The following is a 61,990-nucleotide window of genomic DNA, read 5'->3' on the forward strand; positions in this document are numbered from 1 at the left end:
CAATATGTTTAATGGACTAGAATATCCTGATGACATTCGACTGAAGTTAGTTCCTTTTCAGCTGAAAGACCGAGCGCAACTGTGGTGGGAAACGACAGCAGAAACACTTTCTGATTCTGGTGAAAAGATCACATGGGAAGTATTTTGTAAGCAGTTTGCACAAGAATATGCACCACCATCTTATTATTCTGCTAAAGAAGATGAATTTAATCTGTTGGTGCAAGGCAATAAATCTGTTGCTGAATATGCTTCTCAATTTTCTGCTTTTTTGTCTTATGTCCCACATGTTGCAAAGAATGATCGGTCAAAGCTTTCACATTTTCTGAAGGGGCTTACACGAACTATCCACACGCTGGTGACTACTGTAACTCCATCAACTTATATGAAAGCAGTAGAAAAGGCAAAGAAGATTGAAGCCAGTCTACTCAGGGGTGAACCACAATCAATCCCAGCATCTGTTCCTCAAGGAGCTGGAACCAGTTCACAGACACCAATGGGTTTACCTTCATATCAGCCTATTCAATCTTCTCAGCAAGCGAAAAGGCCTTGGTTTAAAGCTAAGGGGAAACCATTTAAAAAGAAACAGTAGTCTAGTTCATCGAGTTCCAGTGGTAGTCGTGCAGAAAGTTCAGTTGGATCGTCTGGTAGGGTATACTGTGACAGATGTGGTGGTAAGCATTTGAGTGCACATTGTACAGGATTTCCAGGAACTTGTTATACTTGTGGGCAGGCTGGACATTCGTCTCGAGTATGTCCAAATGCTGGAAGACAGCAATTTCAGCCACAACAGTTTGGCCAGTTTCCTGGACGACCATCATTCAGACCATATGCTCCTGTACCACAGTTTGCTTCTACACAGTCTTATATTCCAGTACAGTCCACTCAGCAGCCTAGGTATCCATCTCCTCAGAGTCAGCAGCGTTTCCCAGGTCCACAGCAGGCTCAAGTCCATGCTATGACTCAGGATCAGGCACAAGATGCACCTGGGGGAGTTATTGCAGGTATTTGTTATATTTTTGAGTATCCTGCACGTATCTTGATAGACACAGGAGCATCTCATTCATTTTTATCTGTTACATTTGCTGATGAGCATGAGATTGCTTTTACCCCGTTATTGGATACTGTGTCTGTTGCTACTCCTGCTGGTGTTTTCTTGATGTCTAATGAGATAGTTTTGAATTGTGTGATTAGATTTGAGGATAAGATAATGATAACCAATCTAATCAAACTAGCTATGTCTGATTTTGACTGTATCTTGGGTATGGATACACTGATGAATTATAGAGCTACTGTTGATTGTTTTCATGGCATTGTGAGATTTAGACCGTATTATGGCAATAAGTGGAATTTTTATGGTAGTGATTCACAATCTCGCATTCCATTAGTATCGGCAATGGAAATGTTTAGATTATTGTCGATAGGAAATGAAGGATTTATGATTTATGCTCTAGATGCGACGAAGGAAGAGAAATTGAAAGTTTCAGATATTCCTGTCGTTAAGGATTTTCTTGATGTATTTCCTGATGAGATTCCGGGTTTTCCGCCTCAAAGGGAAATAGATCTTAGCATTGAATTAATGCCAGGGACAAGTCCTATTTTTCGAGCCCCATATCGATTAGCTCCAGCAGAATTGAAAGAACTCAAGACGCAATTGCAAGATTTGCTGGAAAAAGGTTATATTAGACCAAGTGTATCACCTTTGGGTGCTCCAGTCTTGTTTGTGAAGAAGAAAGACGGAACGATGAGAATGTGCATCGATTATCGGCAATTGAATCAGGCTACTGTGAAGAATAAGTATCCTTTACCACGAATTGATGACTTGTTTGATCAGTTGCAGGGTACATCTGTATATTCTAAAATTGATCTTCGTTCCGGATATCATCAACTTCGAGTTCGAGAGGAAGATGTTTCCAAGACAGCATTTCGAACGCGTTACGGACATTATGAATTCTTAGTTGTGCCTTTCGGGTTGACTAATGCTCCAGCGGTTTTTATGGATTTAATGAATCGTGTGTTTCGGGAATTCATAGATCGATTTTTTATCGTTTTCATTGATGACATTTTGATTTATTCTAAGTCAAGAAAGGAGCATAAAGAACATTTGACATTAGTACTTCAGAAACTCAGAACATCACAATTATATGCTAAGTTTTCGAAGTGTGAATTTTGGCTGGACAGAGTATTATTTCTAGGACATGTGATATCAGCACAAGGAGTATCTGTCGATCCTAGTAAAATTGAAGTTGTTCTTAATTGGTCCAGACCAACCAATGTCTCTGAGATTCGTAGTTTTTTGGGTTTGGCTGGATATTATAGGCGTTTCATCAAGGTATTTTCTGAAATAGCTAGGCCTATGACTATATTAACGCAAAAAGATCGACGTTTTGTGTGGACTGAGGAATGTGAAGCTAGTTTTCAGACTTTGAAAGAGAAATTGACTACGGCTCCAGTACTAGCATTACCTTCAGGCTCAGGTGGATTTGTTGTCTGTACAGATGCTTCTTTGAATGGACTGGATTGTGTTTTGATGCAAAATGAACGCGTGATTGCGTATGCATCTCGTCAATTGAAACCACATGAGACTCGTTATCCAGTTCATGATTTAGAATTGGCTGCCATTGTGCATGCATTGAAAATATGGCGTCATTATCTGTACGGTGAGAAGTTTGTGATTTATTCTGATCATAAGAGTCTGAAATATTTATTCACACAGTCTGATTTGAATATGAGACAACGTCGATGGTTGGAACTGCTTAAGGATTTTGACTGTGATATTCAATACCAGCCAGGAAACGTGAATCAAGTTGCAGATGCTTTGAGCAGAAAAGTTCATACTAAGATGTTGGCATCTTTAACTATTTCTAAAGTTCATGAGCATTTGAGAACTTCAGGATGGACTTATCGAGCTAAAGGTAATCATTTCATAGTTTCATCTATTCAAGTTGAACCACGAATAATTTCAAAAATCAAAGCAGCACAAAAGACTGATCCATATATTCATCACTTGAAAGAATTAACTCCAGCTGGTCAGTCAGGGAAATTTCTTGTTGCTTCTGATGGATGTTTGCGTTATAATGGTAGACTTGTGGTTCCGAATTTGATAGATTTGAAAGACGATATACTACGAGAAGCTCATTGTAGTCGACATAGTGTACATCCTGGAATTAGAAAGATGTATCATATCTTGAAAGCCCATTACTGGTGGGAAGGTATGAAGAATGATATTTCTGATTTTGTGGCTAAGTGTTTGACGTGTCAACAAGTTAAGGCTGAAAGAATGAGACCAGGTGGTATGTTACTTAGTCTTGAAGTACCACAGTGGAATTGGGAACACATTACTATGGATTTCATGACACACCTACCTCGATCTAATCGTGGTTGTGATGCCATTTGGGTTATTGTGGATAGATTGTCTAAATCTGCCCATTTTATTCCATATGATCGTACGTGGACATATACGAAAATGGAAAAAATGTACATTGATCAGATAGTGCGATTGCATGGTGTGCCAGTTACTATAGTATCATACCGTGATCCCAGATTTACTTCTAAGTTTTGGTCTAGTTTGCAATCAGCTTTGGGTTCTAAATTGGCCATGAGTACTGCCTATCATCCACAGACAGATGGTCAATCTGAAAGGACTATTCAGACACTTGAAGATTTATTACGAGCTGTTGTGATGGATTTTAGTGGTGGTTGGCAAGAATCTTTAGCTTTGGTGGAATTCTCTTACAATAACAGTTACCAAGTATCTATCGGGATGGCACCATTTGAAGCCTTGTATGGCAGAAAATGTAGATCTTCGATATGTTGGGAAGAAGTAGGAGAACGACAATTGTCAGGACCAGAGTTTATTCAAGAGATGAAAGAAAAAGTTGACCTGATCAGGAAAAGAATGAAAGCAGCCCAGGATCGTCAAGCCAGCTATGCTAATAATAGACGTAGACCTTTAGAATTTCAGGTTGGCGATTTTGTTTTCTTGAAAGTATCACCATTTCGTGGTACTATGAGATTTGGGCGTAAAGGGAAATTAGCTCCTCGTTATATCGGTCCATACGAGATTGTTGAGAAGATTGGTATTTTAGCGTATCGTTTGAACTTGCCGCAGAGTTTGTCTGCGATACATGATGTATTTCACGTATCTATGCTGCGAAAGTATGAACCAGATCCTTCTCATATCTTGAGGGCTGTTGATGTGGAGTTGGATAGTTCCCTTAGCTATGTTGAATATCCAGTGCAGATTCTTGATCGTAAAGAAAAGCAACTGAGGAACAAGACGATTCCTTTGGTTATGGTGGAATGGAATAGACATGGGAGAGAAGAAGCTACATGAGAATTGGAGTCTCGAATGCGTCAAGAATGGCCTCATTTGTTTGACAATGTCATGAATTATGCCATGTACTCTAATTTTCCTATGCACTATCAGTGGTAGATGTTTAACCACTTTGTATATAAGTTTGATGTGTGTTTAATTTCGAGGACGAAATCTTCTTTTTAGAGGGGGAGAAATGTAAGGACCCGATTTTACTCTATTAATTAATTTGTGTGTTAAAAATATGTATTTATAAATATCGGTTTATAGACGATATTAAATTGCATATTTGATTTATAAATCACACAAGAGTTGAAATAACTCAAACCGGGTCAAGTTTTAACCCTGAATGAATAAAATAAGACACACATTAAACCAATACATATCTAATTACTATATACGGATATATATTCTATTTCTCTCTCCTCGGTATTCATCATCGTCTTCCTTGTTCTTTTCTTTTCCAAAATTTTCCTATCGCTTCAAATTGCCGTAACTTTTCCGTCGGTTATCGATTTTCGAAAGTAAATATAGTTCCGGAATCCTCGCGACGAGAGCTATCTTTCGGTACCCATATTTCATATTTTTATTGAAATTTCCGAAAACCCGTCGCACCAGCCGCTGCCGTTCGCCGCCGCCGATCGTCGCCTGAGTTTAGGGGTAGGTTGTGTTAGTTGTTTAACCCTTTAATTCCAAGCTTTGAGGTATAATTTTGAATTTAGAGTTTCGAATTTTGGGTATTTCGATTCAATTGACATCCGATAATTGATATTTGATTTATTATTGGTTGTAGGTATTATATCGAAGTCGATTGAAGGTATTCGATATTTTTCAGAATTTATTTGGGATTTATTTCGAATTTCCAGATTTTTTTATATTGGGGATTTTCGAATTTAAGTGTTGATTATTCATTAATTGAGTGTTTAGATGCTCTAGAACATATAAATGCGAATTTTCGAAATTTGTAGGAATTTCGGAAAATTCAGATTGTTCTACTTGGGGTATTTTGACTTTTAGAGTCGTATATTCGATATTTGGTCATTGATAGGATGTTTTAATATGAAATATGAATTTTAGGATTTATGAGCAATTTTTCTGGAATTACAGATTCTGAAAATTTGGGATTGGAATATCCGAGAAATACTTGAGATATTTCTGTGGTAATTAAGTGTCGGTTGAGGTACGTATGAGCTGTTTATATTACGACGCCTATAATGGCATGTAATGATATTAAGTATTTTGTAATGAGTGATAATGTGTTTTATGTGCTTACGTGGATTATATGATTTCATTCACTCATTTACAAGTTTACATAGCACGTTGAGCCTTGACTCCTTTGATTGCTATTGATATTGATCTCTTGAGATGTATTGAGTCATCATGGAGCGAGTGACATTGTTTTAGTGCACTCCTGAGATAGCATGAGGCACGGACAGGTAGCTCCTGTTGCCCTCCGATGCTACGTACAACACTCCTGATGATAGCATGAGGCTGGACGGGTCGCTCCTGTCACCCTCCGATGCTACGTGTATGGATTAGCAGTGATGATTCGAGGTCTGCTGCGTTCCTGGCACGGGTGGCCACTGAGTTTATTGTGATACGATTATTTGGACTCCTTTTGGTATCCCTTATTTCATTGATACCTGTCACGCATTACATTGCATTTCATTGCATTGTACTTGATTTTATTCATGTCAGTTATATTTGTCGTAATTTTTATAGTTCGTCGTACTGGGGTCCGACCCCTGTTTTCTTTTTATGCTGTGGTTGTTTGTGATTCTATAGCAGGTTATCCAGGGGGATTTGATGCATCTGGTGGAGCGTCATCTAGTGGTACCCAGTGAGGCGAGTGTGGAGTCGAGTTCCCAGATATATGTATATATATCAGTTTAGCGAGTTTTATATTTGTCGGGATGATGCCCTGTGTATCTGTATAAATAGTTTTGGACCTTGTTTTGAATTGTTATTTGTGTGATCGAGCCTTGCCGGCTCTGCATGTGTTTAGTCCTGACCAGTGCGGCTATAGGTTTGTAAATTGGAGTTGTGACTCTATTTTCGAGTATATATTGCTGGTTATGTTGTACAGGTTTTTGGGATGTCCTATTTACGAATAGGTCATGCCGAAATTTCTGTAGGCCCAAACGCAAATTTTTAACTCGTTTTCGCTGTTTACATTAATTAATCCTGGTTGTTTGATCATTAAATATTAAATCAGGACACGGGCTCTTTCATCTGATCTGTACTCTTCGATCCGATCCCTTCTATGTTCTTATTCAATCTGATAGAAACATACTGCAACAGTTACAAAAACAAGATTGTTTATTAATAAATTAATTAAGTAGTGTGGACTATTATTAACACTTTTTGAAATGTAAATAACCCTATCTTTTACAATATATTTATATTATTAATTTTAATAATCGTATCGAAATAACCGACCGAAATAATCGAACCGTTTTGGTAGAAAATCGAACCGAATCAAAGAAAAATGGTAGATACGAATTATATATTTCTAAATCTAAAACCGATAAAAAAACAAAAAAAAAACCAAAAATAAAATCGAACAGGCCGATGAACACCTCTACATTTTATTGTGTCATGTATTATCGATCAAATCGACCAAAGCGAACCATATAAATCGGTCCATTATAATACAAAACCGAATCGAATTGAATTAAAATGGTTTGACTTCGGATTACATTTTTCATATACCGAAAACCAAACCATATTTGAACAAAATAAAATCGAACCGACCGATAAACATTCATGTTTCCAACGCAATAGCAAACGCCAAGGTTTGTTAACCTAACTGACACCAATCTCCCACAATTGGGAGAGGTCAATGTAAACATCAGAAGCTTCGATACTATTCATAGAGTACTACCCCTATGAGTACTATCCCATGAGTAGCATGTAGGGTTCTGATTGACCCAAATCAGTTGGTCCCACATAAAAGCGTGTGGGACCACTGATTTTGGGTCAATTATAAAGAACCACGTTGGCCTGTCCTATGGGTTGAGTCGATGCTACCCGCATGGTAGTGCATTGCGGATGACGTGGCGGTTTATGATTAGTTAAAATTAGTACCCATTAATTTTGACCAATCATAATATTGCACGTCACCCGCAGGGGTACTATCCAATGAACGGCATGTGAACAGCATGTATAAAACCGTAAACACCACCCAATATAAAAAACAAAACACAATAGCAGAGTGCAGACCCGATTCTCCTCAAAACTCAGATTTGGGAACCATCCCGGTCCCCCCATCTCTCTCGAAATTTCTCTCCGGCCGACTATTGCTGCTGCCAGCATCCGCCCGCCGCGAAAACATTTGTACTTGGAATGCTGAGGACATCACTTTTTCCTGGAACTGTATGTGGTAGGCCTTAATTTCTGTGATTCATGTAAGCTGTATGTTTGTATCCATTTGGTTAGAGATCGACTGGTTCCTTGAGGGACGCCTGTCGCGTTATTTTATACTCTTGCACAGACAAATTTCATGATTTTGAACTGTTGATAAAATATTTTTTATGGCCTTTTAGGATCATATGAAACCTGATAAAATTTCTATCACTGGAAGCTCTCTTGAGCTTCAACTTGTTCCGTTGCTTTCTTATTGATATTAGATTATGAACAATATTTTGCTCACTCGCAGTTATCATCCGTACCAACTGTGAGCATTAGAGGACAAACCCATCTGAAAGCATCTATGACAAAATTGGAGCTCTCAGTTACACGTCCTGATGATTGGCATCTTCATCTTCGGGATGGTGAACTTCTTGAAGCAGTTGTCTCTCACAGGTGAAATCAACTTCGTCGACTATATTTTTATTATTTTCACTTTATTTTTCTCTTACCTATTTTTTTTATTGTATGTTTTTATTTTCAACTTCTATGTTTTGTCCTCCTATTTGTTTCTGAGTCCATTTCTTGTTTCTGATTAGCTATTCAACTTTTTCTTAACATTATTATGCACGCAGTTCACGACATTTCGGAAGGGCCATAATCATGCCAAACTTGAAACCACCTATCACCACTACAGCAGCAGCTGTGGCGTATCGCCATTCGATTTTGAAAGCTTTGCCAGCAAATTGTGACTTCACTCCCCTGATGACTCTTTACCTGACCGATACAACTGTTCCAAATGAGATCAAACTAGCTAGTAAGTTTGACAATAGATATACTTTTTAGAGCACATTCACGCACAAACGTGACAAAACACCTCATGTTTCTCATGTTCGAATAAGGACAAACAAATAATTTTTGAAACGACTTCTTTGTGGGCCAGAGCTTTTGGGGGAAACGGGATTAGTGTGGGTAGTACCGAGATCCACGCAAGATCTTCTCGCATCAAATCTTGGACCTCTTTTGGGAAAGAGGGGGTTGTGGACAGTAGCAGTTCATTGTATTTGTTGGTCAAGTTGGAACGTAATAGGAGAATTTTCGAAAATAGTGAAGAGTCGGTTGATGAGTGCTGGGCCAAGATCAATATTCGAACGTCTACTTGGATAGGAAAGAGCTTAGAGTTTAGAAACTTGTCGATCTTGGATATTTTGAGGGATTGGAGTTTATTTGTTCTTGATGTGACAGGGCTCTTGTTTTCCCTTTTGTCTTTGGTAGACCGCTTGCCTGCTTTTTGTAACAATAGCTTCCAATATTAATATATCACTGTTTCTTATCAAAAATATAATAATAATTTTTTAAACGATTATTATACAATAAAGTGATCCAACCATCTTTACAGCTACTTATTTACAATTTTGATTTGCAAGTCTTTGTTATAAAAGATGGTTAAAGAGAGTTAACATGTAAACACTGTCATTTGGTTAAATTATGTTATTTGGCACCCTTAGATTTCGATCTAAGTTTACCAGACTGAATGATAGGTCATCCCACGTTAACGATTAGAGAATGATTTAACTTTTTGTTAATTTCAATCATGGGTAACTCCACCTTTAAGAAACCTATGAAAATTTAGTTCCCATTGGTGTACCATTATGTTTTTATACACTCAACGATCAATCCAAAGGTTTTTGCGCAGTCACAATTTCTGTTTGTGACATGTTTTGTGATAATGTGCTTGGACCTTGATGATTACATTTCATTTCCTTCATTTTGTTGTATTTTATCTCAATGTATAACAAGTGGCTACCATTGCAGGAGAGAGTGGTGTAGTATTTGCAGTGAAGTTGTATCCTGCTGGTGCTACCACAAATTCTCAAGATGGTGTGACAGATCTGTTTGGGAAATGTTTGCCTGTACTTGAAGAAATGGTTCGTCAAAATATGCCTTTGTTGGTGAGACATTGTGTTTTGCAATATTCATAATTAAATTGTCATGGGATTTAGTTCAGCATTCTGTTGTCACTTTTTTTTTCTTATTTGTTGGAGATCTATCAATATGCACATTTTCTTTCCGTAGGTTATAGGTTTAGCAGCTATCTTTTAGAAGCCATATTATCCCCTTAGTAGGGCTGTTCCGTCGGTTAAAACCAACCGAACCGAAAATTCAGTTAACCAAAAATCTAAACCTTACTGAATGGTTCAGTTTGCTTAAAATCAAAATTATTTTGGTTATTTGGATTAACCGAATTTTTGTGTATTTAATTTTTTATTCATTTATATTAATTATTAATAAAAATAAATAGCAAAAAAAAATATTTAAAAACTAAAAATGTTTTTTTAAAAATCAACAAATAAAAGCGGTTTTTGGTTTGGTTCGGTTAATCAAGCTAAAAAACCAAACTGAGAATCCAAAAACCTAGAAATGGAAAACTGAACCGAACTAATGGGTTCGGTTTTTTGGTTTAAACTGAATTTTTGGTTTTGGTTTTGGTTATGTTCGGGCGGTTAACCTACCATGAACACCCCTACCCACCACCAGTACTGATACTGTATTTTTAATAGTTCTTATGAGAAAACTTTGGAAACTATACTTGCAGTTGTTTACAATCACTTTCATCAACTTCGTATGACTACCATAGTTTGTTATCATTAAGATTGTTGAGTTTCATAATGTTTGACTAGACTTTAAGCACGCTAAACCTCTTACTGTTTCACCTTGGGCTGAAGTTCTGGGAAAGTGAAAGCCAACACCTAAGTAGGGAGAAAAGTCCTGTACTAATGATAAAAAAAAAATGAATTGTGGCATATGAATTGTGAAAAGGGCATATCTCCTTGTTGTATGCTTTGATAATGTTTATCTAAGAAGTCTAAAACTTGTATTGTACTCTTTATTCAGTGAAATTCGTAGGTGGCATTCCAGTTAAACCAAAATGGCGCTGAAAATGCGTGTAAAATCCTTGAATCCCAATACAGATGGCCAAAAATACGTTACGCCAAAAGCTGTGAAATTTTGATTTCACAATCCCTGAATTATGTTGCTCCAAGTCACATAAGTCTCTAACAAACAACCTTTTTATACCATAAAATACTATTTGCAGGTGCATGGAGAGGTAACAAGTCCTGATGTTGATGTGTTTGATCGCGAAAAGGTGTTCATTGACACAGTTCTTAGCCCCTTAATTCAAAAACTTCCAAAATTGAAGGTTGTGATGGAGCATATAACCACTTTAGATGCTGCAAAATTTGTTGAGTCTTGTGATGAAGGTGAGTCATGTTCATTTGCAACTTCAAAACATATTGATAGTTTTGGGCAAAAATAAAAGATGTCTCCTTCCAGGTTATGGTCTAATTTCAGAAATATTTTTCAGGATTTGTTGCAGCAACTGTCACACCACAACATCTTGTTCTTAACAGGAATTCCCTTTTTCAAGGAGGGTTACGGCCTCATAATTACTGCCTTCCGGTACTGAAGAGAGAGATACACAGTATGTTTTTGAACCATATATGGGTGAACAGTCATTGTCATTTTTGTCCCTCTTGTTCATTATGTATGTGCATTCCATAATGGTTTTCATTTCAAAATGCTCAGTGTTGTAAATGGCGGGAGGCGGTGGCGGGGCGGTCCGTGACCGCCTACCCCCTAGGCACTAGGCGGTGCTTAGGCGGTTGAATTTTTTTAGCATTTTTTTATACGTAATCACATATATTAGTCATCTTTATTATACTAACATCCCATAATTTCAAACAATATCATTAGACTTTGGCTTAAATTATGTAAAAGTATGTTAAATATACAAAACCTAACCTAAAGGCTTGCTGGTGGCGGCGGGCGGGCAGTGGGCCTAGTGGTTGATGGTGAGAAGACTTGAAGCAAAAGTGGAAAACAAAAAAAAGTGGGTAGTGTTTTCAAGTAACTAAGGTGTTAAAATTGGTAGACTTTGACTAGGTTTTTAAATTTAGTTGACTCTGACCTTTGACTGAAATTTAAAATTTGTTGACCGCCTTGGCCGCCTCACCCGCCCAAGCGCCCGCCACTGCCACCCTCGCCTGCCTTGCTGCCCGCCTCGCCCGCCAGACAGCTTGGGGACGCCTGAAGTGGCCGCCTAATGCCAAGGCTGGTAGTCGGCCGCCTCGACCGCCATTTAGAACACTGAAAATGCTTATGCTCCTTGATTTGAATGATAAGTATATCCTGTGTTATCTTATTACTTTTCTCTTTGTTGCGTGCTTATTGCTGTCTAGGCTGCATCATCAGATTTATACTTTGTGATTTGTAAGTTTTTTCTTTTCTGTTAACAACCTGATTTGGCCAAACATATCAATTTTGTTTTGCGTGGAAATTTCAGTTGTTTGCTTTACCCGCTCTTGCTTGCCAGTTTTTCACAGCTTCAAAAAGCATTTTTACTTTTCTGAAAAATGGCATTTCTATTCTGGAAAACATTTTCAATTTGTTAGTCCATAAATTGCTTGCCACGGAAGAATGGATTTATTTTGTTATTTGATTACAAGAACAAACTTATTCTCTCATTTAAACAATCAAAGGCTTGTGATTGTAATGTTTCTTGATACTTGGAGATAAATTTTATCAATAATCAAAACCATTTTAGAAGACCTTGGATTCACCAATTTGAAGTTGTTGGAAAACTTCATTTTAAAACTTTAAACCCTTTTGTTGACGAAAGGTAGCTGTTATGAGTACTAGTAGAGGATCGGTTATGGCCTTATGGGGCGGTGGACTGGTTGATCGTTTAGATCTGAGATTTGTTTATTGGACCTTCTACCTTGTCGACTTATTTTTGTGTTCGAGGCTCGTTTTGAGAGAACCTCATGATCTCAGTAATATTTTTCGAGAAAAGCAGAATGTTTTATTCCTTTCATCAGCAATTGTATAAATACAAGGGAAAGCATTCATTGTCTAGCAAGAAATCTGCAAAGACATGCACTATTAAAAGGAAAGTAAATAAGATCCAATCAATCCATTCCTTATTTTCTGAACTTCCCATGAGTAAAACTTCGATACAACACATCCTTGGGGCCACATGGATTGAACCCCTGACAGCAGCAATTGAAAAAGCGAGAGTATTTAACATCTTTGCAATTGAAGTTGAAATTTTGCTGTAGTGGCCTTTAGGATATGATTCATAATGGTTCATGATGAAGTTTCAAAATATAGGAATTCTAGTAGTGTGTACATATTGGTACATTATGAAATTAGACTATTGTATATATGTGTGTAATGTTAAGTGCTACTTCCATTCTGTGATGCTGCATTGTTCTAAACTCGACTGTAAGTGCTTACTAATTTGTTCCTTTTGTAGGACAGGCAATTGTATCGGCTGTCACCAGTGGAAGTAAAAGATTTTTTCTGGGGACCGATAGCGCACCACATGAGAAAGGGAAAAAGGAGTGTTCGTGTGGATGTGCTGGAATATACAATGCTCCTGTAGCCTTGTCAGTATATGCAAAAGTTTTCGAAGAGGTATACTTTTGTGTTGCTTTCAGTTTTTGTTCTAAAAGGATTATACACCTCATACATATGATTTTTGTGAACAGTAATTGCTAACTCTCCACGGTTACCTTTTTTTCCCCATTTTATAATATTGTCCAACATCGGTAGGATAGAGTTCCTGGAGCCCTTAATATAGACAAGGACAACTATCAGCTCTTGAGCTAGTTTTTGAGGTGAATTAGGTCCAAGTCAATTTCTAACATGGTATCAGAGCCCAGATCCTCCGTGTGTGTTGGACCGCCCATAATTCGGCTGCCTATAGTTAGGCCACCCGTTAATATCTCCACGCTCCAATGTTCATTCCTGGGCGTGTGGTGGGTGTGTTGAAATATTGTCCCAAATCGGAGCGGACAACCCTTACCTCTTGAGCTAGCTTTTGAGGTGAGTTAGGTCCAAGTCAATTTTTAACATCAAGTTTATCCAGTCACTCATCATTTGCAAAATGTTTCATAAAATTCAAGTTGCAACTTGGGAATTTGAATGCCGTGGAGATTTTTTGGCAAGACAATAGTGTTATGGAACAGAAAATTGAAGTACCATAAGTAGAAGGCTAAATCACAACTCCCTTGCATCTAGGATCTAGAATGATAGAAACATTTTGTAATGGAATTTAGATTCAGCTAGTATCATAGAGTGAGTTGTGGTGCAGGCTGATGCATTGGACAAGTTAGAAGCATTTACAAGCTTCAATGGACCAGACTTCTACGGTCTTCCCAGAAACATGTCAAAGATTAAATTGATGAAGACACCGTGGAAGGTACCTGAATTATTTTCTTTTGCATGGGGCGACATTGTTCCAATGTTTGCTGGTGAAACTCTCGACTGGTTACCGTCTCTTGATTGAATCAATTTTCAAGTCATGCTATTTCTATTTTTCATCTCATCTGCTGCGTGGCCGAAATTGTATGGTGAGTTAAACATTTTGCATAAGCCAACTCAAGTTCAACATTGGATCATTGAAGAGATGGTTCCCGATGCAAACAATTATTGTTATTAAAACAGCAGATGGCATTTCAAGATAGCCTTTCAGTACTTGCTAACATATCACCGAAATATCAGTGGCGCGGAACGTTACGCCGAAATTATAGAATTTCAGGTGAGCCCATCACACCAAAAGTTGGTGTTTTTACCTTGGTAGTGTGAATTTTAGAGATTGTATCGGAATTAAAGAAATAAAGATGATGTATCTAAGGATTTCTCCTGTCTCTATTTTCTTGGTCGCATTGAAAACTTATAAAGCTGACCAAGGAATGGTTTTATTGGTTCGAATCTGGAAGCACTTTTAGTCTTGTAATAACAGGCAAAGGGTGCAAAATACCGAGACATGATATACTTGAAGTCGCATTGTACCAAAATTAGGGTTTATTTCAACCTACCTTTACAGGCATTACCCCCACGATAGATCTAAGGATTTTCATTTATCAATACATGCGGGGTCCATTAAAAAATAATGGATCCACATTTATTGTTAAATGTCCACCGTTAGATCTACCTCAAAGCAGTGTGATTATAGGTAGGATTTAACTTACCCAAAATTAGTATTTTTTCAAGGACGCGAAATTTTTGATGTTCCTGGATGTACAATAGTAAATTTAAAATGTTTCTTATGTTTACTCTTTACAATTTTTTTAAAATTTCTTGTATATTCTTTAATGCAATTATTTCCTGAGTTGTGTTTTCAAAAATTCGATATTTTAAGCATCTTTTATCGTGTTTCATATTAATATTTTATGTTTAAAAATAACAACTTGATCCGAATCATTTCAGTTTCAATGAGATTAGGAACAACCAATAAAACAAGAAATCAATTACTTAATTAAACGTCTATCCCTGAAAAATACATATAACTTAGTGCTGGTTGTATTGGTTCACAAGGACGAATCCATCTAAGAACAGTCTTAGGTTGTAGTCCTTTCCAAATTTTTGTTATTAACTATGTATTATTTTTACTTGCTTAAGCCAAGTCCATCATCTTAATTTTAGCGCACAATCTCATGTTATCAAATTTTATTTTTTTATTTCAATGTTTTAAATTTTTGGCAATTCTAGTCTCTTTTTATAGGAATGCTGGTGTAACCACTATACATACAACACTGCATTATTTTCATGTCATTGTAAAGTCGAAAAAGAATTAAAATTGCAAAAAACAAGGTTGACAGACTAAAATTAAAATATGACAATATAGCTGACCAAAATCACAAAAAGACAAACATATGGGCTCAAAAATAAATTTTTTATTTTTTAATAGTATAATGTAATGATTTTTTTGTTATATATATATATATATAATTTTCTTGTAATAATATATAATTTATCACATTAAATTTAAGTTCACCCTAACTTTAATTTTGGATCCGTCCCTGGTTCAAATGAATCAGGTCGTTACTTTTATAAATTTAGGAGTTCCAAGAGTTCTTTTGGTTGGAGAATTGAGCAAAGAAAAGAACTGGCGTAGACCTCAACTACTTACTCTTAATCCCTTTCGGTAGTAGTATACAACTTTGCTAAATAAAACAAGTTTGTTTGGTTGGAGAAGTCAGGAACTCAGGAGGATTAAAAAAAATTAAAAGTTTTTGTGTTTGGTTACAAAAAATAGTGAAAAAAAAATTGAATTTATTTAAACATTTTTTTACTTCATATGTTTTATCCAAACTGTAAATAAATTTTTTTAAAATAACCTCTTGTACATAAGAAAATGCATACATTAGTATGTAGACAGTAGTATGGCCAAAACCAAAGTACATCATATTCTTCATCAAAAAAAAGTTACCAAAGAAGATAAAATTTACTAAGATATATATCAAAGCTACCACCGAGGTGAGGAAAACATTGGTTTAATCGAAAGAATTGATCGAGAGCCGAATTGAATAGAAAATTCGGTTTGTTTTAACTTTTAATCGGTCGATCGATTCTGTTTTGCTCCAAAATATTTGTCAATTCGGTTTTAATTGGTTTGCCTTCGTTTTGGATTTTAAAAAATGGGTTTAAGGCCTGTCTTTGACTATCAATTGAGATAATTTTGGCTTTGGGCTTTAAACAAGAAGACAACCAATTTGTATTCATGCGATTTTGCTAATTTTGGTTGTGGGTGGATTCAGTTGTGTTTGTAAAACAAAGAAAAACATGGTACCAAATGTCGGTCGCATAATCTTTAAGCTACAAAAGTAGATGTGGGCTTCAGTGACATGCATTGGCTTACGGATTCTGTGCTTTCGTCCCCTCCTCGTTGCTTCTCCTCATCCTTGTCTGTTGCGTTCCAGATTCCCACCATTGACTTTCATGGAGAACCGTCAGAATCCCTCCGCCGGAAACCCTTATTTCACTGCATCAACGTATATTTTTCTTCTCTTTTTTTTTTTGCGTCCCCTGACAACACAAACTGTTTGGTTTGATCACTAATTGTCTGTGTCATTCATGGCAGAGGTGAAGGTCGAGGAAGAAGAAGAGGGCCGGAGATCAAAGGTACTGCGGAAAGCTCGAGGGGTCGCGGCGGTAGATTTGGAGGTGGCAGCGGTTCCTCTGGAAAAGACAAAATTGATGCTCTTGGCAGGCTCTTGTATGCAGCTATATATACAGACTCCTTTATCTCTGTGTTTCTTGATTAGCTCATGACTCTCTTTTGACTTCTTTTATGCAAAAGAAAGAGGAGCTATATAAAAATGAATCGGGGAATTAGTTGGAAAGGAGTGGATTTTTTATGAGAAGGAATCAGGAGGAACCAAGGAACGCTTCTGATTAGTTCTGATTTCCATGATGTTGTGTTGTATTGATGTTTGAAATTTCAGAAAAGAGTTTGGGTGAAGGTTTTGATGACCATTTTACGTTAGTAAAGAGGGATGGGATCATTCTTGTCGTATTGATTGATTTCCCTTTTTTCTCTGTCTTTTTATGTGCTAATTTTTGTGACGTAAAAAATGATGTCTTGGAAGATGAGTATTTGTCTGTCACTTTCCAGAGTTGACATAGGTTTATTTAGGTATTAAAGCTTGTTGTTTTGATCAGTTGACAATAATTTTGAGGTTCTGAAAGCAGCGCCCAGAGTGAAGTCAAAGTTTTGTGCATGAATGTGCATTGGTTGGAGGTATCATACAGCTTATTATTTGCTAACATTAACTATTTGTTGCTGATGTTTCAGAACACGTATACTACGGCATATGGCTTCAGAATTGAAATTAGATATGAGGAGTGATGGATATGTCAAAGTCCAAGATTTGCTGAAGCTAAATCTGAAAACTTTTGCCAATATTCCGTTACGATCACATGATATTGTAGACGTTAGAGAGGTCTGAATCTTTATTCTTGTTTATGTGCTAAGTTCAGATGCCTATTAACTGAGATTGAATCATTGAATGGATTATATTCATTTATCTTGTAGTTAGCCAACACTTTGATCCTATTGCATTGAAAATGTTTTGAGCAAGTTTTTACCTTTCTGTAGCATTTCATCTCAATGTGATGTCTTGTTGTTCCTTTCTTGAATGAGGAAATGTGTTATACAAATGGCAAATAATTTCTTGAATAGGCCTTTTTGTCAAATGGTTGCAAGTTATTTAAACAGGAGATGGCTTCCAAAGGTTTTCTTGTGCTTATGACAGTATATGATAATTTAAGTGCATTGGCATAATGTATATCAGTGTGTCATGTAGAACCGTTTTTGCATGATTGATTTTGCTTTTAACATGTTTATAGGCTGTTAGGAGGGACAACAAGCAGCGGTTTAGCCTGTTGGAAGAAAGTGGGGAGCTGTTGATACGTGCAAACCAAGGTCACACAATAGAGGTGACATATCTCGTCGAAGTTTTCAACCTGGGCTTCATTTCATTTTATGTGTCTAGAAGAGCATTACTATTTTAAAGTAGTTATCCTGGATGCTATTTATTACTCCAACTACTGTTAATTGTTGGAATGAAGTTTCCTTGGTGCAATGTTGCGGCTCTGCAGGGATCAGACCTATTCTGCTAGAAATTTTTTGGAATTGCATTTTGTATATGGTCCATTATTTCGGGTTATCTTGAAAACACGCAATCGACACCCAAACCTTTCGAGTATTTGATTGAACACTTGAACATACCCGTCACTCGGGAGTGGAGTAATAATGACAACTGTAATTGTTTTGAAATACTCTTGATTTGATTTGTGTTGAGCTGAAAGTGCATGTCAATTGCTTTTCGATCGAATCTAACTTGCATGATCCCAAGATATGTCACTATTTTCTCTCCGACCATTTAACAAGCGATTCTATTCAGGCGCAATTTAAGTTCATCTGCTAGTTTAGAGTTTGTCTTGTTTTCACTGCCCCAGTTGACGTTGTCATGCTTTCTTAAATAATGGTTTCCTTGTTCTGATACCCTTACAGACTGTTGAAACGGAAAGCTTGTTAAAACTCATAATTTCCCCCGAGGAAATCCCAGGTTATACATCCTATCTGTGGTTTCCCTTTTTTCCCTTCTTTAATGAGATGGAGATAGCTTCTTTCATCTTTATCTAAGTATTTATCCCTTTGTGATCAACTGCAGTTTGCGTACATGGGACATACAGGAGGAACCTGGCGTCAATCTTAGAGCAGGGCCTCAAGCGCATGACGAGATTACATGTACATTTCTCTTGTGGCTTGCCAACAGATGGCGAAGTTATCAGTGGTACTATATTTGATGTTACATATTATAATAGCGCGTTGAAAAATGTCATTGTTTTTTTCTTGCTCTGAGACAACTCTCTCCTATGAATACAATATAGCATAGATAGATCTATCTATCAACCTCTATGTGTTTGTATCCAAATATAACATTGATTCAATGTTTATTTGCTTGGAAAAAGTGATATTTAAATGTTTGTTGCCATTCAAATTTCAGGTATGAGACGTGATGTTAACATGTTGATATTTCTTGACGTAAAAAAGGCTATGGAAGGTACAAATTTAATGACCCACAACTGGTTAATTCGAATAATCAGCTTTTGAGCTTTATTTATAATTGTTTCTCATTTTCTTTTCTTATAGAGGGAATGAAGCTTTACATATCCGACAATCGAGTGATTTTAACCGAGGGCTTCGGCGGTGTGGTGCCGATGAAATACTTTTTGAAGATAGAATCTTGGCCGAAGAGAGAGCCTATACCTTTTTAGATGGGAATGAACAGTGTCTTTCCTCTTCCAAGATAAGTGAGCCTCTCCTCTTCCCCACTTCAAATAATTGAAAGGCGAACTTATTTAGTGAAAGATTACTATTTTTAAGCTTTGACACTTGTTCTCTCTGCACATGGATCAATGTTGTAAATTTTCTTTATTGATTTACAAAGTTGTGAATGGAAAATTCTTAAATACTACAAAGATATCATGCAGTATATTATTGTATGGAGGTGATAATCGTGTTAAGTTGTCAGTTTAAATCGATTAATATTGACTTGCCATATGTAAGTTTTAATAATTTTAATTTTAAATACTTAAAATTACAGAAAATGGATTTCAAGTTACTTATTAGCGACGACAGCGAGTAGTAACACTTGAAACGAGCTAGTGCAAGACAGTCGACTAGAAGAATACACTAATTGATCAAAGAAATTGCCAATAAAAATTGAGAAACTAATACAATCTAGACTGGTTGTATCCATCCAAAGAATGTATTCTATGGTCATTCAAGTTTTCTGCATAACAATCATTATACAAGAATTCAGTGTGCTGTTTTATTTGCATCAAATTCCACCTACCATACTCGTCCATTCATTAACAAATTGCACCATCACTCGTGAATTCTACAAAAATTAAACCACCACTATGGTCCTTGAGATTAATCCTTCAATGAATAGTAGAACATGAACCAACCAACTCCACTCATCGCAGAAAGTTCCTCACAGGGTCAGGAACTTCCTCCTCAGATGAACACCATCATGATCCGCCGAAATGGATTGGCCGGGCTACAAATATTGGATATGTTGACAAACAAATAGAAGAATCAAATTGAACAAGGATAGGATGATCCTATGGCACAAATGAACAAAAAAAGTATCACTGTGCACTCTTATCTCCATTACTATAGTAACTGAGGTACCATTGGGTGAATTTCTTCAACCCTGTTTGAAGGTTTGTCGTAGGTTTATAGCCGAGCTCCCTCTGAGCCAAGCTTATGTTAGCATGTGTAAATTGCACATCCCCATTCCTTGGTAACTTCATTACCAACCTCTTTGCCTTCACCTTGAGCAATCTCTCCAAAATGCTCACAAGATCTGCAACAGGCACAGGGGATGTGTTCCCCAAATTGAAAACCCGTAACTGAGCCGGCCCCTTTTTCTTGCCACCGCTACCAGTACTCTTCTCAGAAGTATCCAATGCAGCCAGACAACCCTTCACAATATCATCTATGTAAGTAAAGTCCCTAGCCACAGTGCCATGGTCAGCAGCCTCAAAGATGGGAATGGACTTCCCCTTCAGAATATCCCTACTGAAAAAGAAGTATGCCATATCTGGTCTACCCCAAGGTCCATAAACAGTAAAGAACCTCAATCCGGTGAGCGATAGCCCATATATATGGTTATAAGTATGTGCAATCTCCTCACCGGCCTTCTTAGTTGCAGCATAGAGACTAGCAGGCTGATCAGTCCTATCCTTCTCCGAGAAGGGCACTTTCGTATTCAATCCATAGACAGAACTACTCGACGCCCACACGATTGCAGGCTGAGGATTGGCACTCTTGCAAACCTCAAGCAAGCTAACAAGGCCGGCGATGTTGCTATGCACATAGGAGCTGGGATTCTCCATTGCATACCGAACACCGGCCTGTGCTGCCAAATGCATTACATGCGTGAAGGCCACAAGTTCGAAAAGCTTCTTCAATAGGGAAACATCATTTATATCACCCTCCACAATGTACACTCCATTGCGCTCCAAGAGCGCTTCCCTCGCCCTCTTAAGTGAAGGATCATAATAATCATTGAAACTATCGAGTCCTAAAACACCATCTCCCCGCTGTTTAAGGGCGGAGGAGACATGAGAACCTACAAAACCAGCAGCCCCTGTGACCAAAACACAAATCCCATTTCTTGACCTTATTTTAGCAGAGGCTCTCACCCTCTCCTCCCAGACAGCACCTCCATAAGAGCTGGTTCTAAGGGACCTCCTAGAAACATCCACGGGTGCGGGAGGTGAAGAGGACGGTGATTTAAAGAAGAACACTAATACCAATCCGAGGAATACAAAAGACCAAAAAGTGATCTTGGCTAGGCAAGAATTTACTCTCAACCTATTGTATACAGACTTCTCCATTTTGAACTTCCCCGGGGTAGATGGGGCGCCGTCAATGTGCTTAATCTGGAACATAATCCCCCCAAAAAGAACTTCCAAGATTTGACAACAGCCACTTTTAAACACCCTTATCACAAGGTCAGTCTGCTCGTTTTCTTGGATTTCTTACATAACTTGCCAAGCTCTAGGGTTCAAAAATAAACGAAAGCGAGAAAAGATCGATCCATGTTGCGTTGAAAATTGGAGAAAAAAAGAAAAAGGGTGCCCGGACACGGTGGTGTTGGAGAGTATTTTACGCTTGGTTGACCAGTGAATGTTCTAGTTTCTTGGAGACAATGGTTGGTGGTGATAATTCCCTTTTGCGTCGGAGGATATTTTATCTTTTTCACTCTTCCTATTTTTGATTGTGGATTAAGAATAGATGATTGGAGGGAATGAAGAGTCATTTTTTTTGGTGAAAGCAAAAAACATAAGGACGAGAGAATGGGATTGAACCAAATCTAAAATGGATCAAGGGAAGAGTAAGAAAGATTATATTCACTTGTGAATTGTCGTAAGTTAAAGTCATTTTTGCCAATGGATTATAGTGGTATGGTAGCAAGATTTCAACTTTGGACAAAATTGGATGCTAAATTGTAATAAATTTTTTCTCAACTCAAAAAAATATTCTCTCCTGTGGTATGCCTGTTTTTTCATATAGATTAAAAAAAATTATAGGAAAAGTAATTTATATCTCGATTCAAAAAATTGTTACATGTTTTTAAAGACATAATCAATGAAAAAATTGAAGGAAAAAAAGTGTCATTTACACTCTAAAAAATGTTAATAAGACCTTGTATTTAACTTTTATATTGGACAAGATTATCCCTACCGTTGTTTTTCTTATATGATAAACTCTATATTTACCATTTTTTAAATAAAAAAAAACACTTCAATTTAAATCATTTTATTTGTCAACATCTAATTTTTATTTTTATTTTTTAGGCAAACTTGCAATTTATTCATAAAGTATCAATATCCAATATGACAAGATTCACTAACCAATAAGAAAAATCTCCTGGCATCCATACAAACAATGAGAAAGAGAAAGCAAAAGAAGCTCAAGAATGTGCCACTCTGTTCGCCGTACGCATGACATGACTCAAAGATAATGAAAGTTGATTTTGTACGAGTTTGTGAATATCAGTTGCAAATGATCCAACATAGCTGAAGTCCTCTTCCGAACATGTGATTGCTCGCACAGCCAAAAGAAAATCCAACATAATTTGATGAATTTGAATCTGTTTTTCCTGCATGAGATGAACCCCCTCCGCAATAGCCATAAGTTCTGCAATTACTACAGAATGTGTTCTATTAATTATTTTCCAAAAATCATCAATGGTTGTCCTTCATGGTCGCGAACCACACTCCCCCTTAGGGGTGGTGTAAACGAGCCGAACTACTCGTGAGCAGCTCGTGAGTAGCTCGGTCAAAGCTCGACTCGAGCTCGATTTGACCGAGCTCGAGCTCGAGCATACAATCTACCTCGAGTCGAGCTTTGAAACTATGTGATCGAGCTACTCGATAAGCCACATATAAAAAAATATAATATAAATAAATATATATAAATATAATATATATATATATATATATGTTTATATATTTATTTATTATATTTATTTATTTATTTATTTTATAAAATATATAATATTATATTTATTTATTTATTCATATATTTTTAATTTTTACTATATATATAATTTTCAAGCTCGAGCTCGAGCACTCGAACTACAAACGAGCTCGAGCTCGACTCGAACACATATTTTACTACTCGATCGAGGTCGAGTAGTAAAATATGAGTCGGGCTCGAGCTCGAGTAGTGCTCGGCTCGATAACATACCTACTCCCGCCACAACAAAGCCATTTGAATTCTCATTATAAGATGCATCGACATCAAGCCTCAAATGATTGGACTGTTATCCAACTCCGCGGCGAAGGTGGTAAAATTCCCCTATTGGTTAGGCTTATGCAAGACTTACGAGACTCATGGAACTCACGAAGTACCACCTCGCTCCACTCCACATCAACCAAACCTCCCCTATGATCTGGACTATGAACCAATTTTAGCCTCTCAGACCAGTTATAACTCCAATTTGGAAAGTTTACCCATCAACCATATGATCGCGTCGATAACATCCAAATGCATAACCTGTCTCAAAAAAGACCAGAAACAAGTATTCGTCCACCAAGATTTAATAGCTGGGCAAAAAAACAAAGCATGGCTAGTAGAATCGAAACCGAAGTTACATAGCGGGCAAGAGCCAGAAGTAGGTACATGGTGATTCCACAGGTACATCTAAAATTTTAATATCTAACAAATTTTCATGGTTTTAACAATTTTGGCCAATGTATTGATGTGTGATATTTTTAGTTTTGTATTTTCAATAAATCGTCATGTAACTGTGTATTTGTGGGTTGAGTAGATGCTATCCGCAGGGTAGTACCCTGCGGATAACGTGGCGACTCATGATTGGTTAAAATCAATGGGCCCCACGTGGAACCCACTAATTTTGACCAATTATGGGGTTACATGTCGCCCGCAGGGTAGTGCCCTGTGGGTGGCATGTACTAAACCGTATTTGTGATCAATTTTTGTCCTTTCATCAAAATCATGTAATTAAATGGATATTATCATTGTTAAAATTCATACTTACGTTATTATAAAACGTTTATATCGCGAGAAATTTTTCTGATCGCGTATTTAAAAAAATTTAACGATTATATTGGTCATTTAATATTTTAATTACATGTTTTTAGGTTGAAAAGACTAAAATTGATTTTTTTTTTTTAAAAAAAAAACAAAATTACATGACTATTTTTTATTCTTTGAAGCATACAGGACCAAAAATGTCACACCTCAATACATACAACATTGAAATTGACATTTTGCCTTTAAATTATACTAAAAACAAAAAAAAACAAAAAAAACTTTTGTTGATCTTCAAATATAATTATTCATATTTTATTCAAGATTTTGTAGGATACACAAAATTTAATCATTTTTTATATAAAATACAAAGAATTAATGGGGTTTACAAAATTTTAATTACCAAAATTTTATTCAATTGGGTAAGATTTAAATTTAAACATATTCAAAATTAATATTACAAAATAAAATATTTTTTACTTCAAGATATTTTGGCTGCGCATAATCTAGAGATTAATAACATAATTTGAGAACGGGTGCACGTGGAACCCCACGCACCCTAGGGTGCGTGAGATCAAAACTGTGTGTGTATATATATATATATATATAGAACTCATTTGTTTCATATAGATGTTGATAATTCTCAATAGTGTGATCTTCCTGACCGAGCTAATGAAGCTAGTTCGACCTAATAGAGCCTGCAACCAACAGCAAGAGTGTTAAGAGGGGTCGGAAAGTGTTCCGGCGTATCTCCTTCGACGCTCAAGTCAGATGTTAGGATAGTGAAATTAGTGAGTGGTGTGTGAGCACTCGATGAAATTGGAATCCCAAACAATGAAATCAAACCTGGTATTTATAAGAGAGACCTCTGGATTTGGTGCCGACCTTTCATAAATAGAACCCGCGAATATTGGGATTGTAATCCGTGAATCTTGGCTGAGATCTCGTCCGAATCTTCTCTAAACATGGAAGGTCGAATCTTTGAAGAGATCTGGTACTGTATAGCTGATCTGGCGTTTTAGCTGACCTATTATCTTAGCCGAGCTGCCGAGCTAACTGATAACTTAGCCGACCTTCCACGTGGCCTTCCTAAGATTAATGGTTAGGGAGCTTTGCCGAGCTGCTGAGCTAACTGATAGCAAAGCCGACCTTCCACCTGGCCGACCTAAGATTAATAGCGAGAGAGCTTTGCCGTGCTGCCAAGCTAACTGATAGCTTAGCCGACCTTTCGCATGGCCGACCTAAGATTAACGGCGAGGGAGCTTTGCCGAGCTGCTGAGCTAATTGATAGCTTAGCCGACCTTCCGCCTGGCCGACCTAAGATTAATGGCGAGGGAGCTTTGCCGAGCTGCCGAGTTGACTGGTGTTGTGGCCGACCTTCCGAGGTAATGACTGCTGAGCTAACTGCTAATGTGATCGCTGCCCAGGGCAGCGATCGTCGCTGCCCAATGGGCAGCGACGGGCTGCCCAGCCCGCGCCCGGTCAGGGCACGGGCTGCCCGGGATTGTCCCGGGCAGCCCGGAAAAATTAAAAATTGATTTTTGAAATTTTTGAATTTTTGAAATTCTAGTGTTTGATCCGATCGAAAAATGTTTTTGATAAGATCACGAGACATCGGATCGAATTGTTCGAGTCCGAAATTTTTAAAATTGATTTTTGGATAAATTTGAATTTTTGGAAAATTTAAATATTTTATCCGTTAAATTGAATTTTGAAAATTGATTATTTTGGTACAATTGATGATAAGATGTGATCTTATGGATGGATAAGATAAAATATGATTTTATCTTTTAAATTATGATGCCACAGCATGTTTATCCAATTATTTAAATTTTGAATTTAAAATTGGATAATGGGATGATCGATTGCCATAACCAATTTTGTAGGTGTATGTTAGGAATTTACATTTGTCTTATTGTTGTTGGTGTTTATTAATGGGCTTGGTTTATAGCCCAATATGATTGTCATATGTAATAAAAGTGGGCCTGGTTTATGGCCCGTTTCCACCCCTACAAATGTATCCCATATTTGTCATCGAAATTTATTGTAAATTTATTAGACTTAGTGGGAGACAAAGATTTGAAGAAATGGTGGGCCCAGCAGACAATGAAGACTGAAGAAATGTAAATTGAAAACTCAATGTAATAGGATTGCATTGCATACCTGCATATTACCTAGGATTGGACTTAGACTCGTGATTGGCAACCACGGGTCGAATAGATAATGAGATCGATCATCCTTAAATAATATATGATATTATTGATGTATGCATGTTTAGAACAAATTGTATGAATCCCGCAAGCATACATAAAAATGAATGATGAGGCAAATTTTTAAAATTAAAAATCCCTCATTTTAAATATGATTTAAAATTTATATCAAGATTAATAAAAGGGAATTTAAATATTGTTTAAATTTTCCTACCTTCCATCAACGATCAATGTATGAGATGCTACCCGCGGATATGGTCCGGCTCATATTATTGGGGGGCCCGTTCGTCGGAAAGCTGTACATTGGATCGACAAATGTTGTAAGTTGGGTGGAACTCCCATGGGATCGGCTCATATTATTGGGGGATCCACATGGCGACCGTCCATCACAACTTAATATTGATGGGTCATCTTGACATGTCACAATAAACGGCGTCATATTATTGGGCCCTTATTGGACATGAGGTAAATACATGGGGGTTACTTTGGAAGTAATTGGGCTCTACCTTTTGAAAATTATGGTTGGCTGATATTATTCGGGACTATGATTTGTCAATTGGACTCCATGTTCTCACTAAAGAAAAAGTTTCCCGTTTTCACTAGAGGGTGGTGAAATCGTTAAAATAGTGGGAGTGTAATTCATAAAATTAAAATTTGCCATATTTTATGTCTTAGTAAATTAATTAAACAATCACTGATTATTGTCTGTTTTCTTTTCAGTATATCGTTACAATGAATTCGCGTAATCCACTATTTGCAATTCTCGAACAAAACAAACTTTCTGGCGCAATCAATACAGGATGGTTCCATAAGTTAAGATTGTCCTGAGTTCGGAAAAGATTTTCTAAGTGTTAGAAAAGGCTTCTCCGAAAACAGCCTCGGCTGATGTAACTGCCGAAAGGTTGGCCGAACTAGAGAAATGGTTGGACCATGATCTCAAGGCCAAATGTTACATGCAAAATTCGACAAGTCTAAACAAGTTTGTCATTACTGCAAGAAACCCGGTCATTGGAAACGTAACTGCAAGGAATACCTCGAGCAGTTGAGAACTGCAAAGGGTATGTTTTACATTGAAATAAATGTTTTACTTAATACTACTTCTTGGGTATTGGATACCAGATATAGATCTCACATTTGCAATGAGTTGCAAATGATGACAAGAAGTAATAAGCTAAGAATGGGTGAGACCCAGCTAAGGCTCGGGAATGGTTCTAGAGTCGAAGCCAAAGCTATAGGAGACATTTATTTAGTTTTGCAGAACAATTTTAAGTTATTTTTGAGAAATGTTTTATATGTTCCGGATTTGGTCAAAAACATTATATCTATTTCTATGCTTGATAGAGATGGTTTTTCTTGCAATTTTGTAAATGAGATTTGCAATATTTACAAGAATGAATGTTTGATTGGAAATGGACAACTTGAAAACGATCTATATAGCTTAAAATTAAAAGATGTTCCAATTAATTATGTTGATAAACCGGTAACAACAATTAAAAGGAATGACGATAGTCAAAACCCGGCAAACCTTTGGCATGACTAGGCTAGGTCATATTTCCTCAAGGAGGATGAACAAGCTAGTGGGAGAGGGCATGTTTGATATGTCTGATATTAACTCTCTACCTACTTGTGAGTCCTGCCTAAAGGGAAAAATGACTAAATCTCCTTTCAAAGGGAAACCTGAGCGTAGTCAAAATCTGTTGGATTTGATCCATACAGATGTTTGCGGTCCATTTAGGATTGGTACTAAATGTGGCAACACCTACTTCATTACCTTTACTGATGATTATTCAAGGTATGTGTATTTATATTTAATGAAATATAAGTCTGAAGCATTTGAAAAGTTCAAAGAATTCAAGGCTGAAGTAGAAAACAAACTAGGCAAAAGTATTAAGGCACTTCGATCGGATCGTGGTGGAGAATACTTAAGTGCCGAGTTTTTGGACTATCTAAAAGAGAATGGGATTCTCTCTCAGTGGACTCCTCCTATGACACCACAGCTGAATGGTGTTTCGGAGCGTCGTAATAGAACCTTGTTGGACATGGTTCGATCCATCATGTGCTTCACTGAGCTCCCACCATCGTTTTGGGGCTACGCGCTTGAAACGGCGATTTTGTTGTTGAACAACGTTCACACTAAAGCAGTAGATAAAACACCATACGAGTTATGGAATGGCAAATCTCCTAAGTATTCGTACTTGAGGATTTGGGGATGTCCTGCTTACGTGAAGCAGACAGTGGGAGATAAGTTGGATAGTCGATCCATCTTATGTTATTTTGTGGGGTATCCGAAGAATTCAATCGGATATTATTTTTATCATCCTGCTGAAACAAAGGTGTTTGTTTCAAGGAATGCCACCTTCTTGGAGAAGGAATTCTTATTGGATAAGAAAGGCAAGATGATGGAACTCAAAAAAATTCGAGAAGAACCCGAAATACAAATTAACGATTCTACACCTCAAGAATCATCACAAGACACGCCTATTGCTAGAAGATCCGAGAGGACTTCTAGGCCTCCTGCTAGATATGGTCTTCTTCTTGAAGGGGATCAAAGTGAACCCGATATTGGATGTGATCCAAGAAACTTCAAGGAAGCAATTTCTGATGCGGATTCTAATTTATGGCTTGAAGCAATGCAGTCGAAAATAGACTCGATACATTCAAACCAAGTTTGGTCTTTAGTAGATCCTCCTGATGGAATTGTTCCAATAGGATGTAAATGGATTTACAAAAGAAAACTTGGGCCTGATGACAAGGTGTTGACCTATAAGGCACGATTGGTTGCAAAAGGTTATACTCAAAGACAAGGAGTTGACTATGATGAAACCTTTTCACCAGTCGCAATGTTCAAGTCCATAAGAATCCTAATTGCCATAACAACATGGTATGACTATGAGATATGGCAAATGGATGTGAAGACTGCATTTCTTAATGGAAACATTAAGGAAGAAATCTATATGATGCAGCCTGAAGGATTCACCTCCATGGGAAGCGAGCATAAGGTAAGAAAGCTTCAGAGATCAATTTATGGTCTAAAACAAGCATCAAGAAGTTGGAACCAGAAATTTGATGAAACAATAAAGGATTTTGGTTTCATCAAGAACCCGAAGGAACCATGCGTGTACAAGAAAGTAGTTAAGGATGCGGTAACATTCTTAGTACTTTATGTTGATGACATCCTACTCATTGGGAATGACGTAGGGATGTTGCAGTCAACAAAGATATGGTTATCAGGTAGATTCTCGATGAAGGATTTGGGTGAGGAATCCTATATTCTAGGGATACAGATCTATAGAGATAGATCTAAGAGAATGATAGGACTCACTCAAGCAACCTATATCGACACTATATTGAAAAGGTTTTCAATGGATGAGTCCAAGAGAGGACATCTACCTATGTGTCATGAAGTTTCTCTATCCAAGTCTATGTGTCCCAAGACTGACGAAGAGATAGAGAAAATGACACACATACCATATGCGTCAGCCATAGGTAGTATCATGTATGGGATGATATCTACTAGACCGGATGTGGCCTATGCTCTGAGCGTCACGAGCAGATATCAAGCCAATCCAGGTCAAATGCATTGGAAAGCCGTGAAGGATATTCTTAAGTACTTGAGAAGAACTAAGAATATATTCATGGTTTATGGTGGAAGAGAATTGAAGTTGGAAGGCTACACCGACTCTAGCTTCCAAAGTGACGTGGATGACTCGAAATCAACCTCTGGATTTGTATTCGTTCTCAATGGCGGTGCTGTCTCTTGGAAGAGTTCCAAGCAAGACACCACAGCGGATTCCACCACTGAGGCAGAATACATTGCAGCATCAGCTGCTGCTAAAGAGGCGGTTTGGATGAGGAAATTCATCCAAGAGTTGGGTGTGATTCCAGAATCTGTTGGTCCAGTCCCGGTGTACTGCGACAACACTGGTGTCGTTGCTCAGGCAAAGGAACCAAGGTCTCATCAAAGATCCAAACACATACTGAGAAAATACCACATCGTCCGGGAGATCGTGGAAAGAGGAGACATTACAGTCGAGAGAGTGGCCTCTGCAGACAATATCGCTGATCCGCTTACGAAGCCCTTGCCAGGACCATTGTTTGACAAACATCGCGATGCAATGGGATTACGTAATATGACTAGTTGGCTTTAGGGCAAGTGGGAGATTGAAAGAGTAGGTGCCCGGATAGCCAACTTGTGGCTAAGGGATTTTATGACTCTTTGTGTAAACAATCTTTGTTTAATATAATTTACATTTTATTAATGGCAATGACTTTATCTTTCTTCATATTGTTATATTGTGATATACTATTGTTGTATTGATAAAGACCTTGAATATACTATAGTGTATGTAAGATGTGGTAGTACATGGGGATGACTATCATGAAACACATCTTATAGTCACTGTATATTTTAAACAGTTCCTAGTCGATTGAGCCGTCCGAAAATAAGGATAAGGATCGCTCGAGTTTGAGACTAGCATTTGCGATGCAGAGTACCACGTTTCATTGGTAGGGAACATAGAGATGTTCGAAGCATGCAAATGGATATTCATATGATGAATGATCGAACTACCCTATTCGGACTTTCCAAGTGGTTATCACTTATCGAGTGGATAAAGTCCGCGTTTTTGGTTGTACACCATTAGTCCTTATTACTTGAAACATCATTGAGACTCTGTATGCTAGTACTGTGCTTTGACTCGTTTACCGACTCTATGAGGGTCATCAGGTGTCGGGATTGGGTACAGTTACGACGCATATAGGAGTCGATGCTTTGTTGTCAAAGATTCACCACATACTTGCGAGTGTGGATATCCTATGCGATCTGAGAAGATATTAGTGTGACGAATCTCTGGCCAGAGTACATGATGTGTTTTAGGTTAATGGTTATCCTAGTAACACATGCAATGTCACTAATAGATCTCCAAGATGTTGTGCATAGTTATCGAATCTCGAACGACTCTCGATGCACCAATGGTTGTTGATTCGATCGGGATATTTGGTTGAAGGGACTGTACTGTACGCTAACCAAAATCTACTGGTTCTTGCAGGCACTATCAGTAATACCTAGGGAATCATGGGGCGATGTTGCTAGACGCTCTTACCATGATTCGTTGGGTAAGTCGGAAATTGTTGTTCCGAGTCACAAGGAGTTGTGAGCCCACGGCTAGCTGTATTCCTGAACCATTGAGGGTTACACAAGTAATGGATTACTAAAACCCCGTAGAGATAGTTAAATTTAAAGAGTTAAATTTAATGAAAGAGAAATTGGATTTCTCAACTAAAGGGAGTGAAATTTCCTAAAATGACATAGTGATGGGCATTTTTGGAAATCACTGAATTCGGATTCAGAAAAATTATCTTGACTCTAAAAGATGCAGAAATGGTTTCTGTGCACATTGGTGAAATCAGTTTATCAATCGGAGTCACGATGAATTTTATATTAATTTTTATAACAACGGGCTTGGCTTGTTGGGCTTAAGTTATGGATTGTGGGCTTTAAGGAGTTAGAGTCCTGATACAATTATAACTAGAAATTATCTATAAATAGAGGTGTTGGGTTCGAAAATCAAACACTTTGTGTCTTATAATTTTCGAAATTACACTCTAAATATTCTAAGGGTTTTTCGAAATCCTTGTCCCTCCCGGAGAAAATTCAGACTTGTGATTTTTGTGAAAAATTACAATTCTGAATTAACAGATCATATCTGTTTATTCTCTACGCAAAACTTCTGATTGATTTCTAGTGCAGTCAATCAGAGGGTTTCTGTTTTCTGTTCGTGGACCTTATTCCGGTGATTGATCGTGACGCCATCGGTTCCCGGGATATACAAGAAGAGCAGATTAAATTCTGTTGGTGTCCATAATCTCGCTTCGAGATTAGAGGTAAAATATTTAATTAATTATTATTTATTTTACTTGTGTGATTTAATCGTTAAACGTTTTGATACCCATGATATGAAATTGTTTCATATCAAAGAAAAATAAAATTTTTAAACTTCCGCTGCACCGGGTATCGATTCAATTGATCTGAACACAGTTTTCCAACAGTTGCTGTCTTTTGTGGAAATTAAAAAATCACAACGTGGCCAATTCTCCATCTTGCATTCATGAGCAAACTTTCCTATAAATAGGCACATAACCCTTGCTTGAAATGTATCCCAAAATGAAGCAATACAAAGCTTCTACAAATAGAGAGCATAAGAAAAATAGTGAGAGTTTTTTTGAGTGTTCTCTTGTGTGAGTTATAGAAATATTTTCTCGGTAATACTCGGGGTTTGGGTGTGGTGAGATATAGTGTTTTATATACACTTGTAATATTTCTCCGGTTATAAATATTGCAGCAGCTCCGTGGACGTAGCCTATATTGGTTGAACCACGTAAATCTTGGTGTTCTTGTTGATTGTTTTATTACGCAATTATTATTATCGTCATGATCACTCCAGCATAATCCATAACAACTGGTATCAGAGCTGTTACGGTGTTCGGGATCCTTGGTGAAAAATTTCTTAAAATTCTGAGTATGCTCTGTGGTTGCAGCTTTGTCTGATCTTCCACATCAGAAAAGATTTTTTGAAATTTAATTAAGGCAGGTGAAGCGATGGCCGGAAATGATGGATCGGGACCTGGAATCAATAATTTCGATGGTACAGATTTTACGTTCTGGCGGTTACAGATTAAAGATTATCTGTATAGCAAGAATCTACATCAACCTCTATCGGGGGTGAAACCAGAAAAGATGGAGGATGATGAATGGGAGCTTCTTGACCGACAAGTGTTGGGGGTAATACGCTTGACCCTAACAAAGAACGTGGCACACAACGTGGAGGAGGCAAATACCACGGAGGAGATGATGTCCATTTTGTCGGACATATACGAGAAGCCATCAGCAAATAATAAAGTGTTCCTCATGAAAAAGTTATTTAACTTGAAGATGGAAGAAGGTGCTTCGGTGGCGGCACACGTCAATGAATTCAACACGATTGTTTTCCAGCTAACATCGGTTGAAATTAAATTTGATGATGAGATCCGTGCACTTATTCTTTTGGCGTCTTTACCAAATACTTGGGAGCCGATGCGGGCAGCGGTTAGCAATTCTGCTGGAAAGGGAAAATTACAATTCAATGATGTCCGAGATTGAATTCTCGGCGAAGAAGTTCGAAGGAGGGATTCGGGTGAAGGGACATCATCATCTGCCCTAAATCTCGAAAATAAAATTAGGGGCAGGAGTAGCGAAAAACGTTCTAACCGATGGCGTGGCTCAAGGAGTGGAAAAGACAAAAATACATTCGAAAAGAAATTAAAGTGCTGGAGCTGTGGTGAAACTGGTCATATGAAAAAGAACTGCAGATCACCCAAGAATAATGCAAATGTTGTGGCTGAGCAAGTACACGATGCTTTAGTGTTATCCATAGAAAGCCCTGTTGACTCTTGGGTTATGGATTCTGGAGCCTCGTTTCATACCACGGGTAATCGCGATTTATTCGATAGTTACATTGATGTCGATCATGGAAAAAAATTTCTAGCTGATGGAAAACCTTTGGAGATTGTTGGTATGGGAGATGTCCGGTTGAAAAGGTCAAATGGATATGTCTGGAAAATCAATAAAGTCAGACATATACCAAGACTGACGCGAAATCTGATCTCAGTGGGACAGTTAGATGACGAAGGCCATAAAGTGACCTTTGGTGATGGCTCTTGGAAAGTGAGCAAAGGAGCCATGATTGTTGCACTTTCGACTACTGAAGCTGAGTATGTTGCAGTGACAGAAGCTAGCAAGGAGATGATATGGTTGAGATCATTTCTTGAGGAGTTGGGTCAGAAGCTTGAGGATAGCACATTACACTGTGACAGTCAGAGTGCTATTCATTTGGCAAAGAATCCTGTTTATCATGCTAGGACGAAGCATATACAGGTTCGGTACCATTTCATCAGATCTGTTCTGAAAGATGAAATCTTGATTCTTGAGAAGATTCCTGGAAGTAAAAATCCAGCTGATATGTTCACAAAGGCGGTGACCACTGACAAACTGAAGTTATGCTCGACTTCATTCGGACTGCATGTATGAAAGAGAAAGCATGAGTTGCTGCATTGATTGTGTGAAGCCATGATTGAAATCAAGTCTTCAAGTGGGAGAAATGTTAGGTGAATTCAAAAAAAACACGCAACAAACATTATTTGACCAAGTTGCTGTCTTTTGTGGAAATTGAAAAATCACAACGTGGCCAATTCTCCATCTTGCATTCATGAGCAAACTTGCCTATAAATAGGCACATAACCCTTGCTTGAAATGTATCCCAAAACGAAGCAATACAAAGCTTCTACAAATAGAGAGCATAAGAAAAATAGTGAGAGTTTTCTTAAGTGTTCTCTTGTGTGAGTTAGAGAAATATTTTCTCGGTAATACTCGGGGTTTGGGTGTGGTGAGATATAGTGTTTTATATACACTTGTAATATTTCTCCGGTTATAAATATTGCAGCAGCTCCGTGGACGTAGCCTATATTGGGTGAACCACGTAAATCTTGGTGTTCTTGTTGATTATTTTATTCCGCAATTATTATTATCATCATGATCACTCCGGCATAATCCATAACACCCGTTAGCCCGTTTTGACACCTTTAATTAAAATCAATATTTTACTATTTTATGTTCTGTTTAGAAGAATGTTTACTACACAAATATATTAACTAAAAAATTGATAAATTATATTTTATTGCTAATAGTGTCTCGTTTATAAGATATTGTATATAAAATTAAACTTTGACATTTTAATTTGAAAACATAAGAAATTTATGGAATAAATTATGAAAAACATATTAATGAAATATTTATTCCAAAAATTAGAAATAGAAGATAATAACAAACAATCGTTATGATGAATAATATTTGTAATCACTCAACAAAATATTTTTTTTTTATTTTTGTGCATATTGTTCTATATTTAAAAATATGGAATAACTAAATTATAAAAATTAATTTTTGAATTACTAAAGTCTTATATAATTTAATTATTTTAGGAAGAAAAATTGCTAATAAGTTTATCCAAACAAGAAGAGCAATCAATGAGAGGATAGTATAGTCCATATCTATCCGCATGGATATCATAAGCTAGAAAACAGCTCTTATCAGCTCATGCATCATAACACTTCTATCCGCATATCGCAGACATCATTCATTCGAGCCAAAAGCCTCATTGCTCTAATGAATCATACATCTGAATAATTGGATTGGATTCACTTTTCGGAATGAGTCACTTCATTCAGTGTACTCAATTTCTAAAATATAGTCCGGCCTCCCAATTGTTCATATTCATAAAATCAGTTAGTTTACTAACAGTTGTTAGCTAATTATTTAGTTCAATTTCAATATATGGGGATGAGCACAATTCAATAAAGCAACCGGATTAACTAGACCAGCAATCATCGGGAAACATATCAATACATCGATGCGATATTTTCATCGATCATATTATAATTTCCATGTCAAATACTCGAAAGATGTACAATAAACCGCGACTGATTAGGCATAATGTGAGGAGGGGATATGCTGAATCATGTGACTTATTGGATGCGGTTTAAATCACCTATTCAATATTTATGAAGAAGGGTCCAATTTTTTTATTGTCAAACTATAGTAAATAAATTTACTTTTTTTTTTCTTTGGCAAATTGACAAGCTAATAAGTTTTTTTTTATACAAAAAGAAAAGAAAAAGAAAAAAAAAGGAAAGAAAAGTGAAGTATATAAGTTTAATACGAAATAGAGGCTAGGGGTGCTTATTATTAACCACCACACAATAGTTGGTGTTGGATTGATAGACCCCACTTTGCGTTCCTTAGAATGGAAGGCCCTCAAAATTTGATGATCAGATTAGGATTGGCCTTGAATGAATTCAATGGCTTTCCATTCACAATCCAATCCTTTTCACTCCAGATCCAAATTCATCAGAAGAAACCACCACCCTTGACTCCTACCCGCTAACGATGAGATATATCCACACTCGTCAAATTTCGGGAAAATTATTTTTTTGGTCCATGTTTGGATTAAGAATCATTTCCGTCTATCTTTTACCAATGACACAGAATTATTAAAAAACCAAGTGAGTAAACCACAAACGTCTAGTACTGACTTCCCTTTACAATTTGAATGATGTTTCTCTTAACAGGATGATTATGTTTTATATCAGTGAGACGAGTTGAACAAACTCGCATCTATAATAAAAAATAATCATTTTAGCATAAAAAACAATATTTTTTCATAGATCGAATCTAAGAAAATAGATCGAATCTAAGAAAGAGATCTGTACGACTGCATGACCATTCCATCTCTTTGGCATATCACGAACGAAAGGTATCGTGAAATTTGTATTGTTTTACATTCAAAATCTTGAGATTTGACGAGGTTATTCGAAAGTTAGCAAAGCTCTGAAAACCCATCATAAAAAGTTGTCGAGAAGTAAGAGCATACCAACTTGAGAAGTGGAGAAAATACATTCTTATTACCTTTCAGCTATGTAAAAGTGTAGCACGGAGCATTTTTAATCAATCAAAATACATCGGGTTACAAAATCAAGACAAGGTTTCTATTGCATAGATTCAGGAGAACTCATGTACCTATTAGTTTGCGCAATCGGATGGCCCAAATTCTAAAACAACAGAGAAATTTTATCTTTTCTTTATTAGGAAATCTCTAGCGGCATACCGTGAAACCGGCATCTTGTTCATGAGTTTTAAACTTAATTTACCAACCCAGAATCCAAAAGTGAGTTCTTTTCGAGGAAGACGATATCCAACCAAGAATTGAGCACAAAAGCCTAGCAGAGTTCTTTCGCCGCAGCTATGACAGCTTCTGCTGTGATGCCGAATTCCTTGTATATTTTGCCTGCAGGCGCACTAGCTCCAAATCTGTCGATTCCAATGGCCTTCCCTTTAGACCCAACAATCTTTCCCCAGCCAAATGTCGATCCAGCTTCAATGCTTACTCTAGCAGTTACAGAAGCTGGCAAAACGCTTTCTTTGTACTCGTCGGATTGCTCATCGAAAAGCTCCCAAGAAACGAAGGAGACAACTCTGACTTTCTTGCCTTCCTTTCTGAGTTCATCTGCCGCCTTCGCTGCAATCTCCAACTCAGAACCGGTTCCGATCAAAATGACATCAGGCTTATTACCAGATGAGTTGTCTGATATTGTATACCCTCCTTTTGTCACTCCATCAATGGAGGTTCCAGCAAGGTTGGGCAGCTTTTGTCGAGAAAGAGCAAGAACGGATGGTCTCTTCCTGTTGAGGACAGCTACCTTGTACGACCCAGCTGTCTCGTTGCCATCAGCTGGACGGAGCATTAATATGTTTGGCATAGCACGGAAACTTGCCAAATGCTCGATAGGCTGATGGGTTGGTCCATCTTCTCCGAGCCCAATTGAGTCGTGGGTCATGACATAGATCACTCCAGCTTCACACAAAGCCGAGATTCTCATAGCTGCTCTCATGTAATCAGTGAACACAAAGAACGTCGCGCAATAGGGAATGAAGCCAGGGCTGTGAAGGGCAATTCCGTTGCATATAGCTCCCATACCATGTTCCCGAACACCAAACCTTACATTTCGCTCTTCGGGTGTATTTTTTTGAAAGTCACCAAACATTTTCAGAAGGGTCATGTTAGATGAGGCAAGGTCAGCACTGCCACCAAGAAGACCGGGAAGGACCTTAGCAAGAGCATTAAGGTTTTGCTGTGAGAGATTTCTGGTAGCATCACCAGGGGTCTCTGGAGTGTAAGTCTGAATGGAAATAAAACGGGAGAGAGGTCAACTTTAAGATTAGAACTATGACAAACTCAGGAAGATTTTCTGGAATGAATAATTTGATATTCACATCTCGTAATTTAAGAATTGCTCTATCAACCTATCTGCACATTCATCGATTTACATGAAATTTCACAGCATTCCAACATGATATCATTTAGAAGGCAAAAACCAACTCACAGGAAGAGCCTTCTCCCAACCAGCGGGTAGTTCACCAGTGATGATGGATTTCAGCTCGGCAGCTTCTACCGGATATTTCTTTTCATATTCTGCAAACTTGGCATTCCATTGAGCTTCAAAGGCAGCACCATCAGGAACATGTCGGCTCCAATGCCTGCAAAAAAGCATTCACTGCACATTAAAATATTTCGAAGATAGTTGTCATCACTTAAATCCAATTAAAAAGTCGGCATCCTTACTTCTTCACATCCTCGGGTACATGGAATGGCTCGTAAGGCCATCCAAGGTTCTTTCTGGTGGCTTCAACTTCCTTGGCACCCAATGCACTTCCGTGCACACTATATGAGTTGGCCTTGTTGGGGGATCCGAATCCAATGGTTGTCGTAACCTTCCAAATGATGGACAATATAAAATCAAAACACAGTTGACTACAGAAGTTCACCATATGCTTATTTCTCTAAGCAAGCAGTTATTATGACACGAGAAGGAAAGCAGAAGGAACCGATTAATCTCCTCCTCATTTTCAAATCACCCAAATGCAAAAACAAATGTCTGACCTTGATCAAGGTGGGCTTGTCTTTCACAGCCTTTGCCTCCTTAATGGCAGCACGAATTTCATCGTATCCTGTGTTACCATTCTTCACCCATATTACATGCCAGCCAAGGGACTCAAGACGGGTGTCAACGGTCTCGGTAAAAGCAATTTCTGTGTCACCATCAATAGTGATGTGGTTGTCATCATAAAAGGCAATCAGTTTCCCAAGTCCCCAATGTCCAGCAAGAGAGCTGGCTTCATTTGAAATACCCTCCATTTGACAACCATCACCCAGAATAACATATCTGCAAAGAAGCCAAAGTCAAGTCATACATGACGATACCAAAATTTGAAAGTGACAAGCAAGTATGATTGATATCTCACGTGTAATGATCGACTATCTCGCTATCTGGTTTGTTATAACGGGCCGCCAGGTGCTTCTCTGCAAGTGCCAAGCCGACAGCATTGGCAATACCTTGACCAAGGGGGCCTAGACAAAAGCAAATGAGGTAATTAACAAATCTCGATTCAACTACACAAGCATATGAATTCAAATTTTGGATAAAATTCATACCAGTGGTGACTTCAATACCAGGAGTCTCAAAGTTCTCAGGATGACCTGGTGTTCTGCTGCCCCATTGACGGAAACTCTTCAAGTCCTCTTCCTGTCAGATAGATTACATGTTTATGTTCACAAATTAGTCCCTAAATCAGCGAAATTCCCAGATTCTCGAACCAAAAATTGAGCTGAAAAACTGGATTTTTGTAATCAAAATTGCTCACACACCCCCCTCCAAACTATCACAAAAACCCAGTCTTTAATCAAGATAAAGAAATTCCCAGATTCTCGAACCAAAACTTTGAATCAGCAAAAACCAACATCCAAACACAGTACACTCCACTCAGATCTACCAGAAGCACAACACCACAATCTTTACTGTAACACGATGGCGCAGGAATAAGAACATACTAAAAGTGGACAAGAAAATAGTAACACGTTAAGGTCAAAGCTACAACCTTTACAGAATCATATCCCGCGAGGTGCAGAAGCGCATACTGGAGCATACATCCATGTCCGGCGGAGAGCACGAAGCGGTCGCGATTAAACCAATAGGGGTTCTTGGGGTTGTACCTCATCACTTCATCGTACAGTATATGACCCATCGGGGCACAACCCATGGGAAGACCCGGGTGCCCGGAATTAGCCTTCTCCACTGCGTCAATCGCCAAGAAACGGATCGTGTTGACCGATTTATCAACGAGAGCAGTTTCGGTAGTCTTCTCGAGAGTTTCAACGGCCGCTGAGGCGGTGACTGGAAGGCGGGTGAGTACTGGTGTCCGGCGGCGGGTGGGGGAGGAGAAGGAGGTGGTGGTGGTGGGTTTGAGGCCGGAGAAGGAGGGGACGGAGAGGGAACTGGCGGCCGTTGGGGCAGCGGAGCCATGGCGGGGGATGGCGGAGCGGGAGAGGATGGCTTGGGAGAGAGTGAGGGAGGATGAAGAAGCCATGGCTCTGATGTGCTGAAGGGAAATGGTGATGGGATGGAGGATTTTAAAGAAAATATTTGAGGTCGTGGATTTTTTTATTTTTATTTTTATTTTTCTGATTAGATAAATAAAATTTATAATTAAATTTATTACGTAATTTTGAAATTATTGATTTTCGGAAAAAAAAAATTCTAAAAAAATAGAATTTTTTTTTTTTTTTTTTTTTTTTTTTTTTTTTTTTTTTTATGAGTATTAGATGCAAGAAAGAGTTGTTGGGTATTAAAGAAACATCATCATTTAAAGTGAATTTTGGGAAGATGTTTTATTGTTTAGAATATATACTTATGTAAGACATTATAAAAAAAAATTTGTAATTTTTTTTGACAGGTAACGTTTGTAAATTTAGTTTTTAAAATTAATTATTCTCTATATCTTGAAATATATTTTAAACTTATATATTTAAAAAATGAAAATAAATATATTTTAAACAGCTCCATTATGCATAGTGGTTTTCTCATCATTTAACAATTATATGTAAACTACAATCTTTCTCAAAAAAAAAAAAAAAAAAAAGGTATGCAAACTACAATCTCGTGTATATCTACAGAAATTTGTAGAATAAAATACATTATATATCGAAATTCCTCCTATAGACAAGTTTTCATTTTAAGATCCCATAAATTTTGTATATATGCTAATAATTTGGAAAAATGAATAACAATTTTCCCCCTATTATTAATTCTTCACTATATAGGAAATAAAATCAAAACCCCCATGTAAATATATATATATATATATATATATATATATATATATTATTTCACCGCCAAACACCAAAAATGTTTTCTTATTGCATTTTTGTTAAAAAGGAAAAAACCCAAATTTATATATATTACTTAACCGCCAAACACCAAAATATCTTCAAACCAATTGTTTTCTTAAAAAATGAATTCTCAAACTGAATTTTTAAAGTGCAATTTGCAACCAGTTTGGGTGTTTGGCGGTGAAGTAATTTAACACTTGACGACATTTAAGAGACATGATCATGATTCATTGGTTTGCCCTTGGCCTTATTAGGACTCCTAAAGCTATGTAGTCCACAATTTCTACAATGGTATATTGGATATTCTAAAATATTTGGGGTAGGAATACTATATTTTTGTTTCATTTTCTATATATTACATAAATACATATGTATACAAATAAATATAATATAAAAAATTTATGGACCGTAAATTTTTATGTGGAATGCATGAAATTGTGTTTTGGACTAACTTATATATATATAATTTTGACAATATTTCTAATATAAAATAATAATAGTTATAAAGTAGAATTCAAGATAACAAAGTGAATGCCAATACATCTAAGTCAAGATTGTCACGTAAAAAAAACAATAATTCAAAATTTCTTAAAGGGCAATTATTCATCTTTTCGAAAATGAGAGCAATATTATATGTCATTTCAGGAATATATAGTGGTGAAAAATTTGTTACAGCTAGAACTCACACGATACTTAGTCTCAAATTTTAGAATCCTTCGAGAGTAAAAACATTATGACTTGTGCATTCTAAAAACCAAAATTAGCAAATTTTAAATTTTTTTTAGACCTAAAATTTTTTTAGAGATCCCAAATAACTAGTTTGTTGAATACAAATCGACATTGACCCTGGAGGATCTATCTGAGCTAGTTGGAAGCTCCACAAGAACTTCAACAAACCTCTAACTAAGTTTGTTGAGGGTGGTCGGAAAATTTGCCAGAGCTCCGGCAACGGCGACCAGGGCAATGAGTAGGGCCACCAGAGACAATGAGTGGTGTTCGATGGTATAATTTTTTTAATCTATTATTTGTGTAAATTATCAAAATATTTGGCGGTCTAAAGTACTAATTATATGATTATTCAGTTAGATTGCATCATGTGACAGTGAGGTGCAAATGGTTGTGTACGTGATATAATGAAACACATCTGTTTTAGAGAATAACCCAAGAAAATTCTCAAAAAAATACTCGTGAGATATCATGAGACAAGATGTCAATAATCATTAATATATACCATCATTTAAAAAAAAAGTTCAACTCTTGTCTCAAACATTGAATCATAATATTACTTATTTACTTTATATTAATCTTTCTTGCTTCCAAAAATAAATAAATAAATATTCATGTCATTGCAAGCATGGCAAGAATTCCTATTACCGGAGACAAAATTTATTCTGAAAAAGGAGTATATTTGGAAGACAAAACAACTTTATAGTAGATACAGTGAGTCATTGATAGCATCTAGTACATAAATCACCTTACGACAACGAATTTTATCCGTTGTTTTTAGGCGTTTTTATTGTAGTGTGCGAGAATATACAAACTATAATCACATCGAATTTACCTAGAAACAAACGAAGGACGAAGTCTGCACAATAAACAAGATGTGTTATACGAAAAATTCGATGCTGCAGTGAGGACAGCGTGTGAGGTTTCTATTGGCTTAAATTATGTAGGCCTCACATGATTTGATGTGAGCCCTACATGATTGATCAATAAAATGCTTCCACATTACCCCATGGGTAGCATCGACCAATCCGTGTTATACATAGGTGTTACTTCTTGGGGTACAACAACAATTGAACTTTGGGTGATGATTTTTACTTGCTTTTGAAGTATAACAAAATGATTGATTTGAGCAACTAGGCTAAGATGCCTCCTTTATTTATGTTCATATTTACAATGATTAAATTTATATTTTTTTCCATCTTATAAAAGTAGAGTTCTTTTATTTATCTTTAAAAAAAATTGAGTTTTTTTTTACTTGTTATAGCACTATTTGATAATTGCTTCTAGACGGTATGCGGTCAAAATTCATTGGTATAGAAGTTGGAGGATTAAAAGAGCCGGTCGGTCAATATAAAGCCATTTTTCTTGAAATTTCAATAGCCCAAATCATTTTATAATTTTTAAATACAGAATTTACATGAACGAATACTCTAGATTCTAGAAGTCGAAGAAAGCAAAGACATTTGGGGATAGACATATATTTTTCAACAAATTGAATATAATTTGATTATATCATCAAAAGAAATGCTGCAAAATCAAGTATTTCATATTTCATTTAAAAATATTGTTGATGGTAATTGTACAACTCAATATTCTAAAATATAAAAAAAAAGCCAAACTATTGTTATTTCAATATTGATAGTTAGTGTTCTCGACAATCATCAAGTATCTACCGATCATTCTACTATCTTACCACTAATGGAAATCGAAGATATAATTTTGACTTTATTATCAATTAAACAATAAAACAAATCAACTGCCATGTTTCTATAAGTTTTGAAGCAATATTATTATTATTATTATTATTATTATTATTATTATTATTATTATTATTATTATTATTATTATTATTATTATTATTATTATTATTATTATTATTATTATTATTATTTTCGAACATCAACAAAAAAATTCTTAAAACCCCAATGTGGTTTAAGGTTCGAAAGAAGTCGGGGGAAAAAAATCCCAACGCCCAATTTATTTATGTATCATTCAAATAGTTTTTTCGATAAAATATATTTTGTTCCATTCACCGGTATTTTGATAGGCTCATTTTATCGATTTTACATTAAATTCATATTTGATAGAAATAGAAAAAAAATTTATGGAATTTTTATCTTGTCCCTTGCAGATGGAAAAATTTATTTATGCTAGAGAATAATATTCAGTTTTACGAATTTTACATGTTTTTTTTGGATTGAAACGAATTTTACATGTTGAGCATGAATTCAACGAAAAAAACCTGGCCCGCTGGCCGAAGGAACAAGGTGTAGACAACCTCGATCTTGATGTTATATATAACACAAATATGTATTAGCTGGACCACCAATAATAAGGACGGATATAATTTAGGTCAGTCTTAGGTCGTAGCTCATTTAATTTTTTTTTTTTATATATGTAAGTTGTTTTACTTAATCTAATAAAACTTACTTTTGAAACCGAAAGCCTAGCTCATCTTTTTAATTCTAGTGCACAACTTCATTTTTTGGAGGAAAATTACATTTTTTGTTCTGCAAATTTGTCATTTTATAATTTTGATTCTCCATGTTATCAAATTTCGATTTTAGTCACGCAATTTTTTTTAGTAATTCTAGTCTTTTTTTATTGGAAGTTCAGTGTCATATCAGTATTGTATTGTTTTCACGTCAGAGTCAATTCGTAATAAAGATGAAAGTTGAAAAAAAAACAAAGATATCAGGCTAAAATTGAATTTTGACAACATAGACGATAAAAATCCTAAAGGCAAACATATATGACAAAAAACACAATTTTCCTATTTTTTTGTGAGTGTACATGTAATGACTTTTTTTTATAATATATAATTTATTGATTAAGTTCAAGCCCACCCAACTCTAATTTCTGAATCCGTCCTTGCGACAATAATATTGGATGATTAAGTCCATATTTATTAATAGAATTTAAAATATGAATTAATTACATCCATACCCCTCTAAGATTTAATCACATCACCATTTGCTTTCAAAAGTTTTTTAAAAAAATAAGTGTTTTTTAAGTTGGTTTTTAAAAATATTTTTTAAAATAAAAGCTAAAATAATTTTGTGTTTGGATAAATAGATTGAAAATATTTTTTTGAAGTTGAGTTATAAAAAAAAGTATTTGAAAGTGTTACGCCTTAAACGCATATAAATCTCGAATTATGAGATTAATATTTTTAATGCATTAACAAAGTCTTATTTCTCTATGTTTTGATGATTAACAAAACTAGGTTAAAATGTTACTAATATTTACATTGAGCTTATTACAGAGTTAAAATTTTCAAAGATGAATTAATACTAAATTCATACTCAAGATCAGAAACAAAATTCGAAGAAGTTTACTACTACGGGATCGGAAGCTCCGATTGGCGATCGGAACCTCCGATCATGATCAGAAGCATCTTCGGAAGCTAAGGGTAGATCGGAAGCTCCGATCTTGGTTCGGAAGCTCCGATCTATTTCAGGGATTTTTTATATTGGTCGGAATGAGGAACGGAAGCTACGAAGAACAGGTTCGGAAGCTCCGATCGTGGTTCGGAAGGTCCGATCAGTTTCTATGAAAAATTATATTGTTCGGAAGCAGATCGGAGGCAACGAAGTGAAGCAGATCGGAAGCTCCGAACAGGATCGGACGTTCCGATCCCGAACGGCCGCCTGATAATCTTGTCCGGAAGACTTTTGCCCGACACTATATTTATTGCGCCGATCGGAAGCTCCGAAGTGGATCGGACGTTCCGATCCAGTACACCCGCGTGTCTCAGAATTCAAATTTCGGAAGCTCCGATGCAGGGATCGGAAGTTCCGATCGATGTCAAAATTTCAGCTATAAAAGGAGGCATTCCGAGGCCATTCAATTCATCCCAACATCTTCAAGTCTCTCAATCCTCTCAAGCATCATTCAAGTCATTTGTTGAGCAATTTGTAGCCCCTTTTGAGTGTTCAAAATATATTTACATATCGAGTTGTATTCGGGGTTGTAATATCGAGGGTTGTTAGTTTGTGAGTTGGTTGCTCGGTTTTATAAACACTTGTGTGTGAAGCCAAGTGTATTTTACGAGTGTTGAGGCTATCCTTGGAGCCCTTAAGGCCAAGAGTGTTGAGTTGTATCGGCGCGGTGATCGTGTCAAGTTGTAAGGCTATCCTTGGAGCCATCAAGGCCAAGACGTTCGAAGTGCTAGTGGATCCTTGGTTAATCGACTTAACCAAGAAGGGGAGACGTAGACGATTTATCGTCGAACTTCCATAAACATCTCTTATCCCTTTTACTGCTTTATTTACATTACGCATTTATTTACCGCACTTATTATTTGATTGCTTAAGTCTTCCGCTTGCGTACTTGCATAATCGCTTTAAATTGCTAAAGTTGCCAATAGAACCTAAATCCCCCCCCCATTAGGTTCTAACAAGTGGTATCAGAGCCATTTGAAAATACTTTTCAAAACCTTTTTATGGCAAACCTAGCAAGTGATTATGCTCAAGGGCAATCTACTAATCGTCCTCCTCTTTTCAATGGCATAAACTACGGGTATTGAAAAAATCGTATGTCCCTATATATCCAATCCGTAGACTATGACCTATGAAAAGTGACGGTGAAAGGTCCCTATACACCTATGAAAATAGTTGATGGGGTTGAAATTCCTAAGGGAATGGATGACATGGCTCTCTTCGCAAGAAAATTCAAGAAATTCATGCGAGGAAACAAATTCAAAAAGGACAAGAAACCTGAGAAAGAAGTGACCTGCTACAACTGTCAACAACAAGGTCACTACGCCAATGAATGCCCACTCAAGAAGAAAGTGGACAAAGGAAAGAAGAAAGCCCTACTAGCTACCTGGAGTGATAGCGACGACGACGACAAGGAAGCAAACCTCTGCTTAATGGCTAAAAGTGATGACATCGTCTCTGACGACGATGACGAGGTACCTACTTACGATGAACTCTTACATGCTTATAAAGATATGTTTGATATGGTTAAGGTTCTTAGAAAAGAGAATAGAAATCTTAAAAAGGAATTAGAAACTAAGGAGCATGATAACCTTAGACTTAAGGATGACTTAGATCACTTAGAAAAATCTTTCGATAAATTCAATGTGAGTAGCAATAAATTGAACAACCTACTTAGCATGCAGAAATGTAGCTTTGATAAGGGAGGAATAGGCTATGGTAAGAAGTCTATAGACTTTGCTAGTCTAATAGCTAAAGCTAAAATGAGATCACCCCCTACTTGTTCTTATTGTTGCAAATCTGGTCATGTTAGACATAAATGCAGATCATTGAAATATCAATATGTTCAAAAGAGCTATATGAAATGGAGGCCTAAGAGTACTTAACAACTCATTAGTCGGCATTATGAGATCACAATCTAAGGGAGTTCAATATAGACCGGCTTAAAAATGCCTTGACTTGCGGCTGGTCTCCCTGTTGAACGTTGCTCTGTCCAAGGAAATAGGTTTTTAAAGTGGCCATATGCCCTACCTACTACTGGGAGCACTCTTGGAAAGTGGCGATGATGTTTCTATGAGAGACTGAACTCTTAGAAGTCTATTTTGTATCTCTCTTTTCTAACATTGTGGACCCAAAAGAACTAAAGGGTACCAAAATCAATTATTTTCAGGGAAACAAGAAAAATGCTCTCCCTAGCATATGGTATCTAGACAGTGGATGTTCTAGACATATGACGGGGAACAAGGATCTTCTTCAATCAATCAAACCAAAGGAGAAGGGGACTGTCACCTTTGGAGACAACAGCAAAGGAGTAATTGAAGGCATCGGCTCAATAGGTATATCTAATTCTTGTCTAATTGATGATGTACTCCTAGTGAAAGGACTTAAGCATAATCTACTAAGCATAAGTCAATTGTGCGATAGAGGTTATGAAGTCAAATTCACTCCCCAACACTGCACTGTATCATTTATTAGTGACAAATCCATAAATTTCAAAGGATATAGAAGTGAGAATGTTTACAAGGTCTCTTTAAATAATTTATCTTTATCAAATATAAAAAGCCTTGTATCCATGAATGTTGATGACAACATTCTTTGGCATAGACGATTGGGTCATGTTGGTCCTAGTACCATCGAAAAACTTTTAAAACTTGACTTAGTCGTTGGTATGCCAAAACTTGATTTGAAACTTGATTCTGTTTGTGATGCGTGTCAATTTGGCAAACATACAAGGGAATCTTTTAAAAGCAAAAATTTTGTATCCACTTCTATGCCCCTTGAACTTCTCCACCTAGATCTATGTGGTCCCTCGAGGAACGCTAGTTTAGGAGGAAAGCTTTATGCGTTTGTCATTGTAGATGATTTTTCACGTTACACGTGGACATTGTTTTTAGCTCACAAAAATGATGCCTTTGAGTATTTTAAAACTTTTGCTAAACCAGTTGAGAATGAGAAAAATCTTTCAATAAAACAGATCCGTAGTGACCACGGAACTGAATTTCAAAATGAGAATTTTTCAAACTTTTGTATAGAAAAAGGCATCGGTCACAATTTTTCTTGTCCTAGGACTTCTCAACAAAACGGGGTCGTTGAGAGGAAAAATAGGACACTAGTAGAGATTGCAAGGACCATGTTATGTGAGCATTCTCTACCAAAATATTTTTGGGCTGAAGCAATGAACACTGCCTGTTACATCATCAATCGCGTATCAATAAGGCCAATTCTCAAGAAAACTCCATACGAGTTATGGAGGGAGAGAAAGCCTAACATTTCATTCTTTCGGGCTTTTGGATCTAAGTGCTTCATTCACAACAATGGTAAGGACAACCTTGGCAAATTTGATGCCAAATCCGATAAAGGTATTTTTCTTGGGTATTCTACTACAAGTAAAGCTTATAGAGTATTCAATAAGCGCACCTTACTTGTTGAAGAATCAATGCATGTTATATTTGATGAATCTTTGTTAAATATTTCTCGCACTAACAATGATGATATAGAAATACTTGAAGAAGAGATGGTTTTCTCAAGCTTAAATGATATAGATGCTACAGTTGAGGAAACACCACTTCCTAAGGAATGGACACATCACAAAGATCATCCTAAAGATCTGATAATTGGAAGTCCATCAAAGGGAGTATCTACTCGCTCTTCTCTCAATAATATTTGTAATCATCTTGCTTTTGTTTCTCATGTTGAGCCAAAATGTGTTGATGATGCTTTACTTGATGATTCCTGGATTATTGCTATGCAAGATGAGTTAAATGAATTTAAACGCAATAATGTTTGGGATCTTGTTTCTAGGCCGCATGATAGACCTGTGATAGGTACTAAATGGGTGTTTAGAAATAAACTTGATGAGCATGGCACCATCACTAGAAATAAAGCTAGGCTTGTTGCTAAAGGATATAGTCAAGAAGAAGGCATAGATTATGATGAAACTTATGCGCCTGTTGCTAGACTAGAATCCATTCGCATGCTACTTGCTTTTGCTTGCTCTAGAAATTTTAAATTATTTCAGATGGATGTTAAAAGTGCTTTCTTGAATGGTGATTTGAAAGAAGAGGTCTATATTGAACAACCTGATGGCTTTGTTGATAATTTGTTATCTGATCACGTATATAGACTCAACAAAGCTTTGTATGGATTGAAACAAGCTCCTCGAGCTTGGTATGAAAAACTCTCTTCTTTCCTTATTACCAATGGCTTTACTAGAGGAATTGTTGATATTACATTGTTTACTTTATCTAGAGATAATGATTTGCTTATTGTGCAAATTTATGTGGACGATATCATTTTCGGTTCTACTAACGAAGATCTTTGCCAAGAATTTTCTAAGCTTATGCAAGATCACTTTGAGATGAGCATGATGGGGGAACTTAACTATTTCCTCGGATTGCAAATCAAGCAGTGCAAGGATGGGTTCTTTGTGAACCAAAGCAAATACATAAAGGAGATTTTAAAGAAATTCGGGATGGAGAACACAAAATCATCATCCACACCGATGAGCACAGCAATCAGACTCGACAAGGATGAAAATGGTAAAACTGTAGATCAATCTTCCTTTCGTAGTATGATTGGCTCCTTATTATATGCTACTGCTAGTAGACCGGACATTATGTTTAGTGTTTGCTTGTGTGCACGATTTCAATCATGTCCAAAGGAATCACATTTGTTCGCCTTAAAACGCATTTTCAAATATCTTTCAAATACTCCAAATCTCGGCTTGTGGTATTCGAAAAATTCTTTCTTTGATTTAAAAGCATATTGTGATGCCGACTTTGGTGGATATAAGGTGGACCGGAAAAGCACTAGTGGAACTTGTTTCTTTTTAGGAAACTGTTTAGTTTCTTGGTTTTCAAAGAAACAAAATTGTGTTGCGTTGTCAACGACCGAAGCCGAATATATGGCTGCTGGTAGTTGTTGTGCGCAAATTCTTTGGATGAAGCATCAATTGCTCGACTATGGCGTCTCTTTTTCAAAAATCCCTATTTTCTGTGACAACACTAGCGCTGTAGTGACCCTTACCCGGATCACCTACTAAACAGAACTTAGGCATGCAATTAACTTAATAAAACAGATATCAGAATAAAACTGCGGAAACCAATAACATTATACAATCCCAAGTAAAGGAATCTGTAAGTATCCAATAATATACAACCAAATCGAATAGCTGTATAAACCCAAACAACAGTAATAAAACCTAGACGAAGCTCCAGCTGGCCAACCACTGACTAGCCCCTCCTGGATCCACCCTCCTCGTCCAATCGCAAACCTGCCCCATGGAATAGGGTGTCCAGAAAATACAGAGTACGAGACGTGAGCATAAAAACGCTCAGTGCGAGAGTATGAGTATACATGCATGCAAAGTGAACTCTCTATAGACTCGAGGTCAAGGATCAGATAACAGAGACAGACCGGGCCCTAGTATGTAGCACGTTGTGCCGTCGCTTCAGGAGGTGGCTCCCATACCGAGATAACCGTGGATACGCCGGACCCAAATCGATGGAAGTCCATCCACTAACAGGATAGGGTACAACCCTACTAACAGACATCTCGAAGGAGATACAGCAAGATGCAAATGAATGCAGCATAATATCATGGCATATAAATCATGCAGTCACATAATACATGCATACTCAGTCAGGATATCTCGAACAGTACTTTCGTACCTCAAATACCAGGTAGGCACTACCAGCTCTAAGTCCAAGCCTAAAGTCCGCCTACACAGCGAAATGATACTACTATCATTACAGTGCTCTAAAAGCCTTAACTAAGCTATTGCATACTCCTAAATATTTATAGGAAGCAAAAGCTATACCTTCGTCCGTCGTTAGCCCTTTGATGTCGATGCCTCCAGAACTTGGGCACAACTCCGCTACGACTACCGAACGCCTCTCCGACCTCCGGACCAAGCCTAAGAAGACTAGAACAGCTCCAAAAGGACTAGAAAGGAAAGGAGAACTCGGAATTGGCAAAGAGAAATGAAGTCTCGGCCTTCTATTTATAGACAACGATCGGAGCCTCCGATCCTCGATCGGAACGTCCGAACCTCGATCGGAACGTCCGATCCTGCCATCGGAGCTTCCGAAGATCCTGATCTGCCACGTGTCAAAATATCACTTGATGACTCCGGATAGGGGTGATCGGAGCCTCCGGTCCTGATCGGAGCTTCCGATCCAGCCACACGTCATGGATGACGTAATATCATCGGTGCCTCCGATCCTCATCGGAGCTTCCGATCCCGATCGGAGCTTCCGATCGTCCCTTCGGAGCTTCCGATCCGTCCGATGCCTAATTCAATTAATTAGCATTAATCCTTTAATTACTCAATTAGGGCACGAGCTACTACATTCTCCCCCACTTAAGATATTTCGTCCTCGAAATCAGATCTTAAGTACCGAATGCAAATACGAAAATCAGAAACATTCTTTATTCAATCAAACGTTTACAGAGTTTGCAACTGAATACAACTTAAAGAATGAAATCAAAACAACTCAGGATGGTCTTTACGCATCCTGTCCTCAAGCTCCCAAGTAGCTTCCTCAGTGCCTCGGCGCTGCCACTGAACTAAAACCAAAGGAATGACTTTGTTCCGTAAAACCTTATCCTTAAAATCAAGGATGCGAAGATGTAACATCCGGAAATTTTAATACGTAAATTCGCATGCATAATTAGGAGAAATTAATTTTTAAAATAAGGGTTAAATGAATTTATGTGTTATTATGTGATTTATATGCATGATTTAAGTTATTTTAGCATTTAACCCAAAATTAGTGATTTTTGTGATTTATGGAAATTAATTGGTTTTGATCGCGTAGACGGGACCGTGGACGGACGAGATACCAAAATATTTAGCCAAAAATATTTTATGAGTTTTATGAGCCTTAAAATAATATTTTAAGGTATTTTGTCAAGAAAATTTTAGTATTTAGTTATATATTTATTTAAGGGGCTATTTTAAGCCAAAATTAGTCTCTTTATTGACTTTTATTAATTTTTAAAATTTGCCTATTTAATAATTTCGAGATTAGGAGATATTTTATCAGATTTTTATTATTATTAGAGAGTTTTAAATTATATTTTTCTATGGTATATTATCTATATTATTTAGTTAATATTTATTATACAAAAAAATTACCCTAAACCAAACCCTACACTCTAAACTCACGTCTAAGCCGCCTCCATCCTCTCCCTCACCTTCTCCTTCATCGGCTTCAACAGAAACAACAGCCCCATAGCCGAAAGCTTTGAGTTCTTTGAGTTATTTTGGAGGTTCGTCGTCCCGGAGTCCCGTAAACGCATCGTTCGTTGTCAAATAATTACGAAAGGCATGTTTAATTCTTTTCTCAACACCATATAAGCTATTATTTTGGTTTTTACAGCAGAAAGTTTGTGGTATATATGTTTGTTGTTCAGAAGTATATGCAGATGGTATTTTCCTTTCCTTTTTCTCACGTTTTGCTTGATTTTTCATGAGTATGATCACGTTTTTTATGCATGGTAAAGGTCCAGGCGGCTAATCCACATCTGAGGGCATGTCTTAGGGTCCTTGTGGTCGTGTGGTCCTGTTGGTTTTGTCCATGGTTGGTCTGAAACGAAGCACTTCTCCTCTAGTGCACCAGATCGCGCAGATTTGTGTTCTGAGGGAGAAGGCTTCGTTCTCCCTCCTCAGGCCACTATTTTGGGTGAGGTTTGTTGGGTTGGAACCTACTAGATGTTGGCTGAGTTTTGCAATTGGTTTCGCGATTTTAGGTGGTCGGAATCTCGAGAACGAAGCAAAACGCCACAGCTGCTCCTGTCTGCGCGCGAGCTGCGGGTAGGCAGTTTTGCAGAGCTTCGTTCTCCCTCTATACTTGATGGTTTGGGCTGGTTTTTACATGGTTGGAAACGTCTTGAAGAGGGCTAGAGGTAGGTGGTGGTGCTCCGGCCAGTGGACGGCCGGAGAACGGCGGCAACTGCCCCGGAAGGCTGCTGCTCGCGCAGCCAAGGGCAAGGAGAGGGGGGGTGTCGGGTAGGGGGGGTTCTGGGTGGTTCCGGGTCGGGTCAGGGTAGTGGGTCGGGTCAGTAGGGTCTAGGGTCGGGTCAGGCATGTCCGGGTCCGGGCTAGGTGGGCCGGGCTCGAGTATTTTAATTTTTAAAATGTTTAATGTTTTAATTGGATTTTTGGGCCATTTAATTATAAATAAAATTATTTGGGCTTCCAATTAATTTTATTTGGGCTTTTTAAATTATTTTTAAGTTAACCCAATAATTTTATGGGCCCGTGGGCCCATTGGAATTTTTGGGCTAGTCAGTGATTTTATTGGGTCAGTCTAGGAATTTTTATGAATTAATTAGTTATTGGGCCTAAATATTTTTATTTAAGCCCAATAACATTTAAGTATTTTATTTTAGTAAAAATTATAATTTTAAAATTAATTATTTAATTATGGGCTTTAAGTTAGTTAACAGGCTTTAAGTCAGTTAAGGGGTTAGTAGAGAGACCAGCAGTCTGGACCAATCCATGAAAATAAACTAAGTCCGGAATATATATTTAATTATTTTTATGCATGAAGTCTATTTTAAGTAAAAGTATATTTATTATTAAAATTAATTAAATATATATTACGGACATATTTTAAGTGCATGCATACATGAAATATTTTATGATGTGTTTATGATTAAGATTTGAGCATGAAAAATATTTTTATGGAAATTGAAGTGATGTGACAGCATAGAAGTGGGTTTTACCACTGACACAGAGGTAGTTCTACTACCGGCATAGAAGTGGGTTTTACCACTGGCACAGAGGTAGTTTACTACCAGCATAGAGGTGGATTTATCCACCGCCACGTACGATGGTTCTTTAGACTGATCAGTCGGCACAGTTATTAGTCACATTCATGGATATGACCATACACAGTTTTTATGTTTATGACATGCTCAATTATGTTATGTATGATGAAGAAAGTTATGTTATGTATAAGATTTATGATTAAGCATTTATGTTATGAAAAATGTTTCCACGCATGCTCATGTACATGTATATATATTAGTATTTACGTGATGCATTATTTTTAACCTTGTTATAAAGGATTAGACATGTTGAGCCTCTAGGCTCACTACGCTTATATGGTGCAGGTGAGTATGATGTAGCTCCTACCGGTGGCGAGGACGTATGAGCGAGCATGGCAGTGGCCCCGTGACCGTCTCGCTAGAGTTTTATTTATGCATGAGTTATTTATTTAGGATATTTTTATGTTTTCAGTGGTTATGATTACTTATTGATTTTTCATGATTTTAGTAGACATAAGTTATAAATTTTTATTATAGACATTATTTTATCTATTGCATGACTCAAGATTTTATCAAATAAATGTTTATTATTTTATTAAGCGAGTTATTATTTGTAATATTATTTTTAAAGTTTATACATATATGTATGGGCGTATATGTATATAGTATAGTATAAAAAATAAATTTTTTTTTTTCCGCATTTAGTAGTTCTAGGGCGTTTCAGAAGAGGTTTCTCAACATAAGTCAAATCCTTGTCTACCTGAACCTCAGATCGCTGCAGAATATGAGATTCATCCGCCACATACCGTCGCAACAGAGATACGTGGAACACGTCGTGAATACTGGATAGATGCGGTGGCAAAGCTAGTCGATAAGCCAAATCGCCAATACTCTATAATATCTCAAACGGACCGATAAATCTGGGAGACAACTTGCCTTTAAGGCCAAATCTGAGAATCTTGCGGAAAGGTGACACTCTCAGAAACACTTTCTCCCCGACCTCGAACTGCAAGGGCCTACGCTTGATATTAGCATAGCTGGCCTGACGATCCTGTGCAGTCTTAATCCGTTTCTTGATCTGATCAACAATATCTATCGCCTGCTGGATAAACTCCGGTCCCTCAGCCTGTCTCTCCCCCACTTCTTCCCAGAAGAGTGGAGTACGACAACGTCGCCCATACAACGCCTCAAAAGGTGCCATCCCAATACTAGTATGATAGCTGTTGTTGTAAGCGAACTCGATCAACGACAAATGATCCTGCCAGGCTGAACCAAAATCCATGACGCACGCTCTAAGCATATCCTCTAACGTACGGATAGTGCGCTCTGACTGACCATCAGTCTCTGGATGATAGGCTGTACTCAAACTGAGAGTAGTACCCATCGCACGCTGAACACTCCCCCAGAATCTAGAAGTAAACCTGGGGTCCCGATCGCTGACAATGCTCACAGGCACTCCATGAAGTCGAACGATCTCCTGAATGTACATCCGTGCCATACGATCCACATTGTACTCCCGGCTATAGGCAATGAAATGCGCTGACTTGGTGAGTCGGTCCACCACAACCCAGATAGCATCACAGTTCCTCGGGGATACCGGAAAATGGGTCACAAAGTCCATAGTGATAAACTTCCATTTCCATTCAGGAATAGGCAGACTGTGAAGCAATCCTCCAGGTCGTCGGTGCTCTGCCTTGACCTGTTGACACACCAAACATCTCGAAACAAACTGATAAACACTGCGTTTCATTCCCTTCCACCAGAAACGAGTACGTAGATCCTTGTACATCTTGTTGCTCCCAGGATGAATACTCAACTTAGTGCGATGTGTTTGAGACAAAATCTCCTCTCGCAACTCTTCATCCTGTGGAATCACAAGCCTACCAGACAAACACAGAAAGCCATCTGACTGATAATGAAATCCAGACGAGCTACCCTCGTTAGCTAGACGAGCTAAACGCTGGGTCTTTGAATCAGACATCTGAGCATCTCGGATCCGCGAATACAAAGCTGGCTCAGATAATATCGCAAACATCTGGATACTCTGCATACCTTTCTTATGCTTGAAGGTATAACCTGAAGTACAACAGTCACTGATCGCACTAGACATCGAACAAGTCTGAAGTGCGGATAGTCGCACCTTGCGACTCAAAGCATCAGCGGTGAGATTAGCAGCTCCCGGATGGTACTTAATCTCGCAATCATAGTCCTTAAGCAAGTCCATCCAACGTCTCTGTCTCATGTTCAATTCTGCCTGAGTGAACAAATACTTGAGACTCTTATGGTCGGTGAAGATCTCAAATTTCTCGCCATAAAGATAATGACGCCAGATCTTCAAAGCGAACACAATGGCTGCTAACTCCAAATCATGGACTGGGTAGTTGTCCTCGTGAAGCTTCAGCTGTCTAGAAGCGTATGCGATCACATGCCCATTCTGAGTCAGGACACAACCTAACCCCTGAAGAGAAGCATCCGTGTAAACTACATACCCTCCAGATCCTGACGGTAATGCTAACACCGGCGCAGAAGTCAATCGCCGTCGAAGCTCACGGAAATTCTCCTCACACTCGGAGGACCACTCGAAATCCACACCCTTGCGGGTAAGCTGCGTCAACGGTCGAGCTAACTGAGAGAAATTCAGAATGAAGCGACGATAATACCCTGCTAGACCCAGAAAACTACGGATCTCAGCAACTGTCGTCGGACGCGACCAGTTAAGTACCGCTTCAATCTTGCTTGGATCAACAGAAATCCCTTCCCTGGATATGATATGGTCAAGAAAAACCACTCTATCCATCCAGAACTCACACTTGCTCAGCTTGGCGTACAATTGCTCATCTCGAAGAGTCTGCAGTACTAACCGCAAGTGAGAAACATGCTCTTCCGTATTACGCGAATACACCAAGATGTCGTCAATGAAGACCACGACAAACTTGTCCAAATACTCCCTGAAGACACGGTTCATCAGATCCATGAATATAGCCGGCGCATTGGTCAAACCAAATGGCATCACTAGGAACTCGTAATGCCCATAGCGAGTACGGAATGCAGTCTTGGCTACGTCCTGATCACGGACTCTCAACTGATGATACCCAGATCTCAAGTCAATCTTGGAGTAAATTGATGTGCCCTGCAGCTGATCAAACAAGTCATCAATGCGAGGCAACGGATACTTGTTCTTCACAGTGACTCGATTCAGCTGCCGATAGTCAATGCACAGCCGCATCGACCCATTCTTCTTCTTCACGAAGAGAACAGGAGCTCCCCAAGGAGATACACTAGGACGAATATACCCCTTGTCTAAAAGATCTTGTAGCTGATTCTTCAACTCACGCATCTCTGACGGAGCCAGACGATACGGTGCTCTAGAAATAGGCGAAGTACCCGGCATCAACTCTATGCCAAACTCGACTTCCCTAGCAGGAGGAAAACCCGGAATCTCATCAGGAAACACATCTGGAAATTCATCCACAACAGGAATGCTCTCTATCCCAATACTCTCAGCGGACAAATCAACTGCATAGATAAGGTAGCCTTCCCCGCCAGTCTCTAGAGCTCGACAGGCTCTCAAAGCTGATACCAAAGGCATCGGGGGTCGCGCTCCCTCACCATAGAAAAACCAACTCTCACTCCCTTCCGGATGAAAGCGTACTAATCTCTGATAGCAGTCCACTGAAGCTCGATAGGTAGTCAGCACATCTATTCCCAGAATGCAATCAAAGTCGTCCATCGCCAGGACCATGAGATTCGCTAACAGAATGTTCCCTTCGAACTCTAAAGGGCAACCCATCACTAGACGCTTAGCCAAAGCAGATTGGCCCGTCGGAGTAGAAACAGACATCACTACGTCTAGTGCAATGCATGGTAACTTATGCCTCTTAACAAAACGTGCAGAAATGAAGGAATGAGATGCACCAGTGTCAATAAGTACAAGAGCAGGTATACCATAAAGCATAAATGTACCTGCGATGACTTTCTCATTCTCCTCCACAGCCTGATCATGTCTCAGGGCAAACACCTGGACAGAAGCTCGTGACCTCAAATGAGAACTCCCAGCATACTGTCCCTGCGACCTCTGCTGTACGGTAGCCTGAGAACCCGATCCTGAACCAGAACCAGAACCGCCTCCCCCAAACATTGGACAATCTCTCCGGATATGACCAGTCTCTCCACAACGGAAACAAGCTCCAGAAGCTCTGCGGCACTTGTCGGATGGATGGTTCTTCCCACAGTGATCACACTTGTCCTTCTTACCATAACGGACAACACCTCTCGAACCAGAGGAAGAAGTAGACCCGGACTTCTTGAAAGTTTGGGCACGGGGACCCAAAGAACTAGCAGGTCTCGACTGAGAGAAAGACCTGTTCCGCCGAATGCTGTCCTCCGCCTGGTGACAACGGCTCACCAAATCCTCGTAGGACATGTCGTCGCCAACCGCCACACGGTCATGGATCTCAGGGTTAAGGCCCTGAAGAAACAGATTATACTTCATCTCTGAGCTATCAGCAATCTCGGGGCAATAGGATAGCAGATCAAAGAACCTCTGCTGATACTCATCGATAGACATAGTTCCCTGTCGCAGACTCAGTAGCTCGCCTGCCTTTGACTGTCGGAGTGCAGGAGGAAAATACCGCTTTTGGAAAGCTGTGCGAAACTCGGCCCAGGTGGCCACTCCTCTCGCCGCAACAAAAGGTGCAGAAGTAAACCTCCACCACCTGCGCGCACGCCCATCCAGAAGATAGCCAAGGGTCTCCACCTTCTGCTCATCGGTGCATTGGAAAGTCTGAAAAGTCGTCTCCATGCGGTCTAACCAGTTCTCCGCATCCTCCGGAGACTCACCTCCAACTAAGGGCTTAGGACCCATAGCTAAGAATCGACGCACAGTGAAACGCTCGTCGTCATGGTGACGATGACGCCGTTCTCGAGGAGGCTCCCGGTCGGCATCACCCCAACGCCCACCAACGCTGCCATGAGAACTCTGGTCGTCACGATTTGACATCTACAAAAATACCTCAAGATGAGACTAAATCCCAAGAAATCTTTTGCATGCTCTGATACCATAAATGTAGTGACCCTTACCCGGATCACCTACTAAACAGAACTTAGGCATGCAATTAACTTAATAAAACAGATATCAGAATAAAACTGCGGAAACCAATAACATTATACAATCCCAAGTAAAGGAATCTGTAAGTATCCAATAATATACAACCAAATCGAATAGCTGTATAAACCCAAACAACAGTAATAAAACCTAGACGAAGCTCCAGCTGGCCAACCACTGACTAGCCCCTCCTGGATCCACCCTCCTCGTCCAATCGCAAACCTGCCCCATGGAATAGGGTGTCCAGAAAATACAGAGTACGAGACGTGAGCATAAAAACGCTCAGTGCGAGAGTATGAGTATACATGCATGCAAAGTGAACTCTCTATAGACTCGAGGTCAAAGATCAGATAACAGAGACAGACCGGGCCCTGGTATGTAGCACGTTGTGCCGTCGCTTCAGGAGGTGGCTCCCATACCGAGATAACCGTGGATACGCCGGACCCAAATCGATGGAAGTCCATCCACTAACAGGATAGGGTACAACCCTACTAACAGACATCTCGAAGGAGATACAGCAAGATGCAAATGAATGCAGCATAATATCATGGCATATAAATCATGCAGTCACATAATACATGCATACTCAGTCAGGATATCTCGAACAGTACTTTCGTACCTCAAATACCAGGTAGGCACTACCAGCTCTAAGTCCAAGCCTAAAGTCCGCCTACACAGCGAAATGATACTACTATCATTACAGTGCTCTAAAAGCCTTAACTAAGCTATTGCATACTCCTAAATATTTATAGGAAGCAAAAGCTATACCTTCGTCCGTCGTTAGCCCTTTGATGTCGATGCCTCCAGAACTTGGGCACAACTCCGCTACGACTACCGAACGCCTCTCCGACCTCCGGACCAAGCCTAAGAAGACTAGAACAGCTCCAAAAGGACTAGAAAGGAAAGGAGAACTCGGAATTGGCAAAGAGAAATGAAGTCTCGGCCTTTTATTTATAGACAACGATCGGAGCCTCCGATCCTCGATCGGAACGTCCGAACCTCGATCGGAACGTCCGATCCTGCCATCGGAGCTTCCGAAGATCCTGATCTGCCACGTGTCAAAATATCACTTGATGACTCCGGATAGGGGTGATCGGAGCCTCCGGTCCTGATCGGAGCTTCCGATCCAGCCACACGTCATGGATGACGTAATATCATCGGTTCCTCCGATCCTCATCGGAGCTTCCGATCCCGATCGGAGCTTCCGATCGTCCCTTCGGAGCTTTCGATCCGTCCGATGCCTAATTCAATTAATTAGCATTAATCCTTTAATTACTCAATTAGGGCACGGGCTACTACAAGCGCCATTTGTCTTACAAAGAATCCGATTCAACATTCGCGCACCAAACATATTGACATTCGTCATCATTTTATTCGTGATCACATCGAACGAAATGAAGTTGAACTTCAATATGTTGACACTAAAAATCAAATTGCCGATATTTTTACAAAACCACTAGATGAAAATACTTTTATTCGTTTGCGTGGTGAACTTGGCATGATTGAATTGTAATCACTTGTAGGCATAAATTAAATTTAATGTCATATTAAGGGGGAGCTTAATATTAAATTCGAGCAAATTAATTTTGGATAATGCAAATCAATTGTATTTATTCAAAATTAAGAAGCTCACATTTTTATGTGAATTATTTGCTTAAATGTTAAATAAAATAAATTTTAAAAGAGTAGAAATCATGCATTCTTCCTATGGCAGATCGGAACCACCGCTCCAGATCGGAACCACCGATCCAGATCGGAACCACCGATCTGTATCCCGCCACTTTTCATCTTGCGCGGTAATTTTTCCCTCCTAGATGCGGATCGGAACCACCGATCACGGTCGGAACGTCCGATCCCCATCTAATCCGACTTTTCAAATTACTTTTAACCGTCTTATCTTTAATTACCGCCTCAGGATCGGAACGTCCGAAGCATGTTCGGAGCTTCCGATCGACACGTGGCCTTACCTCAGTGGACCGCACGATCGGAACGACCGATCCAGATCGGAGCTTCCGATCGTTCCATCCCCTATAAATATCAGATCGCTCATTCCGATTTCTTGCACCTAAAATTCTTCTCTTATCTCTATTTTATCCGATTCCAACATATTAAAATGCCTGTCAAACGCCGTCGCGATCAGGCGAGTTCTAGTCGTCCTATTATTGTCCGTGATCCTACCCAACCAGCTGTGTCTAGGCCCATACCTGATGATTATTTACATCGTCAGATTCATCCGGGTCGTATCTTAGATACTACTTACTTGGCCCAATCCCATCTCCTACTGTTGAACTTAATCAATGTTCAACATTGGGAATCCTTTTTTCAGCCATCTGTCCCCGACCGAATCTTTCCTCCACTAATTCACGAGTTCTATGCCAACCTTGAACTCGAATTAGGGCATGGTGATATCACCATTGCCACCATCGTTCAAGGTAGGCATATCATTTTTTCTTCTGCTGATCTGTCCTCCTGGTTTGATCTTCCCAGGAATGGACCCGGTGAATACTTCTCCCAAACTTGGCCACAAAATGATCCAAACTTTGATCGTGATCTCTTTCTTTCTACTATTCTCGGTCGTCAAGCCACTGCTGCTGACGATCGAATCCATCTCAAGAGTCTTTGTCCTGATTTCCAAATCATTCAAAAACTCATCACCACATCCATAGTTCCCCGCAGTGGAGACCTCTCCACTTGCAAATATCTGGATTTGTATATTCTTTTTCATATCATCTCCTCTCGACCTTTTAACCTTCCGCGCCTTGTTATGCAGACTATGCATCACACGGCAACGACGGCTAAAAAGGTTTCCTTTCCTTTTGCCCGGTTTATT

At 38.2% G+C, this 61,990-nt stretch overlaps 4 protein-coding genes across 6 annotated transcripts; 2 read left to right on the plus strand and 2 right to left on the minus strand.

Moving 5' to 3' along the window:
• Positions 1-7,509: 7,509 nt before the first annotated feature.
• Positions 7,510-14,791, plus strand: LOC140883418 (dihydroorotase, mitochondrial). 3 transcript variants are annotated; one of them, XM_073289864.1, is made up of 8 exons: positions 7,510-7,719; positions 7,971-8,116; positions 8,296-8,477; positions 9,476-9,612; positions 10,758-10,923; positions 11,028-11,144; positions 12,978-13,138; positions 13,818-14,791. In XM_073289864.1, the coding sequence occupies exons 2-8, from the start codon at positions 8,025-8,027 to the stop codon at positions 14,010-14,012; spliced, it is 1,050 nt and encodes a 349-aa protein (XP_073145965.1). In that variant the 5' UTR covers positions 7,510-7,719; positions 7,971-8,024; the 3' UTR covers positions 14,013-14,791. The 3 variants fall into 3 exon arrangements, with proteins under 3 accessions (XP_073145965.1, XP_073145966.1, XP_073145964.1); XM_073289865.1 differs by having other exon boundaries at positions 7,510-7,694; XM_073289863.1 differs by having other exon boundaries at positions 7,510-7,687.
• A 1,193-nt stretch (positions 14,792-15,984) lies between these two features.
• Positions 15,985-19,497, plus strand: LOC140882821 (uncharacterized). Its single transcript, XM_073289030.1, has 8 exons — positions 15,985-16,500; positions 16,590-16,724; positions 17,304-17,451; positions 17,858-17,947; positions 18,525-18,579; positions 18,685-18,807; positions 19,021-19,077; positions 19,167-19,497. Exons 1-8 carry the CDS (start codon positions 16,337-16,339, stop codon positions 19,289-19,291), a joined length of 897 nt encoding a protein of 298 aa, XP_073145131.1. The 5' UTR covers positions 15,985-16,336; the 3' UTR covers positions 19,292-19,497.
• Positions 19,498-19,719: 222 nt separating this feature from the next.
• Positions 19,720-21,923, minus strand: LOC140881014 (UDP-glucuronate 4-epimerase 3-like). The gene has a single exon (XM_073285962.1). It carries the CDS (start codon positions 21,476-21,478, stop codon positions 20,171-20,173), a length of 1,308 nt encoding a protein of 435 aa, XP_073142063.1. The 5' UTR covers positions 21,479-21,923; the 3' UTR covers positions 19,720-20,170.
• A 14,843-nt stretch (positions 21,924-36,766) lies between these two features.
• On the minus strand, positions 36,767-40,337 carry LOC140879437 (transketolase, chloroplastic-like). The gene is made up of 7 exons (XM_073283132.1): positions 39,825-40,337; positions 39,382-39,472; positions 39,192-39,297; positions 38,830-39,112; positions 38,512-38,660; positions 38,273-38,426; positions 36,767-38,068 (listed from the first exon to the last, which is right to left on the minus strand). Exons 1-7 carry the CDS (start codon positions 40,311-40,313, stop codon positions 37,109-37,111), a joined length of 2,232 nt encoding a protein of 743 aa, XP_073139233.1. The 5' UTR covers positions 40,314-40,337; the 3' UTR covers positions 36,767-37,108.
• Positions 40,338-61,990: the final 21,653 nt, after the last annotated feature.

This window comes from Henckelia pumila, chromosome 2 (assembly GCF_033568475.1).
Source record: "Henckelia pumila isolate YLH828 chromosome 2, ASM3356847v2, whole genome shotgun sequence".
Taxonomy (NCBI): Eukaryota; Viridiplantae; Streptophyta; class Magnoliopsida; order Lamiales; family Gesneriaceae; genus Henckelia; species Henckelia pumila.

Coding starts and splice junctions, on each gene's coding strand:
- LOC140883418 (XM_073289863.1), top strand. CDS start 7,658: ATGCTGAGGACATCACTTTTTCCTGGAACT. Junction 8,117..8,295: donor GAAGCAGTTGTCTCTCACAG/GTGAAATCAACT, acceptor TTATGCACGCAG/TTCACGACATTTCGGAAGGG. Junction 9,613..10,757: donor GTCAAAATATGCCTTTGTTG/GTGAGACATTGT, acceptor TACTATTTGCAG/GTGCATGGAGAGGTAACAAG.
- LOC140882821 (XM_073289030.1), top strand. CDS start 16,337: ATGTGGGCTTCAGTGACATGCATTGGCTTACGGATTCTGTGCTTTCGT. Junction 16,725..17,303: donor GATGCTCTTGGCAGGCTCTT/GTATGCAGCTAT, acceptor CTGATGTTTCAG/AACACGTATACTACGGCATA. Junction 18,808..19,020: donor AGATGGCGAAGTTATCAGTG/GTACTATATTTG, acceptor TTCAAATTTCAG/GTATGAGACGTGATGTTAAC.
- LOC140881014 (XM_073285962.1), bottom strand. CDS start 21,478: ATGTTCCAGATTAAGCACATTGACGGCGCCCCATCTACCCCGGGGAAG.
- LOC140879437 (XM_073283132.1), bottom strand. CDS start 40,313: ATGGCTTCTTCATCCTCCCTCACTCTCTCCCAAGCCATCCTCTCCCGC. Junction 39,473..39,824: donor CGGGATATGATTCTGTAAAG/GTTGTAGCTTTG, acceptor TCTATCTGACAG/GAAGAGGACTTGAAGAGTTT. Junction 39,113..39,191: donor GAGATAGTCGATCATTACAC/GTGAGATATCAA, acceptor GCTTCTTTGCAG/ATATGTTATTCTGGGTGATG.